We start from the raw sequence: 72,089 nt of genomic DNA on the forward strand, positions 1-72,089 counted from the left end.
TTATAAAAAGGAATATTTGAGGCTAACGAGATAAGAAGGCTCTAAAGTATGTCACTCTGCATTGTTCCAACAATCTTTTCTTTAATTTTTTATTTTTTAATGAAAAAGTAGTCTGGTGAATGTAGGGTGCTTTTTTATTATTATTAATGGTAGAGTTTAATGTTGGCTGTCTAAATAAAGGCAACTAATTTGTATGTCCTGATACTATTTCAATAAGTGTTACAATGACAGCCACAATGCCATTTTAAAAAGTCCTACTCATTAAATTTCTGGTGTCATGACGGCAATTATTCAATAGAAGAAAAAGAGGAAACAAATTCAATTAAAAACCTTGCGCAAAAATTGCATATTATGCAGACACTTTGGGGGTGAAATTCGACCTTGACAGTGGCGCAAAACAGGCAATGGTGAATCGGCAGTCCGTTTTACATCTCGCCCGATGTTCTTTTCCATGATGTGGAGATGCCGGTGATGGACTGGGGTTGACAAATGCAGAACAAGTAAGTGCAATGCCTGTAAGAAATGAAAGGAATCTTACAACACCAGGTTATAGTCCAACTGTTTTATTTGAAAATCACAAGCTTTCGGAGGCTTTCTCCTTCGTCAGGTGAGCGAGTCTCACCTGACGAAGGAGAAAGCCTCCGAAAGCTTGTGATTTTCAAATGAAACAGTTGGACTATAATCTGGTGTTGTAAGATTCCTTACATTCTTTTCCATGGACTGCCCATTCACTATCGCCTGTTCTGCACTACCGCCAACATCAAATTTCACCCCTCTCATTTCTAGTTTGAGCGCCAGGCCACTTTCCCATGGCTGATCTGTATTAAAATAACTGATCTTCATGATGCTCATTAGCAATGTGAAGGCATCACATTTTTAGACTTTGATGTCCAAATAGATTTTTGCACACATTTTATCTATTTTTTATCATTCATCCTCAGGATGTGGGCTTCACTGGCAAAGTCGGCCTTTATTGCCCATCCCTCGTTGCCCTTGAGAAGGTGGTGGTGGGCCTTCTTCTTGAACCGCTGCAGTTCATGTGGTGAAGGTACTCCCACAGTGCTGTTGGGTAGCGAGTTCCAGGACTTTGACCCAGTGACAATGAAGGTACAGCCGATATATATCCAAGTCTGGATGGTGTGTGACTTGGAGGGGAACCCGGAGGTGACGATGTTCCCAAGCACCTGCTGCCCTTGTCCTTCCAAGTGGTGGAAATTGCGGGTTTGGGAGGTACTGTCGAAGAAGCCTTGGCGAGTTGCTGCAGTGCATCCTATAGGTAGTACACACTGCAGCCATGGTGTGCCGATGGTGGAGGGAGTGGATGTTTGAGGTGGTGGATAGGTTGTCGATCATATCATTTACTCCCTCCATCACCAGTGCACCGATGGGCTATCTACACAAAATATTAAAATAATGTGACTTCGATACAAATACTGGGGTCAGAAAATGGTTATATTGCAAAGTCAAAAATCTTTACCCTTGTGTTCCATGGAACTAATTTAATATTTCTTATGGAATTTAATAGTGACCTAAATGTATGTGTTTGTTTTAGTGTATAATATCCTAAAGTTTCACATTACTCACCAAAATCTCAAATAAATAGTTGGATGGGAACTAATAAGATCTTAACCTTGGTAAATAGCTTTAAGCCACAAAAGACAAAGAAATGACCGTTGAAGGGAATGAACAACTGAGCTTTCTTTGGGGATTACAATGTCGACCAATTTGGCTTTTCAGCTAACAACCAGAACTATTTAACTTTTCAGAGAGGGTGTCACATGTACTCTGCTGTACTTGCTCATTTTAAATAAATAAAATCAGAACTAGGCAGGACATCATAGGGTAGATTTTCAACGATCCAATGGAAATGAAATTCAGATGGTTTCTATAATGCCACAATGCCAGTTTTCTGCCTGGGCAGCAAGTTGAAAATCTACCCCAATATGTGTCCTTTCCTCATAAAACAGGAGAATATAAGTTCCTCAGAATGAACGGCTATAGGTCTGCACTAAAACGAGCTTGGTTTACAATTATTACCTCGAGAGTGTCCGTGAATTGGAATAAACAGGTGCAAGGGTTAATATTAATCATACTATTTACTCTTATAATCATAAAATTCTATGAACATCAATATTATAGTGACTCACTCACAAATTGGAATTCATAAAAGCAGAGAAGTATATTAAAATATGTTGGACCAATTTCTACAAGATAAGAGTATAGTACTATTGATAGTACCACACAGCTGAAGGAGAGTCCAGGCAAGACCACACAAGAAATTGTTTGCACTTATTCAACCAGTACATGACAAGTAACCGACCGAAATGGTCCAGCAGTACAGTGCACTGTTGCCCTTGCGTAGTGTTAAGGATTTTGAGAAAGCTCCCCTGATGGCTCATTGAGTTACCAAGTGAGTATCTGAGCTATACAGACCTGAAAGCAGGTCCCAAACTGTAATTTGAGCTTTTTAAAGTTTACAACAATCTCATTTTTGTAATGTTCGTAAAGGATATTCAATAACAATAAACACAACTTACATATATCTATCTTCTTCAACTTAGCAAAATATCCCTAAGAGCTCCACAACTCAAGCAGGCAAAGGAGGACAATTACAAGAGGTGGCCATAGAGGTAGGTTTTAAGGGGACTTTTGAAGGTGGGGAGGGATGCAGCAAGGTGGAGAGATTTAGGGAGAGAGAGCTCCAGAGTGTGGCGTTGAGATGGCTGAAGGCTCTGCCACTGATGGTAGGGTGGATCCAATGGGGAACACTCAGCTGACAAGAATTGGAAGGACGCAGAGGACTGGAGTAGAACGGCAAGAACATTGAGGGATTTGAATATGAGGTCAAGAATTTTAAGGTCAATGCACTGAAGGATGGGAAGCCAAGAGAGAACTAAAAGTGTAGGGGTGATGGGTGAATGGGATCTTCTGTGGAACAGGCAGCAGAATTCTCGGGGAGTTGGAGTTTATGGAGGATGGAACTTGGAAGGCAAGTGAGAAGGATGTTGGACAAATCAAGTCAGTGCTTTACCAATTTAAAAATTTCACTGGATTCTGTTGTCAGTGAGCAGAACATATGCAGAGCTCCACGTTGCCAAGTGGAATTGGCAGCACATTCAATGCCTTTGTAAAAGCAGGTACTGGTGTCAGTCTGGTATCTGCCGTATAAAGGCAGCATTCAAACAGCATTTGCAAAGAAAAAAAACAAGAAAAATACTACTGCCTATAATTTACACCAACTAGTCAACTAAAGTAGTTGTATTTATCCCATTAATTGTTGGAATGTCAAGCAAGTCATTGGGATTGTCGCCAGTTTAAGTCAAATAATGACAGAGAGGGTTTTATCTGCTACTTGATCCAATCCTGATAATAGCAATAATCCATTAATGTACTGTAGAGTCATCTTCAGAACTTGTTTGTTGTCTTCAGGATGATCACATGTTTAAATTATTCACTGAAACTGAGTAGGGAAATGTATTAAACAGAAATGCAGAAATTGCTTTTTGTACCAGATGCTGAACATTTTTGAAAGGTAATTTATATGTTCATTTTAAGGCAAATGGTCGCATAGGAGATGTGTCTGCTGATCCAGTTTAGGAAATAAATGAGAAATGGGTGGAAAGAAAAATGCACTTAATGCTAAAGTAAATTTGGATTTTTCAGACATTACAACCTAGAAATTACTCTTCGATATTAGTGTCCAAATGTTTAACACAACTGTATGATAGTCCACTGTCCACTATTTTAAGATGTGTTAACTGATTTAAAATAAATGAGTTAATGCCTCCATTAAAATAGTAGACAGAAGGATATCAGACACATGCATTCTCATGACATCAGCAATTTATAGGCTTGTAGGTTCTGAGCACTGCTTCCACAGTAATTTTTAGTTCATTGGGATCTGTTTGTGTTTTCACAGTAAAACATTCCGATAAACCTTTTCAAGCAAAGGTCCACTGTAACAGTCCTTGTAACATATAGGTCTATAGCTTTCTTACTCATCTATAATTTAACTTAACACTTTTGTAATGCAAGGGTCAATGTTAGCAAAATCACCTCAGACCTTGTGGGGAAGTCTGAACGAGTTGTTGGAAAACATTTCCACATTCCTTAGAAAAGTCAATTGTAAGCCACTGTAAACAGGCTGCTAATGTTTTCCTACTTCAGTCTTATTGTGTGGGGAAACATCCTGGAATGGAAAGAGTTAAAGGAAATCTACCTGCACCTGTGCTATAAAAATTCCAGAGACGCGTGACGACAAGACTTAAGTCAAAGTATTTTGTGTCACACAAATCAATGAAATAAGACACACTTACTTTTCCTGGACCCAAGATCCCTGTCCTCCACAGCATGAGGTTATTGATCTATTCTTATTACGAAGCCCCACTCTTTACCCTTCTTTCTGATCTGTAAATGTAGTTGCCACCCTCACACTACCTTAGGAATACAGACTTGAAGTGGTGATACATTGTTTACCTCTTTAGCTACATCATCTGGGCACATACTCCTCAGGTAGTCCAGTAAGGTTTTTCATTTTGAGAGCTTCATCCACCATCTCTATATAACTATTAATTACACTTTTCATTTCAAGTGTAAATGGATCAAAATCTTTCTGCCTCAGACCAGATCGTTTGAAGTTTCCATCCTTTTGCGTTTCGACGCATAACAGTCTGTCATCTGACACGGCAACATTCAGGAACTCCACCATGCGCTTCAGCTGCTGCAAGAGGTTACTCTTTAAGTCTTCATAGTGAACTACTAGCACTCGATCGCAATATTTCAACCAATCCAAAGTATGGGAGGCCCACCAGGAAGCATAAGTGTTCACAAATTCTGGCCATTCTGCAGAATAAAAAGTATTCAGTATTTACACATATCAGAATAAGGAGCTGCAAAGTCCCTTCATCGATTTACTTAACCCAGACTGCAAACCTATCAGTAGCTGCCAGTGAAATCTACAACTTTTTTCTCCAATGGGTCAGCTGCTTATGCAATGCCTACCGTGAACTGAACCATACAGACCAGGAAGTGCCAAGTACAATCCCACAACCAGTGCTGAATTAGTTCGTCTCAGCTGGGGTGGTTTTAATGTTGCTACAGTTGGCCTCAGCTCTCCATTGCTAAGGAAAGGAAAAATTCACCTTGGTTCCTGCCTCTAACTGCCAGCCATTTACTCCTGCAAGACCTAAGGTTCAACCTATTATTTTATCAATCAGCAAAACTGCTTACTTCTGTCTTTGCAGCAGTGTCTGCCTATTCCCTGCCTCAACTCCCCACTGCTATTGAAACCGCATCAATGTTTTCATCACCTCTGGACTCAACGGGCCTTAAATCCTGGGCTCTGCTCCATAGAAGGGCAGGACTTCCAGCCATCTATTAACCCCCACCCCTGGCTCCATTCCAATTCCCAGGGTCAGAGTCACTTGTACAAAAGGTTGGGAGCCTGTGCCAGTTCCAGTGTTCCCAGGGTGTCCACCCTACAGGAGCAAGGAATTTCCCAGCAGCACCTTTCCTTTCTGTGGGTCATTCCACTCGAAGAACTCCAGAAATTTTAACAGGAAGTACTGATTTTAAAGTTGCCACTTTTCCAATGGTAACAGATCGCTCTGTAATCAACTGCCTTTTGGAAACTGGCATTTGCAGCTTTTCATTGCCACCAGGATCGGATCCTGGCATGCAAATATCCTTGCATTATGCAGCTGTACTTCACATGGGGCACTGGAGGCAGAACTGGTGGGATTTGGGATGGATAATCTCATCCCTGCACAGAGGGTATGAATGCAAGAAAAACTGAATTTCCCAACATGAGAAAAAAGAAATGGAGACCCAGCTGAACTGGGTCCTGCCCCAAACTCTGGCCTGTCCATCCAGGCCCAGGAGTTTTGGGGCCCTATTTTCTAATGTTCTACTTAACAATCTCTGACCTCCACCTCCACAAAATTCAACTCTGAAGCTCTGTCACCTGCGCCCTGTCTGAACTCTGGCTCCCTGTTCCATCCCACCGTGTATCAAATTTAAGATCCTTGTCTTCATCTATTAATCTCTGTATGTCCTCCCCACCCTACTTCTGCAAACTTCTACAGCTTTATGTCCCTTGATGTACCCACTGGTCCTTTAACCCTGGCCTTCTGTACACCTTCCATTCCTTCCCTCCACAATCAGAGATACAGCCTTCAGCCATTTCAGCTACATCTCTTGAACTCCCTCCTTATATCCATCTAATACTCTTTTTCTCTCTGTACCTTTAAAAGTCTGCATGGAGGGTGGGCCTGAAAATTAATTTCTCTGACCAAGTCTACGGTCAACTCTCTTAACTCCCTCACAAAGACGCTGTGTCCTTTCCTCCCTTCCTCTGTGAAGCATCTTGGGACATTAAAGGCGCTGTATAAATGCAAGTTGTTGTCGTAAGAGTGGGTCAGAGTGACTCCCCTCAGAGTTTCCTTCACTCACTTTGGGAAGTACTTAACCTTCACATGGTGCTTGGGAACTCACCAAGTGGAAAGTCACAGGCAGAAACTGGCATCTAACCATTTCAGGCGCAGGACATCAATGCACCTATAAACACTGCCACTATACAAAAAACCTATCAACATGAATTGGCGATCACTGACATGACAAACATCACATTTAACCATGCTGGATATTGCCCTCCATGTTGTTTTGCTGAAAGCCATTCAATTGTTCGATGTGCCATTTTACCTTTACTCTTCCAGTGGCGTTCCGATGCATACCCCAGATGACCAGCACGCTTTCTATTAAACTCCGCCATCAAAGCCTTGTAAGGGTTTCTGATCAACAAGATGGCCGCATCAAATATTTCTATTTCTCTTTTCCCACTCTCATGAGTTTTAATACAGATAGTCCGGCCACTTTTCCAGTAGTCCTTTTCCCCTTTGAAACCTGACAGAAGGAAACAGAAATTACCAATGCCAATTGACTGTGCAACAGCACCTTTACATATGCTATCCTGTGAAATTATGCACAGCTTATTCAAAGGAAAGCTGAGGTTTTGATTTCTTTGGTTTCAGTCCTAATGCTGCCATAACAGCTTCTTAGACATAACAGTTGCCAATACCCTTATGAATGACATTGTTGCTGTAGTGAATCTATTTTGACTACTGCATGTGATCAACCCTAACCGTATGTCTACTGGGCATTATTCATTTTGTGATACAATGCCGAGTGCATCCAGATTTCATAATTTTTTTTTTAAATCAATAGGCTGCAAGAAATAAGGAGATTAAATAATTATACCAAAGATAACTAAAAATACCAGTTTGTAAGAAGACAAGGTACTTGCTTAGTTTAGAAACATATAGACACACAGAATGGCTAGCTAAATTCACATTGCTTTATTGGTACATGAGTCAGGTCCAATTTCAAATCATATAGTTATCTGTTAATATATTTTACTGCAAATGTTCAAACAAATAAGATGCTGAATGTGTCTTAAACAATTGACATTCTCAGGGATTGACTAAAATCTGTATTGTCAGATGTAACTCCAAATAGAAGTGCTACATCTGTAATGTTGAGGCTTTTGTTATCTAGGGGACAATAATGTAGTCTATCAGAAGGCGCACTTTGATCTAGATGTAAGTTTAAGCAAAATGCTTTCTGAGCAGAGTAAAATCAACCTTTTACCAGAACCATCATACCATACAAATAAATGAATAAATTTGCACTGCTTATTCTATTAGTTTTACATAGAAGGTCAGATTTCATATTAATTTGTAATTGAAGTTCACATGAAATATGCCATTGAAAATCTGGATTTTATTTCACATTTCTCTAAACCGTTAATCAAATAAAATTTATCACTGCCTCCGCACAACTATACATAATCATACGATACAGATTCTTCAGAAACATAATTGATTGGGTCTACAGAATCTGGTGAACAATTAAAAGCTGTAAATGTAATTTTCGAAAATGTTATTTTCCCCATGAGCACTAAGGCAGTTGGCTCTTTAAAGCTACAACTTTCCCATGTAGTTCTTACATGTAGTTGTTAGATAAATAGTAAGGCAAAGAATAACACATACCCTTGTTATAAAGGGTCCCATCAAAATAATAGCTTCCTGTGTAGAATCCGGTACCATGTTCTATCAAGTGCCGTGCCCATGTATTTCCAGCACCTGGAAAGCTGGAGAGAGCAACCATTACCTTCGTTTTTGTAGGCAGAAACTTCCTATCTGTACATCTGGTGTCTAGAAAAGAAGTGGAGCTCTATGAAATCTCTTATGGTTCAGTATTTCCCCCCTGATATAGTTACATTGCAGACAGGACTATAAGTCAATTGGATTGGACATTTTTGGTATATTTTGAGGAAAAAAAAACTTTTCATTGAATTTGGATCCAATTTAGATGATTTGGATGAAAATAACCTTTCAAGTAAATTGTATTGCATGTATGTGGTGGGGTATTTTATCATATTTATTTATTTCTGAAAATATATAACGCCATAAGAGCAAATTGTGCAGTTCCGTATTCTGTCGATCTGGGGTGAAAGGAAATTACTAAATGATTTTTTTTTCTTTTGGTTAAAGATTGAATTGTTTCAATGTTTGTAGTGGTCTCTCTGATGGTCTTAGATGCTATTCCACTGTGGTATTCAATTGTCATTGATCGACCCATGACAACTCATTTCTATTCCAGTCTAGCGAGGGTTTCTCTTCTGAACCTTTCTGCAGTTTGTTTTGGGGTTTGTTTCTCTCTGAACCTGGTTTGAAATTTGGATTTTCAACTCGGATAACTGCCGTTTTGGGATTTAGGATCCAGAGTTAGAAATAAAGTGACTGCTCATTCCTACTGCTTTGTCTGTAGATCCTCCATCGAATAAAAAAGAATAGTCAATGCCTATCTGAGATTTACTAAACAGCTCATTTTTAAAGAGAACGTGCCCTCCTGATTCTCATTTGTTTTCTCCATTGTTCACATTTCCATAAGCATTCCTGTTTATGCTAATTTTAGTGCAAAAATAAATGTGAGTAAAAAGTGCTGATGGACTATTCATCATGATTAATGTTCGTGTGAAGATTCCTATCCCTCCAAAAATGGATTTATGAATATTAATGGAAAGTAAGTAAAATGTTTACACTTTGTTAATTTTGAACTCATGTTGCTTTCTGCAGGTGAATTGAAAAATGAACATTTTACTCCTGATCAGACCTGAGATTACTGAGTTTAATGAAGAGAAAGATTTGAAAGCATCACCACAACAGGTAATAATAATGAACAGCACATGATATTGTTGAAGATAGTCGAGCGATCATGAAAAGTTTCCTGCACCAAATTGGGGAATTGAGGATAGACAGGTCAATTGAAGGATGAGATTGTCAGGTCGTGTCCTTCAATCAGCCTGTCGCTCCTCAATTTCCTGCTACACTACACAGAACCGTTCATTATTGTTATTTTATCAGCCTTCAGATTTTGATGGAAAATCTTATTCCCCCTTTGGTTTCTTGGCTGCTTAATTTCCATCATTGCTTCCATCTGTCAACAGCATCAGGGACTATGCACTCACTGCCGCAGTAGGGGCTTGTCATGCAAGAGCACCCACAATTGTGCCAAAGTATCCTCTTATCACATTTGAAACTGCGGTGCTCAGACAATCAGAACAGTGCACTTGGCCAGGGCATGATTGAATATGCAATACTTTCATCCAAAGATTAAACTGCAATAGATTGGATTAAAATGAACATTTTGTAAAGGAGAAGGAGGTTCTAATTAATTCCCACTAGATATCTTTTTGAGACATTTTATCCCTCTGCACATATGTGCTGCTCAGAAAAGAAAGAACAACACAGAATAGATCATCTACAGCATATTTAAATTCAGAATCAAAATTCAAAGTAATTTGAAATCAGTCCCATTGGGACCATTGCAGATTAGTGTGTTGGGGATTTGGTGCATGTCCTGACGAGGGCGGCAATGTGTTGTCTTTCATGCAGTTTCTGGAGTATCATGTTGTATGCAGACTGAGAAATGTCCTCTTCAAACCCAACTACACAGATTGCTGGTGTGTGGACCGTGCTTAAGTGTGTCTTAAGGTGGATTTTCTGTCTAGGTATGCCATGTGCATGCCAGTTGGTCAGCATTCAACACATAAAAATAAGGTAGTAAGTGGCACACAACATGAATTGCACATTAACAAATATAATAATTGTGAATAACAATCACAAATTGCACCTAAAACAGGAATAAATGCTAAGATGAAGGTATCATCGTAATTTCCCCCAATTTCTCAATTTACTCATCCTCTCCTGAAGACACTAACAGGAAACCTGTACACCATTCAGGGGCCATTAAGTGATCCCAGGCAGTGAGTTATGGCATAGGGTCAAATCACAGCCCAGTCTGACCTTGCCCTCACATACAAGCACTTTCCAACAAGGATCACCAAACAGCAATCATGAGAAGGAATACTTATTGTTTATTGCCCACTCCCTAGTCCAGGAAAGCTGAGGTCAACTGAAGTGCCCTTGCCATACCCTGGCTGAGATAGAAACATTGAAATATTTCAGGAGGAGGCTATTCAGCCTTCTTGCTGGTGCTAAATGTAGGTCCCTCCCTGAGGCTGATACTATACGGATCCACTAGTTCAGCACAGATAAGGATTTGAACCTTGGCCCTTCCTCACCAGAACTATTTATTCTATTTTTTAAAACAATCCAGAGTGAGACATAGTGATCTCTACATTAATCAGCTTCCAAATCCAGAGATGAACGTTTTAAAATTACAGTATGTTTACTGCTCTTTTGTGGTCTGAATTTTCCTTAAAGTATGTGTTGAACTGCAGCAAATTAATACAATCCTGTATGGACTCAAATTATTATTTTCTTCCTATTTCATTTTACTTCTATAGCTAACTCATAGATAGACCCACTTATAAAGCATTAAAAAGGGGATGGGCTGTATTTTGGGTAAGACATTGACCTTTCACTTAACTGACCATTTTAAATTCAGCATAAATTATTAGGTGAAAAGCTCTTCTGTCTTCCGCCTGTGAGGGTGCCACATGAAATGAGTTTGAGCAGAGTCAATCTAAAACCTAGTGAGCATCAGTCCACAACACAAAATTGCCCCTAATTTGGCATTAAATGTTTAATCTTACTCAGAGAGGTCAAAGGATGACTGCTATGAGGAATGGAAATGTTATTTGTTCATGGGATGTGGGCGTCGCTGGCAAGGCCAGCATTTATTGCCCATTCCTAATTGCCCTTGAGAAGGTGGTGGTGAGCCGCCTTCTTGAACAGCTGCAGTCCATGTGGTGACGGTTCTCCCACAGTGCTGTTAGGAGGGAGCTCCAGGATTTTGACCCAGCGACGATGAAGGAACGGCGATATATTTCCAAATCGGGATGGTGTGTGACTTGGAGGGGAACGTGCAGGTGGTGTTGTTCCCATGTGCCTGCTGCCCTTGTCCTTCTAGGTGGTAGAGGTCACAGGTTTGGGAAGTGCTGTCGAAGAAGCCTTGAGCGAGTTGCTGCAGTGCATCCTGTGGATGGTACACACTGCAGCCACGGTGCGCCGGTGGTGAAGGGAGTGAATGTTTAGGGTGGTGGATGGGGTGCCAATCAAGAGAGCTGCTTTGTCCTGGATGGTGTCGAGCTTCTTGAGTGTTGTTGGAGCTGCACTCATCCAGGCAAGTGGATAATATTCCATCACACTCCTGACTTGTGCCTTGTAGATGGTGGAAAGGCTTTGGGGAGTCAGGAGGTGAGTCACTCACTGCAGAATACCCAGCCTCTGACCTGCTCTTGTAGCCACGGTATTTATGTGGCTGGTCCAGTTAAGTGTGTAATATATCCCACTGGTGCAGTAAGTGGACGCTATCAACCTTAAAACAAAACAAAATGGCAGAGGAGGGCGAGGTGTGAAAAGAGAAGAGTGAGGGGTGACATGATAGACGTCTTTAAGATTATGAAAGGGTTTGATAGGGTAGAAATAGAGAAGGTGTTTCCACTTGTGGGGGAGACCAAAACTGGGGCTCATAAATATAAGACAGGCACTAATAAATCCAATAGTGAATTTGGGAGAAACTTCTTTACCCAGAGAATGGTTAGAATGTGGAACTCACTACTGCATGGAATAGTTGAGGTGACTGGTATAGATGCATTTAAGGGGAAGCTAGATAAACACATGAGAAGAAAGCAATAGAAGGATATGCTGATAGGGTTAGGTGAAGAAGGGTGGCAGGAGGCTCGTGTGGAGCATAAACACTGGCATAGACCTGTTGGGCCAAATGGCCTGTTCTTGTGCTGTACGTTCTTTGTAATTCTATGTAATTCTTCTGAGCTTGGGGCTGAGGAACATTATTGGTGGTCCTTAAATCTGTACATAAAATCAGTACTATATCTGACCTCAGAGCCCTTGATGACAACACTTAGTACTCATATTGGTAAGTGTCCCCATTCCCCAGCATTAACATTGCTTAAGAATTCACATGCACAAACAAAAAAAAATAATGAAAAAAAACATTTAAAGAAGAATCAGTGCCTGGGTACAAATCTATTAGTTGAATTTATGAATCTTACTGGAACATAAATAAATTACATTCAGGCGTCAATTCAACATGCTATTGTTAAGCCACAGAATGTGATGTTCCGGTTTTACCTTGAACAGGAGTCTGATAGATAACACAATAATTTTCATCGCCCAAGAACTCTGCTGTAGTGTCACTTGACAGTTTTCCACAAAGCTGGTCGTTCGCAATGTCATGAAGTGTGAAGTGAGTTGTGGCAAATCCACAGTAACATTCTGTCCTCCTGATGACAACGAGGGGAAACTCCTGTCATGGAAAATTATATAAAATTGTGACATGAGCCCCTGAATCTCTTCTTAAGTTACTACTCACTGTGTTGATCTGTCTGTATTGTCAACTGAGGAAGAGTGTTCTTCCTTCTTTTGCTGACTGTGCACTATAAACAGATCACTTTAGTTGCACAGCACAGATTTCCTTAGTTTAAAAAAATATTGGTACACTGTGCACTTTTTAGACCCTAGCTTTCAAAGTTGATAAGATTCCTTACACTCAGTATATTGCATGCATGTTTTATTTAATGCCAACTATATACATATACATGCTGACTGAATTTAAATTCCGAAGATATATTATACTCTTTTGCTACAAACTTTGATGAAATATTTAATCTCATGAAAACCATATTTCACAACACATTTGCCTTTAAGCACAATAATATTTTTGTACTTTAAGAGAATATTAATACAATGAAACAGCCTAAAAATGATTGTTGCCGATATTGGTGGACAATTGCTTAATGTTCTTGCATGAAATTCCTCTGTCTGCGAGATCCCCGATCCCTGCAGGATCCCTAATATGTTGTGTTAAGAAGTAGCCTCATTCCACATTTACTAGTCCTGATTCAGTTGCCACACTTCTGTTAGAGGTTTCCCAGTTAGTACTGAATTTAATTGAAGTTGTCCATTGTTATACCATTCTTATCTCATTGTATAAAATACTGTCATCTTCCTTTTACCAGCCCTGGGGAAATCTATGGCTGAGCCTATGCCAGACCACTAAGAACTTCACTCATTCAATGAAGAATGTCAGAAAGCTGGTTTACTACCTGGTTCCAGCATTTGCCAGTCCTCTGCCTAACAGCAAACATGTCCAGTGGTCATACTAAATATGTAGCATTTTTAATGCTTAAGAACCTCTTACTAACCCTAGCAGCACTTCAACTATTAAAATGTACATGGACTGAATTCACTAGGGTTGGCCACAAACATTTTTTGGCAGGTTTAATGTTTAAGGAACATGGATGAACAACACAACCTTGAATGTGCACAGAGATATTGAAGTGGAAATATGGCACAATGGGCATGAGAGGCCAGTAAGAATGTATTTGTCTCCAAGTAGGATGGTATTCACACCTTCCAGCAGTATCTGGATTGCAATCAGGAGGAGGAACCTTGAGTGACTTTTCTTTCCTTATCTCAGTAGCACAGAGACCAACTGTAGCTCCCCATCCTACTGCCAACCCATCTGAGATAGAAGAAGAAAGACTTGCATTTATATAGTTTCAAAAGTACTTCATTGGCTGTAAAGTACAGCTAATGAAGTACTTTTGAAACGTAGTCGCTGCTGTAATGTAGGAAATGCAGCAGCCTATTTGCACACAACATTGTCCCACAAACAACAATGCGATAATGACCAGATTATCTGTTCTTCTTTAGTGATGTTGGTTGAGGTATAAATATTGGTCAGGACTCCGGGGATAACTACCCTGCTCTTGTTCAAAATAGTGCCATAGGATCTTTTACGTCCACCTGAAAGAGCAGATAGGGCCTCGGTTTAAAGTCTCATCCAAAAGACGGCACACCTGTGACATTCCCTCAGTACTGCAATGAAGTGTCAGCCTAGGTTTTGTGCTCAAGTCTTTGGAGTGGGACTGTGAACCCATAACCTTCTGACTCAGAGGTGAGAGTGCTACCGACTGAGCCACAGCTGACACTTGATAAGAGATCCGTTGCCACGGCGCAGACTTTATGGTCTGTACGCCTCTGTTACTCACTGTCTTTACCGTCTAAATCATGAAGCAACCCCATAATGTTCACTATTTAATGCCTTCATGTGCTTTCTGCAGAATTGTCAGCAGCAGTATTTGCAAGCAAAAAAAACCCCAAGGTTGAAAGCATTCATCCTAAGAAATTCAGCTGACCTCAGGCCACAATTGCAATCAAACATTTACTTTGACCCTAGTGCCAACAGATAAGAAATTGCTGAGGCGGGACCACAGATTCTCACAGTAATAGGGTGGAATTTCCAGCAAGATATCAATGTTTCATCCCAGACTAATTGCAATGAAAGGAACCTAGAAATGGAATAAATTACCTTGGTTACCCCTTGATTTTTTTTAACTACAAATTATTTTTGAAAATGTATAGGTTTTGCAACGCATTTCAAATGGGCAAAACAAAAATCATTTAACTCCTTATTCAAGGTGTCCTTCAAAAAGTAAGAAAGGAATAGAATTGGCCGTCTGAGATCCACAACTGGTTCATAGCAGGTAAGACTAGATTTAATTTCCTCAGCACCTCTACTTACATTTTATATCAATCCCCGATACTGATGGCTCATTGCTATGAAGGGAGTGAGAACATAAACATGACCAGTATTCTGGCACCTACAGCACTGCTAATGGGATTTTGATTCCTCTCTTTATGCCAAAGCTCAGAGGTGCTGCAGATACTCTCAAAATGCAGCAAAATCCTACCAACCCCAATGTAAAAGCCCTATGATTTACTTGTGTAGGTCTTGCAGCTTGGATAGGATAGTCACCCACCTCCCATTTAGACAACATTCTCTGGCAGTTTCTAAAATGAAAATTGAATGTAAAACGTATCTTTTTTTTAAAATGAAAGTCTATTTTATCCCCACTTGTTTCTGTGTCTCATCATGTGGAGACACTAACTGTCGAGGTTTTTGATAAATATTAATCATCAGGAAAGTCAGCATCAAAACTCAAGCCATGACCCCATGTCTTTTCTCTGTCCCTGTCTTGCCCTGTCTAGTCTTGCACCTGGAAAAAGGGGGTTAAGGGCAGCAATGTTACAAAGATGGGAACTTAGTCGCTACTTTTAGTGATTTGTGTATCTGTACCCCTAGATCCCTTTGCTTCTCTATCTCATCCAAGCAGTATGTGGCCTCCTTATTCTTCCTACCAAAATGCACCACCTCACACTTATCTATATTGAAATTCATTTACCAATTGCAAGCCCATTCTGCAAGTTTAACGTCTTCTTGCATTTTGACGCATTCTTCCTTTGAATTAACTACAGCCCCCAATTTGGTGTCGTCGAAGAGGTAGGTTTTAAGCAGTGTCTTAAAGGAGGAGAGAGAAGTAGAGAGGCAAAGAAGTTTGGGGAGGGAATTCCAGAGCTTGGGGCTGAGACAGCTGAAGGCACGGCCGCCAATGGTGAAGCGAAAGAAGTGGGGGGTGCAAAAGAGACCAGAGTTGGAGGAACACAGAGTTCTCAGAGGGTTGTAGGGCTGGAGGAGGTTACAGAGATAGGGAGAGGTGAGGCCATAGAGGGATTTAAACATGAAGATAAGAATTTTAAAATCGAGGCGTTGGTGGACTGGGTGCCAATGTAAATCAGCGAGCACAATGTATAATACAATGAATAATATCTCTATTGCAGAAGAGCAGGTTAAAATCGTAGCCAGTGGGATCGTTGGGGGATGTTGGCAGGTGAGCCCCACGAGTGATTTTAACTGTCCGTTCACCCGATTTCTACCGGGTGGGCAGGGTTAAAATCTCTCCTATGGTCTCAATTACCTTCTTAATGGGAGGCATAGAAAAGCAGTTAACTCCCATGATGTTCACTGTGTGTACCTGGCAGGACCCTGTGGCATTAAAGTTGAGGGCATTATCGACCTTCCCTGATATTGGCAGTGCGGTGCAGATGACTGACTATCCCTGCAGATTTGTGTGGACCAGGTGGCACACCTCACAGGTCTCCCCGCTGAGCCTTGTCCTGCACTGCTGTCCCATCAGGCCCACATAACTGCCTCTGCTGCAGTAGATCTGCTGCCTGGTGATAGCTTGTTCTGCGAGTCAAATACTCCCATTCTCTCGGAACTGGGTTATGCCCTTCTCCTGAACTTGCTGTATCATGGGGTAGCTGGTAATTGCTGCTGCACCCATGCTGTGATTTAGAAAGTTACTTTGTATCATTCACTTCTGTCACTGCTGCGGTTAGTTGATATTAAATCTGAAAGACAACCATCTTACACCTTTAATTAACTAAAATGCTAATAAGTAGATTCAATAATCATTATACTAATGTCACATCCACTGTCAGCTTTTCAATTTTTGTATTGTTGGCCAGGGACTGCAGAAACTACTGAGTTTATTCCGAACTGCTGACACACAGGCAAAAGCAACTTTTGAACTGAAGTAACCTGAGTTCAGTCGCTGGCCTGAGCTGGCTGGAACCGGTTTGAATTAGCTAAATTTTGTGAAAGACAAAGGAGATGTGATAAGACACAAGTCCTTATTTAGAAAAGGAGTAATGAGGTAATGCTACCTAAGTCCTTGGGACAGAGCCAATGAGGAGAAGACACGGACTAGGCAAGCAAGCCTAAACCAACGGGAGAGAGAGACAGCACAGCTTGAAGAGATAAGATTCGGAATAAGAATGAAGAATCTCGGGCGTGGAGCCAGCGAAGACTCCGGAGACCAATCATCGCGGAAGTGGAAGAACCTACGTCAGGGACGTAGAGACGACGTCGAAAGAGAGAAAGAACGGAACGCCTGGCCAGCTTCATCTCTCCTTTTCGGGTAATAGCCTTTTTATTCTGTGACCACTCAGGGAGTGTCAGAGAAACCTAGTGGGTGTGCGTTTAGATCCTAGTTTGGGTAAGCTATATGTTTATGATCTAACGATGCGAATAAAGCGAATTGAGAGTTAAGAGAGAATTGACTCTTCTCCTCTTTGTACTAAGCCAATAACCGTAACCGGTGACCTCCGGTCAACAGTATTTAATGAACAGATTATCCCTGTTTTTCTTGACTGCAGCTGCCTTTGTGTACCATAATACAGCTTTACATTTGTTTCAGCTCTCAGATTGTAAGTCATGTCCATTCTGTGCTTACTGGGTTCTTATATTGAATAATATGTTCAGGCCACCATTTCATTGAAATAAAGAATTCTCACAATCCAAAAAAGTGCTGAAATAAAAACCAAAAAGACTCCACTGCAAATGCACAGTAGGTCTGTCAGCATCTGTAAAGAGAGACAACAGGTTAAGGTTTCGGATGAAGGGCCTTCATCAGAAGTGACTTTCCAGCATTTGCATTTTTTTTCTTTTTACTTGTACTGAAAAAGCACTCTTGTTTTCAAAGGGTTAATCTTTTGCTGATCGAGGTACATAACCAGATGGAGCCAGTTTTGGAACTTCAGCTTGCTGCACAGTGACTCTACGAGGCGATTTGCTGATGTCAAGACCACAATGCTGGGATTAACTGTTCATTTCAGCTGGGAATTTCCACCAAGCAGCCAGCAAGGAATTTTAACAAACCCATCATGCTTACGGCTTTAATGTTCAAACCAACCTTCAATGTAATTTAAACTTTCATCCACTTCTAGCATTTAGGAGTTTACCTCACAGCCCAAACGTTCCACATTCAAAACAATGGCTCAATTACTTCATGGAATCATATATAATATAAAATAAGAACAGAAAATGCTGGAAAAACTTAGCAAGTCAGTCAGCATGTGTGGAGAAAGAAACAGAGTTAACGTTTCAGGTCGATGACCTGAAACGTTAACTCTGTTTCTTTCTCCACAGATGCTGCCTGACTTGCTGAATATTTCCAGCATTTTCTGTTCTTATTTCAGATTTCCAGCACCTGCAGTATTTTGCTTTTGACCTTGCAATTATATCTTTGGTTCTCTTTAATGAAAGAGTCCACCTACCTTTTTAGTGCAGAATTCTGTGCATTTAGGAACAGTCAAATTAGGCTGGATTGAATAGACTGGGAAGGTGGCAGTTAGATTCTTGGGTATCTTGAAACATCCTCGATAGAGAACATTCCTATCTGAAGCAACATAAAATGCATATTACTTTAAATCAACAAAAATGGGCCTATTACAATTATTTGAGAATAACACTCTATGTTGTTGAAACTCTTAATGGAAAGGTAATATCTTACTTTCTTAAATTAAGGACATGAGAATGAGGCTATGACACTGCCAATAATGTCAAAGTGCTGCTTACCCAACCAGAAGACTGCAGTTCTAGAGTCCTGGTCAGGTCTTCTGTGGGAAGTAAGGAAGGGTTTCTTCCTCGATTGTCTCAAATATTAAGTGAAGGACTGTACTCAATGCATCTGGGGAGCAACAACAACTTGCATTTAAATAGCGCCTTTGACATAGAAAAACGTCCCAAGGCGCTTCACAGGGGCACAGTCAAATAAAAATTGACACCAAGCCAAAGAAGGAGATATTCCGAGAGGTGACTAAAAACTTGGTCAAAGAGGTTACAGAATTGAGTTGAAAAATATCTCTAAAAGGTCATTTTTTTACCAATCGTAGTTGATACTGTAAACCCATTCTGATTACATTGGGTTTTTTTTATACACAGTATACTAAACACTTCAGAAATGCATGACAAAATTGAAAGGGAGACAAAGCTAAATGGTATGTACACTTGATAGTTGACAGAATTGAGGACACCTAACGGTGCAGGAAGTCAATTAAAATATAATCGTGGAATTGCAAGTTACTAAAGGCTTTGCTGTGTGCTGGAATAACAGCATTTTCACTGTTGGTTAATAGTCCAGGAAGACTGTTATCAGACAATGTATAATGACTATTAGTTACTTTTGGTGATCCCATAAACTATGTTTTGTTTGAATGAAAAATAATTATGCTTGATCTGGCAATGGTGGTGTTTTCTGGAAACTATGTCAAATATTTAATCCTTTTCTTTTATTTAAAGAATATGGATATGGATTAGAGTTGAGCTCATAGTTCCCTTTGATAATATGATTAAAAAAAACCTTTAATTATGTGAGTAGCACATTCTGTTTTTTAATCACATCAGAATTTTTGTGCATCCCCTGTTTCTTCCATTGGCTGCTCAAGCCCCACACTCTGGAATTCCCTCCCTAAACTCCTCTGCCTCTCCACATACCTCTCCTCCTTTAAGACCCTCCTTAAAACCATTTCTTTGACCTTGTTTTTGTTTACTCCTCCTAATATCTCCTTCTTTAGCTTGGTGTCCATTTTTTACGTACACCTCCGTGAATCAGCTTGGAGCATGCTTTACATTAAAGGTGCGATATAAATGCAAGTTCCTGCTGTTATAGTTGAGACAAATAACTCTGTCCTGTTTCTAAACAAGATCCCTGAGCAGACCTCTGCATTCTGAATTGGTCTTCTGAAATTAGCTTTAAAATGCATGGAGTCACATACCTACCATACTCAGTAATCACAATACAGCAGCTCAAAAGCGGCATTCTACTCATTGAAAACAAGCAGATTTTTCCTTTATCTCAGTCACAGTATTATTCAATGTTCAACGATCTAAGAAGCAGTTTTGGCTTTTGTGTAATGTACAGCACATACTGATAGGGTTGCCAACTTTAGTTGGACGTATTCCTGGAGGTTTCATCACATGATCTCCTGCTTCCAACCACCCACACTGTCAAACAGTCTTTCTTACCCATCTCTAATATTTTTATAACTAATAAACAAAAGCATTCAAAGTAAATGAAAAAAAAACACAATTTTTTTAATGACCTTTTGAGTTTTCTCCTAGGTTGCTCACAGCAGTGTCTAAGAGATTAATCATTAATTTCTGGAGACTCCAAGACAATCCTGGAGGGTTGGCAACCCTACATAATGAGTAAAATTTGAAAGTTCACTGGCATCTGGTACTGTGTGTATTTCTCAATGTCAACCATTCTACAAGTATACTGTAAACTGGGTAAGTTGTGACAGCAACAATAATAATTGCACTTACATGGTGCCTTGTTGAAGAATAAAAAAACAGAATATTTTTTAAATGGTGAGAAATCATTAAATTTTAGTGTTCAGAGGGATTTGGGTGTCCTCGTACAAGAAACACAAAAAGTTAGCATGCAGGTACAGCAAGCAATTTGGAAGGCAAATGGCATGTTGGCCTTTATTGCAAGGGTTTGGAGTACAAGAGTAAGGAAGTCTTATTACAATTGTACAGGGTTTTGGTGAGACCTCACCTGGAGTACTGTGTACAGTTTTGGTCTCCTTACCTAAGGAAGGATATACTTGCCTTAGAGGTGGTGCAATGAAGGTTCATTAGATTGATTCCTGGGATGAGAGGATTGTCCTATGAGGAGAGATTGAGTAGAATGGGCCTATACTCTCTGGAGTTTAGAAGAATGAGAAGTGATCTCATTGAAACATACAAGATTCTGAGGGGGCCTGACAGGGTAGACGCTGAGAGGTTGTTTCCCCTGGCTGGAGAGATTAGAACTAGGGGACATAGTCACAGGATAAGGTGTCAGTTATTTATGACTGCTATGCGGAGGAATTTCTTCACTCAGAGGATCGTGAATCTTTGGAATTCCCTACCCCAGACGGCTGTGGATGCTGAGTCATTGAATATGTTCAAGGCTGAGATTGATAGATTTTTAGACACTAGGGGAATCAAGGGATATGGGGATTGGGCGGGAAAGTGAAGTTGTGGTCAAAGATCAGCCATGATCTTATTGAATGGAGGAGCAGACTCGAGGGGCCATAAAGCCGACTCCTGCAACTATTTCTTATGTTCTTATGTCATCTTCACATATCTCAAAGCATTTCACATAATGAATTACTCTGAAGTGCAAGATATTCTGTACCAGCAATGTCCCACAAGCAGCCATTAACTGGGGGCTAGTTAATCTGCTTTTTGATGGTGATCAGTTGAGGAAGGATCCCTAGGCTGGATGCTGCAAGAACTCCTTACTCTTTAAATAATGCAGGGGACCTTTAATGTCCACCTAGACCTCTGGAATAAGCAGGCAGAACCTTGGTTTAGCATCTCATCTGAATGATGAATGCTTAGCAAAGGCGCAAAGCCAATCTGTGAGAGCAAGATCTGCTATGTTGGTGATTAAGAAGCCATTATTTATTTGCATGGTATCTCAGATACGTATAACAGCCATGCAATATACAACATACATCTTCTCCTCAAATGGTTCACAGCTCCTATATGATGCATGTGTGATATGAAAAGAGATTTTCCTCTTCCTGCCTAGTGACGAGGAAAAAGGCAGAGACCCATTATGTCTGGTCTCCACCCTACTGTGCTACCCCAAGATTTCGGGGACTTCCCAATGGAAGTAGCAGGGCCTGAACCTGGAGAAGGTGCAAGCCCAGCATAACAATGCTCCAACCTCAGATTCCTCTTCATAAGGACACCCCAGTGGAAGTGTGTCTGAAGAAACCTGCTGTTAGGTTTTGTGCTAGGACCACCAAAGACTGGAGAGTCTCTGGGAGTCTTGAGGGCAACCCAAAGATTTATGCAGAAAAGCATCTTTCTTAATTTCAAGCCCCCACCCCCAAGACAATCTTCAGGCTTTAGGGTCTTCTGACTGGTGCTTTTAGGACTGTAGCTGTGATCTTGTTTCAGCCTCTTCCCCCTGTTCCCAATGTAAGGCCTTGCCAGGAGTTAGGTCTTCAACCAGCAAATCTGAGCACGCTCCTCCCCTTACAGGCACAGCACCGGAGGTGCAGTCATAGCAGTGTTTGCTTCAGTGTCTTGTAAAGTGTAAAAGTAACATTTAAAGTCATAATATGATAATATGCGACAACAGCATTAAGTAAAAAAAAGCGTGTAATTTGATATTACATCTTTACAGAAGAACATGACTGCATGTCACCAGTCCAATTTGCCAGGAAAATGAAATAAGTAGATGTGAGATAAGAGGCCTAAAAACAAATTAAATATTCTGAATTACAGGGAAGGAGGCGTCAGTTTATAATTTTTACAGTTGTTAGGATAATTGATAGATGAGTCATGCTGTGCTGTATTTGTCGTTACAATATTACTAAGCTGAGAAGTGATTTAGCAAAAGTGCACTGGAAACAGCTATTTGAAGCTAAATCAGTGTCAGAGCAGTGGGAGGCATTCAAGGGGGAGATTCAAGGGGTTCCCACAAAGAAAAAGGGTGGGACTGCCAAATTTAGAGCCCCCTGATGACAAGGAGCATACAGGGTAAGATAAGGCAAAAAAGGGAAGCTTATGTCAGATACCAAGAGTTCAATACTGCAGAAAGCCTAGAGGAGTATGGAAAATGCTGGGATGAAATTAAAAAGGAAATTAGGAAAGCAAAGAGAGAGCATGAAAAAGTACTGACAAGTAAAACTAAGGAAAACCCCAAAATATTTTATAAATACATAAAGAGCAAGAGGATAACTAAGGAAAAAGTAGGGCCTACTGGAGGCCAAAAAGGCAACCTATATGTGGAGGCAGAAGATGTGGGTATGGTTCTTAATGAATACTTTGCGTCTGTCTTTGCAAAAGAGGGGAATGATGCAGAGACTGTAGTTAAGGAGGAGTGTAAAATATTGGATGGGATAAACATAGTGAGAGAGGAATGTATTATTGGGTTTAGCATCTTTGAAAGTAGATAAATCGCTAGGCCCGGCTTAAATGTATCCCAGGCTGCTAAGAGAAGCAAGGGAGGAAATAGCAGAGGCTCTAACCATCATTTTCCAATCCTCCCTGGTTACAGGCGTGGTGCCGGAGGATTGGAGGACTGCTAACGTTGCACCGTTGTTTAAAAAGGGAGAAAGAGATAGACTGAGTAATTACAGGCCAGTCAGTCTAACTTCAGTGGTGGGCAAATTATTGGAATCAATTCTGAGGGACAGCATAAATCGTCATTTAGAAAGACACGGGTTAATCAAGGACAGTCAACGTGGATTTGTTAAGGAAGGGTTGTGTCTGACTAACTTGATTGAATTTTTTGAGCAGGTAACAAGGAGGGTCAATGAGGGTAATGCGTTTGATGTAGTGTACATGGATTTTAGCAAGGCTTTTGACAAAGTCCCACATGGCAGACTGGTCAAAAAAGTAAAAGCCCATGGGATCCAAGGGAAAGTGGCTAGTTGGATCCAAAATTGGCTCAGTGGCAGGAAGCAAAGGGTAATGGTTGACGGGTGTTTGTGCGACTGGAAGGCTGTTTCCAGTGGGGTCCCTCAAGGCTCAGTCTTAGGTCCCTTGCTTTTTGTGGTACATATTAATGATATGGACTTGAATGGGGGCGGGGGGCTTGATCAAGAAGTTTGCAAATGATTAAAAAATTGGCTGTGTGGTTGACAGTGAGGAGGAAAGCTGCAGACTGCAGGAAGATTTCAATGGACTGGTCAGGTGGGCAGAAAGGTGGCAAATGGAATTCAATCCAGAGAAGTGTGTGGTAATGCATTTGGGGAGGTCAAAAAAGGCAAAGGAGTACACAATAAATGGGAGGATATTGAAAGGTGTAGAGGAACAAAGGGACTTTGGAATGCATATCCTCAGATCCCTGAAGATGGCAGCACAGGTAGAAGCACAGGTATGCCTCGGCTAATAAAGGAAAAAATCCTGTATGCCTTTTTAACTATCTTATCTACCTGTGCTTCTACCTGTGCTGCTACCTTCAGGGATCTGAGGATATGCATTCCAAAGTCCCTTTGTTCCTCTACACCTTTCAATATCCTCCCATTTATTGTGTACTCCTTTGCCTTTTTTGCCCTCCCCAAATGCATAAGAGCAGGGAGGTAGAGCAGAACTGTATAAAACACTGGTTAGGCCACAGCTTGAGTACTGCGTACAGTTCTAGTCATCACATTACAGGAAAAATGTGATTGCACTAGAGAGGGTGCAGAGGAGCTTTACGAGGATGTTGCCAGGGCTGGAGAATTTTAGCTAAGAGAAAAGACTGGATAGGCTGGGGTTGTTTTCTTTGGAACAATGTTGGCTCAGGGGAGATTTAATTGAGGTATACAAAATTATGATGGGACTAGATAGAGTTGTTAGGGAGGACCTATTTCCCTTAGCAGAGAGGTCAATGACCAAGCAGCATAGATTTAAAGTATTGGTAGAAGGATTAGAGGGGAACTGAGGAGAAATGTTTTCACCCAGAGGGTGGTGGGGGTCTGGAAACCTCTGCCCGAAAGGGTGGCAGAGGCAGAAACCCTCAACTCATTTAAAAAGTACTTGGATGTGCATTTGAAGCTACGGACCAAGTGCTGGAAAGTGGGATTAAGCTGGATAGCTCTTTCTCAGCCAGCACGGACACGATGGGCCGAATGGCCTGCTTCCGCGCCATAACTTTCGATGATTCTATGAATATTGCATAATGTAATTACTAACCTGTTGAATTTTCTACTAGCACAAAAATTTTCCAACCTCCACCCCTCCCCCCTCACTCTGGAACAATCTGAGTCAGCCACCACATCAAAGGAGTGACTGCCCTTGGTGTTAAGGGCAAAGATAAAGACTGTCATTATAGCTGAACAAAAGAGAAGAGCTGATCTGGAAAGGGTCAAATTGACCTCCATTGCACAATGTGTGCAACAAAATTACTCAATGTCAAACAGCAAAATAATAACATTCTAATATGAGACAGCATAGTGTTGTATCAGTTAGACTGAATTGTATAGTGTCAGACTGCACTGTATCGTTTCAGACAGCATTGTGCAGTGTCAGTTAGACAGCAAAGTATTATGTCAGATATCATTGTATTGTGTGGACAGCACGATATCATTTAATTTATGATATATAACCTTGAGATTCTACAGCTAACATACAAAAAATATCTATTATACAATCAAATCAGTAATGACTAACATAAACATAATGACTAACTTTTTTCCCACCACCAACTCTGCACTCAAACATTCCCCTGTCATCTTTCTGTTATCCTATAATGTGTATTATATAGAATGGGTAAGATAATAAGTCACTACAATGAGTCATTTTGTAATACCCTTCACCAAAGACATAATGAACAATGGAATTTCTACATTATTTAATGTCACAACTGAAGTGATTCATGTCACGCCACTCACATTAAGGCATTATTTTGTAGTTTGATGTGATTTTCCCTGCCACAGTGGCAAATAAAGAGCATTCATAGAATCTTACAGCACAGAAGGAGGCCATTCAGCCCATCGTGCATGTGTCGGCTCTTTTAAAGAGCTATCCAATTAGGGCCCATTCCCTCACTCTTTCCTCATAGCCGTGCAAATTTTTCCTTTTCAAGTGTATATCCAATTGCCTTTTGAAAGTTGCTATTGAATCTGCTTCGATCATCCTTTCAAGCAGTGCGTTCCAGATTTCTTATGCAAACTTGTTATGCAAAAATATTTCTACTCATCTCTCCTCTGGTTCTTTTGCCATTTATCTAATTTTGGGGGGAGGAGAACCAGGACATAGCAGCAGAGAAGAGAGATAAAGTGCATAGAAAACTAGGAGTGACAAATAGCAACAGAATATAGAATAGTGTAGAAAGAGCAGAAATTAGATGGAGGAGAAAAGCAAAGCAGAGTAGTACTGGTGTTGGAATCCATGCGTGTTAATGTGAGAAGTGTTACAAAAAAAGTTGATGAGCTGCAGGCACAAGTTGCCATGTGGGGTTATGATAAAGTAGCTACAATGGAGACCTGGCTTAAACATGGGCAGGAATGGGAACTAAACATTCCTGGCCTCAGTTTATTCAGGAGGGATAGGGAAGGAATAAAGAAAGGGCGGGGGGAGGGGGTGACAGTTTTGATCAAGAATAATATTATAGTTCTGCAGAGCGACAATATAGTAGAGGGTTCAAAGACTGAATCTATTTGGCTAGAGTTAAGGAACAGAGAAGGAGCTGTTCCATTGCTGGGTGTTTACTATGGACCCCCAAATAGTGAGAAGAAGGTAGAGGAGCAAATCTATAGGCAAATTTCAGAGAAATGTAAAAATAATAGAGCAGTAATAGTAGAGGACTTCAATCATCCGAATATAGACTGGGAGAAAACAATGTAAGGGGCAAGGAGGGTGAAGAATTCCTAAAATGAGTACAGGAGAACTTTCTTAATCAGTATGTTTCTAGCCCAACGAAGAAGGAATGCTGGATCTAGTTCTGGGGAATGAAGTAGAGCAAGTGGAGTGTGGTTTCAATGGGTGAACATCTGGGTAATAGTGATCATAATACAATTAGGTTTAAGGTAGTTACAGAAATGGATAAAGAAAAATCGACGGTGAAAATACCCAACTAGAAGAGAGCCAATTTCAGTGATTTGAGAAGGGATCTAGTGCAGTTGAACTGGAAACAAAGATTGGCCAAGAAAACAGTAAATTAGCAATGGCCAGCCTTCAAGGCAGGGATAGTTCCGGTATAAACCATGCATATTCCCATAGGAGGAAAGATAGGGCATCCAAAGCTACAACCCCATGGATGACAAAAGAAATAGAGGTTAGGATAAAACAGAAAAAGGAGGTTTTTGACAAATGTCAGAATACAGTAGAAAGCCGGGCAAAATACAAAGAGTGCAGGGGGAAATTGAACAAGGATATAAGAACGGTAAAGAGAGAATATGAGAAAAGATTAGCGGGTAAAATAAAATGGAACCCAAAAATCTTTTATAAACATATAAAATGTAAAAGGACAGTTAAAGAAATGGTGGGGCCGATTAGGGACAAAGAAGGAAATCTTTTTGTGGAGGCAGAGAGCATGACTGAGGTACTGAATGAATACTTTGCATCTGTCTTCACAAAAGAAGAGGACAAAGTTAATGCCGCAGTAGAGGAGAAAGGAGTAGATATATTGGATAGAATAAAAATAGATAGAAAAGAGGTGCTAAATAGGTTGGCATCACTCAAAGTTAACAAGTCTCATGGTCCAGATAGGATGTATTCTAGGTAGCTAAGGGAAGCAAGGGTGGAGATAGCAGAAGCTCTGACCACAATCTTTCAATTCTCCTTAGACATGGGAGTGGTGCCAGAGGACTGGATGGTTGCAAATGTTACACCCCTATTCAAAAAAGGAGAGGGATAAACCTGGTAACTAGGCCAGTCAATCTAACGTCAGTGGTGGGAAAACTATTAGAGATCCATTGTCAAGGACAAAATTAATTCTCACTTGGAGAAGCATGTGTTATTAAGGAACAGTCAGCATGGATTTGTTAAAGGCAAATCATGTCGGACTAACCTGATTTGAGTTTTTTGATGAAGTATCAGAGAGGGTTGATTAAGGTAGTGCAGTAGATGTTGTGTATATGGACTTTCAAAAGGCATTTGATAAAGTGCCACAAACTGACTTATTCAGAAAATAGATGCACATAGGATTAAAGGGATGGTGGTAACTTCGGTATGTAATTGGCTAAGGGATAGGAGGCAGAGAGTAGAGGTGAACAGATGTTTTTCTGACTGCAGTAGGGTCCTCCAGGGAACTGTATTAGGACCATTGATTTTCTTATATATAAATGACCTGGATTTGGGTATAGGAGTACAATTTTGAAGTTTGCGGATGATACAAAACTTGGCAACATAATAGTGAGGAGGATAGTAGCAGACTTCAGGAGGACATAGACAGACCAGGTTATAAGGATAGGGAAACTGGTAGAGGGGGAGGAGTAGCCTTAGTGATTAAGGATGAAATTACTTCAATGATAAGAGAGGATATAACGAGAGGTAAGCAGGCAGTGGAGAATTTATGGGTCGAATTAAGAAATAGAAAAGGATTTAAGACTGTAGTGGGAATTGTGTATCGGCCCCTTGGTAACAGCTGTGAAGTGGCAGAATGTATAAATGCAGAGATTAGACAAGCATGTAGCAAAGGCAGAGTGATTTTAATGGGGAATTTTAACTTTCACATAAATTGGGATAAGCAGACAAGCTCATGTCAGAAAGGTGACAAATTTCTTGAGTGTGTTCAGGACAACTTTCTGCTAGAACCAACAAGGGGACAGGCCATATTAGATTTAATAATGAGTAATGAACTAGATTTAGTTAACAGCCTAACGGTAGGTGAACATTTATATAACAGCGATCATAATATGATCGAGTTAAACATTTGTGTTTGAAAGGGAGAAACACGTAACAGCTACTAAGATTCTAAATTTAGATAAGGCCGACTTCAACAGTATGAGACAGAGACAGTCCAGAGTAAACTGGGCAAATCTGTTAATGGGTAAAACAACAGAAAATCAGTGGGAGGTCTTCAAAAAAGAATTTAACGTGATACAGAACCAGTTTTTACCCCTAAGGGACAAGAGCTCTACTTGCCAAAAAAAACAGCCATGGATGACAAAAGAGGTAAGGGACAACATCTATAAGAAAAAGCATACAAAAATGCAAAAATAGCACAGATGCTGGCAACTGAGAAAGATACAAAGATCAGCAAAGGGTGACAAAACGGATAGTAAGGGCTACACAAAGGGAGTATGAAAACTTGCAAGGGATATCAAAATCAACACAAAAAATGTTTGCAATTATATTAGAGAAAGAAGGTGGTCAAGAGCAATATGGGCCCCATAAAAACTGATAATTTTTAATGATTTTTAACTGATATTGTTAATGAAAATAAGGAAATGGCAGACATGTTAAATAATTACTTTGCATCAGTATTTACAGTAGAGGAAGAGGACAGCATGTCGGACACCCCAAGGAAACTAATTTTGAATCAGGGACAGGGCCTCACCATAATTAACATAAGCAAATTAACAGTGATGAAGAAAATAATGGCAGTAAAGAGTGACAAATCCCCAGGACCTGATGGTTTCCATCCTAAGATTTTAAAGGAAGTAGGTGAGAACATTACAGATGCCCTAACTATAATCTTCCAAAGTTCTCTCCATTCAGGATCCGTTCCTTTAGATTGGAAAATTGCACACGTCACTCCACTATTTAAGAAAGGTGAGAGAGGGAAACCAAGGAATTATAGACCAGTTAGCCTTACATCTGTTGTCGGGAAATTACTAGAGTCTGTAATTAAGTATAGAGTGACTGAACACCTTGAATATTTTAAGCTGATCAGTGAGAGTCAACATGGATTTATAAGGGCAGATCATGGCTGACGAACCTGATTGAATTTTTTGAAGAGGTGACTAAAGTAGTGGACAGGGGAATGTCTATGGATGCTGTTTATATGGACTTCCAGAAGGCATTCGATAAAGTCCCTCATAAGAGATTGTTAGCTAAAGTTGTATGTCATGGAATTGAGGGCAAATTAGAAAATTGGCTGTGCAGCCGAAGACAGAGAATAGGTATAATGGGCAGGTACTCAAATTGGCAGGATGTGACTCGTGGTGTCCCACAGGGATCTGTGTTGGTGTCTCAACTATCCATTGTATTTATTAACGACTTAGATGATGGGATAGAGAGCCACATACCCAAGTTGGCTGTTGACACAAAGATAGGTAGCATTGTAAGCAGTGTTGATGGAAGCATAAAATTACAGAGAGATGGTGGACTGTCCCCCACCACCCCCCACCCCCCCGCCGATGGTGGACCCCCCTCCCCATGGTGGTCCCCCCCCCACTCCCACCGATCTTCTCCAAGGCTCATCCGATGTCGTTCACCCCTCACACTCTGGCTGGAACATGAACGGTGTGGTTCGGAAAGTTCACAGAATAGACAGGGAACATAACCCAGTTTACTTTGCTGCTGCTCAATATATTGAGGGTCATGCTCTGAACTTGTGACTCCATTTTATATCCAATCTCCCAGCTCCAAACCTGATCCAACTCTGTAGTTTCTTGGCTCTCAGCTCAACCCACCTGGGGCATCCCTTTCCCAATCTGACCTGAGCTGGTTTTGTAGCCTGCCCTTTCCTAATCTGACTCTTTAGCCTTCCCACTCACTTGCTGCTCAATTTAGTTTGAGTTTTTCTTTTAGTCAGAACATAGGGAAAGTTTACAATGAACCAAAAATAGCTGAACACTGCCTGCAAATTCACGGCAAAGGTGACTCAATCAAAGCATTTAGGAAGCTTCAACAGTACCAGAAGAGCTTTAAAAACAAGATGGGACATAAAACAAGTTCTCACAGTACAAACTCTCATTGGAGCTTAGGGAGCAAAAAGGCATCTAAGTGCAAGCTACAGAGTATTGTAACGGCTGGCAACTCAAGTTAAAATTAATGACTGTGGTTAATCTTAAATACACCCAGTACAGTATTTCAGGTGAAGTACTATAATGCGAAAGAAGGCATGTCAGGGAGATCAACAGGCACTAGAGTAATCGGCAAGCAATAGCTGGAATACCAATATCTGGTGTTCTGAATTGGAATGGTATTACTTGACAGCAATCTACTAATCTGCGTTGATTTGCAAACCATAATCCCCGTGCATTTCACTGACTAAACTGGAGTCAGAGTTTCTGCAAAAATAATTGAGGAGCTAAAATCAATTGTGTTACATAATCCCCATGCACTTCACACATTGCATATTCAACTGCAGGCAAATTGTGAAATGCATGGGGATTAAGCAGCAGCATTTACATGGGAATTAAAAGATGGCTGTTAATTGATATAATTTGCTCTCAAAACACCAGTTATTGATATTGGTACATGAATTATTGGTTTGAAAATATGGGTAGATTTTATGAATTAGTGCAAAGGTTTTCAAAACAGGGGTGCATATTTGGGAATTCAGACATGTAGAGATCAGCAGGACCCATGCAATTTTCTGTCCATTTGAGAGGATAATTTTGCAATGCATGCTTATCTCAACACCCGAGTTCTAGATCTGCTCTCCTGTTGTGCAAATTTCTGGCAGACTGGGTCTAATTTGTCAAATCTAGATACAGCAGGGAAAACGAAGAAAGGGAACCAGGGAAAAATTAGCACAGAACAAATACTAAGGCATATACTAAATTTTGTGGTGATTTCTATGGCTGGGGAATCATAGAGGAATTGTGTGGGCCTGACTTTAGACTAGAAGTCGCTGTTGCTGTGCTAATTATGGTTTAACTGTGGGCTACTAAAAGTTTTTTGGAAGAGATCGCCCATGCTGGTTTTACCCTAGAATTTTCAGCTTTCAGTTTGTGGGCTAAAATGTGGGAAGCCTCTCTAATACTCCAGGCGAACGTATGGGAAGGGTTCAGCACTAAATCATTTCAATTTCCCTCTGGTAATCTAACCCTGATGAAGGTGATGCCCTGATAGAGAAGTAATTGTGAATTCTCCAGGCTCACAATAACGTCCAGTTGTTTGAAGATTCACACCATCTGAGAGACTGATTCTTAAACCACCTCCTGGGAGCATGGCAGTAATTTTTTTAATTCATTCATGGTATGTGGACGTCACTGACGAGGCCGGCATTTATTGCCCATCCCTAATTGCCCTTGAGAAGGTGGTGGTGAGCCGCCTTCTTGAACCGCTGCAGTCCGTGTGGTGAAGGTTCTCCCACAGTGCTGTTAGGAAGGGAGTTCCAGGATTTTGACCCAGCAACGATGTAGGAACGGCGATATATTTCCAAGTCGGAATGGTGTGTGACTTGGAGGGGAACGTGCAGGTGGTGTTGTTCCCATGTGCCTGCTGCTCTTGTCATGTGGAATCACTGAGAGACATTTTGTAATGATTTGGTGTGAAGATACTGGTATTGATATTGAGAGCATTTACCCAACACTTAGAAACATAAAAGCGTTTCTATTTTATGATGATTATTCAAAAAATAAACACCTTTGAGATCTACGACCACATTAGTGGCTATAATGACCATTTTGAACTCTTCCCTTTTTTGGATTTAAAATCATAGAATCATAGAAAGGTTACAGCACAGAAGGAGGCCATTCGGCCCATCGAGTCCACGCCGGCTCTACGCAAGAGCAATCCAGCTAGTCCCACTCTCTCGCCCTATCTCCGTAGCCCTGCAAATTTCTTCCTTTCAAGTACTTATCCAGTTCCCTTTTGAAGGCCATGGTTGAATCTGCCTCCACCACCCCTTCGGGCAGTGCATTCCAGATCCTAAACACTGGCTGTGTAAAAAAGTTTTTCCTCATATCACCTTTGGTTCTTTTGCCAATCACCTTAAATCTATGTCCTCTGGTTCTTGACCCTTCCACCAATGGGAACAGTTTCTTTCTATCTACTCTGTCTAGACCCTTCCTGATTTTGAATACCTCTATCAAATCTCCTCGCAACCTTCTCTGCTCTAAGGAAAGCAACCCCACCTTCTCCAGTCTATCCATGTAACTAAAGTCCCTCCTCCCTGGAATCATTCTGTAAATCTCTAAGGCCTTCACATCTATCCTAAAGTGTGGTGCCCGGAACTGGACACAATGCTCCAGTTGTGGCCGAACCAGTGTTTTGTAAAAATTCATCATGACTTCCATACTTTTGTACTCTATGCCTCTATTTATAAAGCCTAGGTTCCCGTATGCTTTTTTAACTGCTTTCTCAACCTGTCCTGCCACCTTCAACGATTTGTGCACATATACCCCCAGAACTCTCTGTTTCCTTTTAGAGTTGTGCCCTCTAGTTTATATTGCCTCGCCTCGTTCTTCCTACCGAAATGTATCACTTTGCATTTCTCCGCGTTAAATTTCATCTGCCAAGTGTCCACCCATGCCACCAGCCTGTCCATATCCTCTTGAAGTCTATCACTATCCCCCTCACTTTTTACTACCCTTCCAAGTTTTGTCATCTGCAAATTTTGAAATTGTGCTCTGTACACCCAAGTCCAAGTCATTAATATATATCAAGAAAAGCAGTAGTCCCAGCACCGACTCCTGGGGAACACCACTGTACACCTCCTTCCAGTCCGAAAAACAACTGTTCACCACTACTCTCTGTTGCCTGTCACTTAGCCAGTTCCGAATCCATGTTGCTACTGCCTCCTTTATTCCATGGGCCGCAATCTTGATGATAAGCCTACCATGAGACACTTTATCAAACGCCTTTTGAAAGTCCATGTACACCACAGCAACTGCATTGCCCTCATCTACCCTCTCTGTTACCTCATCAAAAAACTCTATCAGGTTAGTTAAACACGATTTGCCTTTAACAAATCCATGCTGGCTTTACCTAATCAATCCACACTCGTCTAAGTGACTGTTAATTCTGTCCTGGATTATCATTTCTTAAAGTTTCCCCACCACTGAGGTTAAACTGACTGGCCTATAGTTGCTGGGTTTACCCTTACACCCTTTATTGAATAAGGGTGCAACATTTGCAATTCTCCAGTCCGCTCGCACCACCCCGGTATCTACGGATGTTTCGAAGATTATGGCCAGTCCCTCCACAATTTACACCCTTTCTTCCCTCAGCAACTTACGATGTATCCCATCCAGACCGGGTGACTTATCTACTTTAAGTACCTCTAGCTTTTCAAGTACCTCCTCTTTATCACTTTAGCCCATCCAGTATCTCAACTATATCTTCCTTTTCTGAGACTGTGGCAGCATCTTCTTCCTTGGTAAAGACAGATGCAAAGTACTCATTTAGTACCTTGGCCATCCCCTCTGCCTCCATGAGTAGATCTCCTTTATGGTCCCTAATCGGTCCTACCCCTCCTCTTACTACCCGTTTACTGTTTACATGCCTGTAGAAGACTTTTGGATTCCCTTTTATGTTGGTCGCCAGTCTATTCTCATACTCTCTCTTTGCCCCTCTTATTTCCTTTTTCGCTTCCCCTCTGAACTTTCTACATTCTGCCTGATTCTCACTTGTGTCAACCTGACATCTGTCATACACCCCTTTTTTGCGTTTCATCTTATTCTATATCTCTTTTGTCATCCAGGGAGGATTGTTCAAGCTTCTTAGGCTCAGGTTGGGTCCAAATCCGTCTGTCCTTTTAAGAAGAGGACAGACACAAAGCAGTGTCGACAAACCAAAAACTGCAACACTTATTTCGAAAGCTTTTCTCACAAGATGGATAGCTTATGCTGGGACTAATGCCAATGGCAGGTGAAAAAGAACTGAAGCTGATTCATCAAGGAGACCCTTACAGACACAATGAGGACAGATCATTTGGGTTTTGGCTGACAAATCTCTTAAAGAAACAGTCATCTCTCTGATTTTCTTGGTTGCATATCTTACCTCAAGCCCCATATTCAAGCTATATCGAGAATACATATATAATTGAATAAAAATAATTATTTTCCTATGAAAGAGACAATATATTAAAGGAACTAATAAATTGAAATATAAACCATGGGAATATGTCACTACCAATCATTACAGCACACATATATGGCCCTTGCAGAATTTTGGAAAATTGGTTCAAGTAAATGATTTGCTGAGTGTAGAGGAATCCCCATTAAGGGACTTATGGTACATATCAGTGCATAATTAATACCAGGTTACCATATACTGCTGCATCATGTTCTTTTAAATATTTCCAAGTAAAAAACATACATCGTTTGTTGCTTGGTCGAAGATCTTCTACTTTGTACACTGACAGTCTGTTCACTCCACCACAGACTGTGTGCTTCTCCCCTTTACACTCCATGTTACAATCCTCTTGCCTTGCGTTGGTCGAAGTAACTCGATTTCCACAGTAACATTCTGCACCATATTCCAGACCCGCATAGAGATAACCTCTGTCGAAACAAATTTGCTGTCAGATTACAAAGAAAGAAAAACTATTAACAAAGTGCTCTAAAATGTCCTGATTCTCGGTGTTCGGGCCTCTGCCTGACCTGTAAGACTTTGGTGACGTTGAGAACGAGAAGCTCAAACTGAAAGACAAGTTTAGCTTTTTAGCAAGTAATTTTTCTAATTATTCAGCTCCTTACATAAAATCCAACAAATTGAATGACATGTCACTAAGTGCTTAATTCCCAATCAGAAGGTTGCGAGCTCACGTCCCAGGAGTTCTTGTGACTTAAATTTGTTACCATGGTTGGATGAGTTCTCACCACTGAGTTTTGAGAGGAGAGGAGATAATCCAAAAATCAAAAGAAAAGCCTTAAGATTAACCAGTTCTGTAACAAATCAAACATACGATACGAACATACCAAATGGACGGGCAGGAAAAGACGAGCTGGACCATTAAGCCTCCCCCACAATGTGATGGTCGGACCATCATGGCCAAACACTTCTTCCCTCCCCCAACCTCTATAACCCCCCCCTCCCCCCTCCCCTTCACACTCACACTCACTCCCAGCCCCAATTGTAATCACAGAGGAATTAGAACCAGGACAAAAAGGGGAAACACAAAAGGAGACTGTAAAATGGGTGTAAAGCACAGACAGGGCACTGAGACTTTTCCTTACCTTTCTGCACAACTGTCTTGACACTGCGAAACAGTCATCTTTCGAAAGTCATAAAACACTGCTCCTTTCAGAGCCTTTTCCTTCGATTCATCTCTGAAACATCCTATGTGCGTGGCTGAAAAATACATCAAAGCCACCTTAAGCTCTACATCACACTTTACATATTGTGTTCACTGTTTGAGAGGAGGGGGCATTCGAAGGATTATCTGTTCCAAGCAACAGTACATATTTCGCAATAAAAATGTAATGCTGAAACTAAATTTCATCCAAATATTTTTTAAAAGCTGTTCAATTTTCAATCTAATTTCACGGACTCAAATACTAACAATTAGCCTGAGTTATTCAAACTGTATTGCCTATTGCTGGTGAACTATGAAGTCATTATGCAACAGATGATGAACATACAGTATTACCTTTAACTTTGTACACTGGAGCTCATATAAAACATTGCTGCTCGTATCCTAACTCGCACCAAGTCCCATTCTCCCATTCCCCCTGTGTTTGCTAACTCATATTAGCTCCTGGTCCAGCAACACCTAGCACTTATAATTCTCATCCTTGTTTTCAAATCCCTTCATGGCCTCGCCCCTCCCTATCTCTGTAACTTCCTCCAGCCCGTACAACACCCCCCCCCCCGATTTTCATTGTTCTACTAATGGCAGCCGTGCCTTCAGCTGCCTAGGCCCTAAGCTCTGGAATTCCCTCGCCAAACCTCTCCACCTCTGTCTCCTCCTTTAAGACGCTCCTTAAAACCTACCTCTTTGAAGATGCTTTTGATCACCTGTCCTAACATCTTCATTTTGTGGCTCGTGTCAAATTTTGTTTGATCACGGTCCTGTGAAGCATCATGATGTTTTACTGCATTAAAGCCGCTATAAATGTAAGTTGTTGTTATCAATATAATGCAGTGCACTGGTAAAAGACTCCTTTACTAACATTTGGTACAATAGAATCTACGTTATGGCTTTGCGTTTCTGAATCTGGAATTGATTCCCCAAGAAGTTACTTGTATTAAGGATGTCCACATTGTTCCATTTTAACTGACTTCTCAATGTGAAAGAGATTTTGGAATGTTCTTGGGCATTTTACAAAACTTGATTTGAATAGCATTGGTAGTTTGCAGCATTTTAATGACATTTTAAATTTCTTTGCATGGAGCTAAATCACCCTAATGCTAAGGAACAATTTTATGACAATACTGCTACTTCGTAATAATAATCTGGATTTACAGAAGACCGACGACATAATTTGCATCTTCGTTTCTCAAACTGGCACCTTCAGTGTAACAAATGTCCTCAAAGACACAAAACAATAATTATGTAAAAATTACAATTCATAATATATATTGTGCTAGTGTAGCAGAAATATGTAAAATAGGTAAGTTCTGAACATACGCATAGCTTTTAGCGTGGCCACTTTTTTGAAAATCAGTGCAAAGTGGAGATGTGGTATTAGACTGCTGGAGCAGCAACATGCAGCGTTATTACAGTAATAGGACACAGATTCAATCATTCATGTCACAAGACTCCAAGTGCTGACTGATGCATCCCTACAGGATGTATTTGGAAACAAACATATGCCTTGAAATTGTGCTTTGTGATATTAGTAACAAATCCACTAATGCACTTAAAATAAATAAATTTTAAAAAAGAACAAAGTGCCTTTCACGACCTCAGGATATCCCAAAGTGCTTTACAACCAATGAAGTGCTTTAGAAGTGTAAGCAATGTTGTAATGTGGGAAATGCGGCAGACAATTTGTGCACAGCAATGTCCCACAAACAGCAATGTGATAATGACCGGGTAATCTGTTTTAGTGATGTTGGTTGAGGGATAAATATTGGCAGGTCACCAGGGGGGGATCTCCCCTCCTCTTCTTCGAAATAGTGCCACGGAATCTTTTAAGTCTTGCTGCAGCAGTAGACAAAAGAATTTCATACAAATGTGTTAATACATTCGTCACTAATATTGTACAGCACAACTTCAAGGCAAAAGAGCAACACCAACACAAATGATAAAGCATTCACCAACTTCAAAGTGCCTTACAAATATTCGGTTTTATTCTGAGTCCACTCTCTCCTCCCCTTCCCTCACAGATCCAGCTTCATTAATGTGCAAGCTACTGGCCTTATTAGCAGTATGGTCAGAAGCAAGCTTGCCTTGTGATGACCTATTTAGGATACGCCTTTTGTTCTTTCACTCTGTATGGCAATTTATCTCTCATCACATCCCTCATTGCCCTTCCCTTCATCTTGACTGATTATTCACCCCTTCCCTTAATCAAATATTAAACTGCAAATAATAGTTATTCTTTACATAAAAATAACAAAATACAAATGATTTTTCCTTTGAAATGTGACTTTACAGACAAATTACTGTTTCACCATTAATAGTAAACATTAATACTCAGTCAGGTATTGAAGTATTACTTTCATGGTAAATGATAATATTACTACAATGAAACACGGATTTCTGTTTGGCTCTTGCTGAACAGCAATTCCTAATAAAAAAAGCAACAGCTACAACACAAAAGCTCAGTTTCTTTCCTGCTGTGTTTTCCCTCGGATTATGATTACAAAAGGTGCAAGGAAAGTTAATTTGTGGGTATAAGAGTGGCGTCCCCTCCAGAGGAGGTTAATGCTGTGTAGTTGCTCTCTTGAAGCACACCTTTCATGTGAACCTAATTTGTACGAAGCATTTTAAATGTCAACAGGGCAAAATGACAAATTGTTATACCATTTAGCAAATTAGTATGAGTTAAAGGCTTATTAAAGATAATTAAAAAGCAATCAAGAAGCTTTTAATTTGCTGCAGTGAATGTCAATTAGTCCAGTAAATCTATACCAACGAATATGCCCACCATCCTCGCTGTTGAGTGCAGCAGTTAACAGTTCTGCACAAATGTTTCAATTGTACGATGGAATTCCGCCACATAATTTTCGGAAATGAAATAAAGTAGTTGAAACCAATAGTTCAGTTGATTAATGGATGATATAACGAGGGTCTAAAATGTAAGTAGGAATATGAAAAAAGGAACATTAAAGCTATAAAGGCTCCAGATAGTTACAGCAATGATATCCATTGCTTGGAATTAATGACTGCGTGTAGACGGTGTGATAAGGTCACCCCAGCGTGATGCAGCAAAGGAGCTGCCTCTCACTATTGTTACGCTCCTGCGAAGCGCCTTGGGGTGTTTTCCTACATTAAAGGTGATATGTAACTGCAAATTGTTGTTTTTTCAATAAAAACAGCACTTATCTTAAGATTATACTTCATCTCTTCTAATCCTTAGATGGTAAGAATGCATTGACAGCCAAAGACAACAGAAATCATTAGCAGATGTCTTTAAAATCTGGGCTGTTTAATACAATAACTCCCCCCTCCGCCCCTGCCCCTGTTGAAGAATCCAACACATTAATCCACTGTAGCACAGGATGGGAAGATTCAGATAGAAATCACAGCTGTTCCTGGCATTTACACTCAATCTGCCCCAGTTGGTAAGCTGCTGATAGGGGTGTAGGCAGCAAATTTTAACTTGTGCAGATTCAAATGCTGCCCTCATGCTGCATGCGAGGAGTGTTCCTAAAGAAGTCTTGGCCTCCCAATCCACTCCTCTGTGGAAATGTTGAATTCTACATTAAATAGTCGTACGTTATGGTTAATTTTAGTCATTTCCACAGTTACTGGATTGTTATAGAAAGTAAAGTATTAGTTTGAGCCAATTCATGTGAAGTTGGAGACTCCAGTGCCAGCTTATGGGAAGAGACATTTTGAGTAGCTGAATTAAATGTGATTCCTTTCGTCAGTGAGCAGATAGAAGCAGAACTGATATGTGGAAATGAAATTTCTTTTCAAGCTCTACGGCCCTGAAAATCCTTGGGCAGTGATCCCGGCTATTGTGCCAAGATTATGCCAGCCATGCTCTTCCAGTGCTCACACTACTGGAGTATGCAGAGTCAGCTGCAGCAGGATTTTAAGGCCTGCAGCAGCTTAAAGGGGTAGGCATCATTGGCGTTGTCTATGGAGCACCCAAGCAAATTATTTTATTAAAAATGTCACTGAGGCCATCTGCGGGGCACAGAGGCCTTTGCTTCTCGGGGTGCTGCTGTGGATGTCCTGCTGCAGGTGGTCAGGCAGAGGATGTAAATCCTCTTTGAAATGAAGTGAAGGAGCCCCCAAGTACTCCATCCCAGACCTTAGCAGGCCATGCGAGGTGAGAGGAACCAGTCACACCTTCCATGAATGTGCATGTCTCCCCCCCTCATATTGTTTCAGAGTGCTTGAAGTGCTCAATGTGCATGAGGCAATGCAGTGCTCTTTCAGCCCCTAGCCTTCCCCTGCAAGTATTACTTCACTTAATTCCATACTTGCTTTCCTTTCAGAAAAAGCCTCATATCATAAGCATGTTGCATGCATGTCATCATAACCACTATGGGTAGCATGCTGAGAACTGCGTATTCCTGCAGAGCATAACTGACCAGCAGCAGGTGGTGGTGGTACATGATGGTGTAAGGGGTTGGTGGTCAGAGAGTCAGAGTGCATCTTCTCTCAGCTTAACAGTCTGGACATCTAGAGCTCACTCATCCTGTTCTTGAAAGGACGATTCTGGCAGAGCATCAAGCGTTGGTGCAGGTTTAGAGGTCACATCATAAAGTGTGCTGCAGATGGTGCTGAGGTACACGAGTCCATCGGCAGGATTTGTAGTACATTAGATGTTGACTGCACAACACTACAGGGGCTTGTTGTAGCAGGGGCTGTCATGACAATGGCTCATGGTTGCTCAGACCGTTGCCATAGAGGCCTAGGTTGCCACATTGGAGAGGGATGTCATGTCCAGCTTCAACAAGCTTGGTGACTGGTTATAGAAAACCTTCACTGATCTCACTGGTACCATTCAGTCTGCTTTCTCGCAGATCACTGCCCAGCACATGAAAGGAATACACGTTTCTCCCCTCCCTTGTCCAGTGTCACTAGAAGTCATTCTGATGTTCAGCTGAGATCAGCCAACTCAGCACAGGCTCAGAATTGAAACTGGGGCCTTCATGATATGATTGGCTGAGTTTTCAAACATAATACAACTGCGACACATGAAGAGACACTTAAAGGAAGACAGATGAAAACTCAGGAGTAAAGATTTGGAGTTGGGAAAATAAATAAATATTAAAAGGATGCGAAATCAACAGTGGCACTATTTAACGAGAAATACAAAGGGAGACATTGAAAGTCAGAAACCATGAAACAGTGCAGAGGGGAGATGAAATGAGAGACAGAAATAGGCATAGGCATTTTGAGAGAGCGAGAGAAAATCTAACAACAAAAGAGAGAAAAGAAAACTATAAAAGGGAAAATATTACTCTCACAAAATACTTTGATGGCAGTATAGCAGTTGTTTTTTAAAAGAATATTTTGTGCACTCATCACAATGTTGATAATTATAGATGGAGCTTTACAGAGTTTTATATGATTTCTCTATTAATGAGGGGGCCATAAATAATTGACACCATATAATATAGGAAAATCATGTTTGACTAACTTGATTGAGTTCTTTGATGAAGTAACAGAGACAGTTGATGAGGGTAGTGCAGTTGATGTTGTGTATATGGACTTTCAACAGGCATTTGATTAAGTACCACATAATAGACTTGTTAGCAAAATTAAAACTAATGGGATTAAAGGGACAGTGGCACTGTGGATACAAAATTGGCTAAGGGGCAGAGAGCAGAAAGTAGTGGTGAATGGTTGTTTTTTCAGACTGGAGGGAAGTATACAGTGGCGTTCCCCAGGGGTCGGTATTAGGACTACTGCTCTTTTTGATATATATTAATAACCTGGACTTGGGCATACAGGATATAATTTCAAAGTATGTAGATGACACGAAACTCGGAAATGTAGTAAACAATGTGGAGGGTAGTAGCAGACTTCAGGAGGACATAGACAGACTGATGAAATGGGCAGACTCACGGCAGATGAAATTTAACGCAGAGAAGTGTGAAGTGATGAGGAGAGGCAATATAAACGAAATGATACAATTTTAAAGAGAGTGCAGGAACAGAGAGACCTGGGGGGATGGTGTTTGTACACAAATCTTTGATGGTGCATGACAAGATAATAAGGCCGTTAAAAATGCATATGGGATCCTGGGCTTTAGTAATAGGGGCATAGAATACAAAAGCAAGGAAGTTATGCGAAACCTTTATAAAACACTGGTTAGGCCTCAGCAGGAGTATTGTATTCAATTCTGGGCACCACACTTTAGGAAGGATGTCAAGGCTTTAGAGGGTGCAGAATAAATTTGCTAGAGTGCTACCAGGGATGAGGGACTTCAGTTATGTGGAGAGATTGGAGAAGCTGGGGTTGTACATCTTAGAACAGAGAAGGTTAAGAGGAAATTTGATGGAGGTGTTCAAACGATTTTGATAGAGTAAGTAAGGAGAAACTGTTTCCAGTGGCAGAACAGTCAGTGACCTGAGGACACAGATTTAAGGTGATTGGCAGGAAAACCAGAGGCATCATGAGGAAACATTTTTTTACGCAGAGTTGTTATGAACTGGAATGCACTGTCCGAAGGGGTGGTGGAAGCAGATTCAATAATAACTTTCAAAAGGGAATTGAATAAATACTTGAAGGGAAAAAATTACAGGGCTACGGGGAAAGAGCAGGGGAATGGGACTAATTGGATAGCTCTATCAAAGAGTCAGTACATGCACGCTGGGCCGAATGGTCTCCTTCTGTGCTGTAACATACTATGATACTATGATGTAGTGGTTATCTTACATATGAGGGATAAGAAATTCTTCTCACAAAGGTGAGAAAAAGTCTCAAAACATTGCTACTTCCCTGGGAACTGCCAGCAGTTGGAAGAAAGTTTTAATAAATGTGCTCTATTTGTACCTAGTGAGCACTAACCAGTTCCCCACAATTAATTCTTAATAACTGTTGTTGAACATTCTGTGCTGTCATACCACAGTCAAACATCTTTACACTGTCTCTCCATGGACTACTTCACAGCAGACCTTTCTGCTGAAGAAATAGGACTCCCATATCAAACCAAAACATGTCAGACCAAAACGTCACTAATAAAAGGTAAGTCTGTTTAACTTTAGCAACTGGAGCTCATACGAGTAAGATGATTTTGAGATCTTTATAACACACTTGTAATTATATTGCTTGTGAATTATGTGGGTGTCCTTCACTTGTGAAATTAACTTACTATTCAATAATTCCCGATGCAATGTCCTCTAGTCAGTCATTGCTGCATTTGTCAGCCAGCTTTCAGCACTCAAAAGGATGTGTGATTTAATTAAATTTTATGAAGCAGTATTAGCCGCACATCACTGGTATCACAAAAAGGGCCCAAAATGCCACATAAAGTGTACATATTATAAATAATATCAAACAACAGTGAGCAACTTCAAGATCACTATCTAATCTTCAAGGTTGTTTGCTGTGATGAAGAGTTTAAATACTTGAGGATACAAGTTAAAAAATAGGGAGTTAGGAGCAAGGAAAGGAAGTCAGGCAGAATATTTTTTTCAAACGAACCGCACTGAACTTTGGAATTAGTAACCAGGGAAGGTCATTGAATCAAATGGTATTAATAGGTTCAAGAACCAAATAGATGTGTTTCTGGAGGGAAGGAATTGAAAGATACAATGACAAGGGTTGGGCCTATTGACCGATTCCTGTTTTTAAGAATGATGTGGAGATGCCGGTGATGGACTGGGGTTGACAAATGTACAGAATCTTACAACACCAGGTTATAGTCCAACAATTTTATTTGAAAATCACAAGCTTTCGGAGGCTTTCTCCTTCGTCAGGTGAATGTGGAATTCACCTGACAAAGGAGAAAGCCTCCGAAAGCTTGTGATTTTCAAATAAAATTGTTGGACTATAACCTGGTGTTGTAAGATTCTGTATTTTTAAGAAAACTTCTTATCTTTTTATGCTAACCTTTATAAACTCAAGCTTTACTCTTACAACATCTTCTTAACCCTTTTATTAAACCACAGCCTTGAAATTTCTCAGGCATCCATTGTTCTATTGTAATAAGTGTACGAATATAGATATGTTTTTACATTATTCTAATACAGAATAAAGACAGAACAGCTAATGGAGCAGAATTGCTTTAAACTGTTTGCTCGCAAATCCTATCTTTTCCCCTCAATGACACTGATAATATTGGAGAGGTTGAATTTCAGGGCCGAAGACATTGCACTGTAAGGGTAGGCACATACAGATTATTAAATAAATAAGCTAGTTGGATAATATGGAGCTAAAAGGCTAATGGGTTAAAACAAATATAGACTTTTAAAACACAAGCTTTTGATCACAGCGGGGGGAGTGTAAGAGAGAATAAAAAGGCAATAGGTTCCTTTTACTATAGAGCATAACATCAAATGTTTGTACAACAAAGCAATGGCTCAGGAAAAGCAATGAAAGGAAGTAACGGTATGATGTGACAAGATATGAGGCCCCTCATCCCTGTCTAGCAATCTGATCATAAAACATCCAGTAGTGCTGAATCCAGCAGGAACTAGATCATAAAAGAAAATGGTATAAAAAGAAATACAACATTTCACTTTTGCCGACCTCCAAAATCAGTTAATGTCAATCGACTTGGATAAGCCATGCTTGCGATTTTCCTAAGAAGTTCCCTGCACAGATTGATTTTAGACATAGGGCTAAACATGTAATATTCTGTATGAAGGTTTAAGATAAATGATTTGAAACAATAATAAAAGTTAATTCTCAGACATTTTACTGTCTCTAGCTTTTCGAATCTGTTAAAAGGATAAGGAAGGAATTATCCCAATGACACAGCACAAACCTGACACATTGTGTGCCCATAACCTTGCAGTAATAATCTCCTTTAATACTCCTCAAGGAACCTCATGCCACATTGTTCTCAGCTGTTGATTTTACCACACTCATTCCTCCCTACAAGCTGGTGACCAGTGCACGCTATACCTTCCAAACACTACACAGGTGGATTGTATCAGACTCTGATGTTACACTTCCCAGTCTATGATTGTATCAGACTCTGATGTTAAACTTCCCAGTCTATGATTGTATCAGACTCTGATGTTACACTTCCCAGTCTATGATTGTATCAGACTCTGATGTTACACTTCCCAGTCTATGATTGTATCAGACCCTGATGTTAAACTTCCCAGTCTATGATTGTATCAGACTCTGATGTTAAACTTCCCAGTCTATGATTGTATCAGACTCTGATGTTAAACTTCCCAGTCTATGATTGTATCAGACTCTGATGTTACACTTCCCAGTCTATGATTGTATCAGACCCTGATGTTAAACTTCCCAGTCTATGATTGTATCAGACTCTGATGTTAAACTTCCCAGTCTATGATTGTATCAGACCCTGATGTTAAACTTCCCAGTCTATGATTGTATCAGACTCTGATGTTAAACTTCCCAGTCTATGATTGTATCAGACTCTGATGTTACACTTCCCAATCTATGATTGTATCAGACTCTGATGTTACACTTCCCAGTCTATGATTGTATCAGACTCTGATGTTACACTTCCCAGTCTATGATTGTATCAGACTCTGATGTTACACTTCCCAGTCTATGATTGTATCAGACTCTGATGTTACACTTCCCAGTCTATGATTGTATCAGACTCTGATGTTACACTTCCCAGTCTATGATTGTATCAGACTCTGATGTTACACTTCCCAGTCTATGATTGTATCATACCCTGATGTTACACTTCCCAGTCTATGATTGTATCAGACTCTGATGTTACACTTCCCAATCTATGATTGTATCAGACTCTGATGTTACACTTCCCAGTCTATGGTTGTATCAGACTCTGATGTTACACTTCCCAGTCTATGGTTGTATCAGACTCTGATGTTACACTTCCCAGTCTATGGTTGTATCAGACTCTGATGTTACACTTCCCAGTCTATGATTGTATCAGACTCTGATGTTACACTTCCCAGTCTATGATTGTATCAGACTCTGATGTTACACTTCCCTGTCCCTCACTTCATCTAGTCACATTATTCCTTGCCTTCCACTTCATCTGTTTCTGTCAACTTGACCAGACAGTAACAACTCCAAAAACCTTCCTTGTGACTCCCGAATAATGTACCCAGGATTTGTTATCTTTCCCATCATAATCCATCTCATCACTTCTTTCTTGGTCCTTCTTCCTGACTACCTATGTTTTCAGATTATATCTATAGCATTATAATTTAAATGCCTCCAACCGTCTTACTTAACTGCTCAAAGTCTAGTTTACATATCTATACAATGCTGTTGATCAAACATAACATAAAAGAATTCAAATTCCCATCAGCAGCTTGAGTTTGGAATTGCACAGAAATTCCTTCATGTTGTTAAACATCTTGGGGCTCAGATATCCGCAGCTCTTTTGGCACGTTTACACTGTGCCTTTGGCTTGACTGCGCTGGAAGAGTTGCAAATTAGGTCAAGACCTGGCTTGATGTCAGGGATTTAGGGGTGGCCTGTTGGGGGCAGAAACTCTGACCACACCAAACAAGGCCATTGGTGCAAGAGGAGAAGGGGGGGTGGGGGGAAGGTCATGGGAACTCCCTACATTGGGAGTTCCCACTTTCCTGTCCCTCAGAGGGACTCAGCGTAGGATCGGTGATGGTATGCCTAATAAGACCACTGTACAGGTCTGACCAATGGCAAAAGTAGGGCCCAACTGAGGATCCAGGCTGAAATCATGGCACTGGACCACATAGAAATCTTTGTAATTTTTAAAAAATCAATTCAAGATGGCCCCCTCATGATGTAGGGGCACCTAGAACATCTTTCTGGGCAGGGGACCCAGCACCCTCCTGGAACCAACTGCTTGAGCTCGACTTTCCAGTATCATATAGCTTGTGAGTGCCTTAGATCAACCCTTAATGATGCACGCCCCTGTCATTGGCATGTAAGACAAGTGACCTTCCCCTAATTGCACCAACTTTGGTGGAATCATCTCACACATACCCTGGAATGTGCCTTCCCACCATAATTTTTTGAGGCTTCCTTTTACAATTGCTATCCTCCATTTAACTTCTTATTGTTACTTCATCCGTTAATTATTATTTAAGTACCCAACAAAAATTGTATTGTCCACTCTAAGGTCAATTTCTGGGGGGTTTTACATCTACAGTCAGTATTGTACCCTTGACATACCTTAGGTTGTATATCAATTTTTCATTTATATTGAAATCAACTTCCAAATCATTCAAACTGAAGGTAACAATGAATTCACAGTTCATGTTAAAAAGACTGGCTGACATAACACATCCTTGTCGCACTGTTCTCCTGACCTTTGTCCATTTTGTTAGCTCATTACTAACTCTCATTTTACTTCTTGTTCCCAGTTAAGGCTCCTGATAAATCTCAGGTCTTCCCATCAACTCCGACTCATTGCTGAACACCTATTCATCTTTCATGCTTCGCCCTTTCAAACACTTTCTTGTGATCTGTGAAGCACTGATACACTTTCTCCTGATTTCTATTCTGTTCACAAATCATTCATAAGCCATGTATCTAATGTGAGCTCCATTCCTGCTTCTAAACTCCCTACCAAGTTTCCTTTTCATTCTTTCTAATATGATTTTTAGTAGCACTTCACAGCATGTTTCATGAGACTGATGGCCCTCTGTTCTCCCTGTTCTGTGCCCTTTGAGGTTTTTTTTGGGGGGGGGGGGTTGGGGGTAGTGTTATGAATATTGATCTGGTGAAGTCCATGGGTAGGATTCCTGGGCTGTAGATCATAAAGCACAGTTGGGCCATTTTCTGTAAGCCTGTCGCTCTCCCCTAATCTGCCTCACTTGCCTTTCCTACATTCATAAACTTCATAGCATGCTCAATCTCGGTTGCTGCTTTACCACAGAAACCAGCAAAGCAGTCAAACAGCAGGACCCGAGTTCCTGCCAGCATTCTTTTTTTAAATTGCTGCTTGGTGGAGGTATTTATATCCAACACTGAGCTCTCAATATACTAAATAAAAGAAAAAAAACAAAGTTGTTGACATCAGCTTACAGCTTTGAGAAACAGAACCAAAGCTGAAAATGGTCAGTTGTTAAAAGAAATGGGGGTGGGGGGGGTTGAAATTTGTCTCGGGCAGTGGCGCAAAGTTTGCAATTGCAAAATGCCAGCTCGTTTTACACTCTGTCCGATTCTCCTTTCTGACTCCAGTGGGCAGAGTGTAAAACAGGCTGTTGATGCTACTGCCTGTTTTGCGTTAACTGCTCAAGACAAAGTTCACCCCCATAATGATACTGACACAACAAAAATATCTTGTGTAGATTATCAATAATAAGAGAAAAATTCATAATTTCAAGGCTGTTTCTAACCTCGAAGATTCAGATGATCTGTGTCAGGATAGATGCGAAACCCAGTGAACCTCTTGAAAGAGGAGTGAGTCAATACTGTCCATCGTCACCCATTCTAGCAGATATTTCCATCAAAGATGTCTTGGATGGCATTGCAAGGGCCTCAGGATGTCTGTTGCAGGCATTTCTAAAAGTATTGTGACACTCCATTTCGCAGATGACATTGTGTTGTTGGTGACTCACCCGGAGATTTAATGCACTCTACTTGTCACCTTGAACAGTGAGCTAACCAGTGGAATATGGCAAGATGGGTGTCCCCCTATCAAGTATTATGGCCATTTATGATTCAAGAGGAGATTTCAAAGATATTGACTGGAAATAACAAGGGATGTTGGTCCCAGCTGTTGATTCATATCAGTACCTGGGGGTTATGGTGGATGTAAACTTCAGCTGGACGCAGTTCTTTATAACCATGATGAGACGAGACTTTAGTTTTTCTCAGTTTTCTTTAATTACAGCAAAGTCCCAATATAGATTAGGCTTGAGATGTATAAGACATGTGTCTAAACATTTCTCCTTCATGGTTTCGAACGCCTAAACCGTGCAATGGAAAGAATTCCTCCAATACGTCTGTGAGATGCAGAACCAAACTAGGAAGTGGATTTATGACAAAACAGGGAGATAGTTACAGGCTCAGTTTGGACTCAGACCCACCTCATTTATTACTGAGTACTCTGGAAATACTCGACCTCACACTGGCCACACTTATTTGCCAAAGCTCCTCACATGTGGAACTGGATTGATCAGTTGGCAATGAGTGAGCCTGGTACTGGATATCTAAAACATCAAGGCGACTGTCACATCACAAGCTGCTTTCTGCAGGTCCTCCCACCACTTTGAAAGTAGATATCTGTTGTTAACTGATGAGGAATCTTTTGAGACTTTGGATGCCAGCTCATGGAATGCATTACCTGGAGACTGGGTTTAAGAACATTAGCTCATACACCCAGGGCTTGGTGCCTACTTTGATTACACTGCAGACAGGCAAACAGCTGTTGCTGAAGCTCAACACCTTCAAACTGTTGGAATCATTATTCGATAGGGTGTGGTACGTGTCTATAATGTGGTCAGGAAGATGGTGGCAATGCACTCACACATTTTATGATGACTTGTGCTGCCCAGCAAGCTGCTGCTGAGGGACTCCCTCGTACCTGCTGACAATGTAGCGAGGGCTCAAATACATACTTATCAGTTGTCTAATGACCAACTAGTAACTACGATCCTTGGGGTGGAGGGAAGCAAGGTCTCTTTAGGGTTGAGGTGACCCATCCAACGGAAGTCTAGCAGAAGGGCTTGGAAGAAAAGTGGGAGCCAGATACGCTGAACCCCAAACTCATTTGAGAAATCTTAACAAGGTCAGCCCTGTCAGATTGGCTGGGGCTGGGATGAGGGTTGCTTATACTATAAGTTCCTAACTCTCTGGCTACAAGCTTTGGCAGCATTAGTGCTGGGGGGCATCAGCAGGCATGATACCAGCATAACTGCTATTTGTGAACACAGGGGATGCACAAGAGTGGTATGTGGAGTCATCCAACAGGCACAGCTGAGAATGGAAAGTCATTGTGTGAGGAATTGTGTAGGGAACTCTTATCGTCAAACAGTGTGGAACAGTTCATTAGTATTCTAATGTGTCGCACTAGCAAGCCATATACTTTTACATATTAGTGGACTTTCCATAGCGTTGCTCATGGTGAGTGAGACGATGTGTTGTTTTATAACATAGGCCCACTAGGTATCAACAATCATGCCTCTCATTCCCCATAGTTAGAGATTAACCTCCCCCGCACAATAATCTTGCTCCCTCTACTCCCTTAAGACCATCTGTCTCCCTCTCTTCTCTCCCATCGACAAGATTTCTCTCTGGTTCTCCCTGCCCTTTATTTCCTTCCAATGATGTCTGTCTCTCCTCCCCTCCTTCCTGTTCTCTTCTTACTTTAAAATTGAGAATTACTAACCTAAAGTTTTGTCGCTAGCATCTTACTCTGTAGAAAGGGATCTGGTAACGGGTTTTTCAATGTGAAGAAAGGAATAGTAGCCTCATTCAGTGACGTGCATAAGAGCGTGGTGTTGGTTAGACTCGCATTGGGTATTAGGGGGCCCCCCAACCAAATAAGTCAGCTAGCCGGGTAGGGATTGTAAGGTGTGAGGAACAAGGTATAACCAGAATCCAGCATTTCAGAGGCCTGTAAATGGTTGGGAGAGATTGCTGGAGGGGGAGAAACTGCTGAATTTGGATAAGTTTCCAATTGTAAAGTGGGAGCAAGGCATGGAGGGCTTGATCTCCTGAAACAGGAATAAAAAATGAAACAGTGATACAGTTTATTGCCATGATTTCAAAGTCATTTTTTGCTTTCCCCCAGAAAATAGTTCAAATTATCCTGTAATTCAAACTAAGCAATTTAAATAAAACAGCAAAGAAGGTGTTAGTGCTAAAAAAAGTATCAAATTAACAGATAACTTCAAATTAAGAAAACTAGACTCCATAAAAACACCTTTAGACCCAGGCTTGCCTAGAATAATCCAAAGCAGGCAACCTGCATTTAGGCCTCTTGTACATTGTGACCAGTTGCTAGGTGATGTGTGAAAGCACTAAGAGTGATTCGTCCACTAATCTTCTCTCTCTCATTCATTCTCTGTCAGGAAATGCATAAAACTCTCTTTTCCACCTTGCTTGACTGCCACACTGAGATTAGAAATGTGTTTAGATGTGAACTTACAGCCAAAAGCACCCCAGCACACTGCACCATGCACTGTATTTAAACCTCTCCTCTGTATCAGAGTATGATTTTTGCTCTGCTTGTAGTGACACATACTTTAGGACACAGTTGAACTAAAAAAAATTCTCACTAGTAATTTCTGCAGGAGTTCTTCTGATCGCCTCCTGCCTTCGGTAGAAAATGAGCACAAACTTCGGAGAAATGATAAACGGTTGAAAACCCTGTTTTGTGGGGGTTTCTGCTGATCTTCCACTATAAGTTAAAGCGCCAGATCGGGAAATCCCTGCGGAAATTCTCTCTCTCTGTCCTTAGCAGAATTTTAAAATGTTATTAAAAACTCACCAGCTTTAGACCAGGACCATAGAAGCAGTGCTCCGTTTTGAAGCTATTTCTCTCGTCTCTTGGTCTCCTCCCACCCCCATGCAATATCTGACTGCGCAATTAAGAACTGAGATGATATAAAGGTGACCTGCACTCAAGTCTCCATCAAAGTTGCTCTTGAGATAGATTCTCACTCATCTCCGCTATTACGGAAAACCCTCATCCACATCTTCATCATCTCAGGACACAACTTCTCCAATATCTTCCTCGCCGACCTCTCCAGCCCGCCAAATAGAAACTGCAATTAAAATAGGTTCTTCTAAGAAAGATACCACCCTAAAAATTCCTTCTGCAAGTACATCCTAGATAAATGGCTTACATTCTTTTGGATAATTTAATTTTAACAGAAAAAAGCCAGTCAAGCCAATACGGTAGCTTAGTAACAGTGTATGCATCTGGGAAAACAAACACCAAGCACGCTGAAGCACTACAGTGGGCTATTAATCAATTAATCACGAAAACCTTAACATAGACAGCACTTGTCAGACACTATTGGTGGCCATCAGCATGCCTTTGCACATGTATTGAGGAGCTTGCTGTCCATTATTCAAATAAAGTGCTTCTCTCTCAAAGACTGGCTTCTCAAAGGCATTGGTGTATTTAGAAAAATTTTAAAGATATAAGGTTTGGGCACTTTTGATGTACCAGTTAGTTATGGCTTTTACCTAGCCACAACAGACAAGACGGCAAGACACAACACCTGAGGGAGAGATGCCTACATAATTCCAAGAAAGACTAACCTGTAGGGACCGGGCAGTTAATCCCCTTCCAAGAAGTGTTTGTCTATCTTTAGTTTGAAAGGTGTGCAATCTCCAGTCCAATTTGCTGAATTGATTTGTCTGCTTAATCCTGGTTCAAAACTGTTGGGTTATTTGAATTGACCTTGACAACTGGTTGTTACTGTTTCCCCTGAAAATGATTCGAATTGAATAAATCTGTTTGGCAGTTTAGTCCATCACAGAAGGATCCGACTTGACTGATACTAATTGTCCTCTGGTGATATGGGCATAAAATGTAAATTTTATGTGGAATCCAGAGGCAATAAACAGGTCAATTGCTTGATCATAAGCAAAACACTGCAGATGCTGGAAATCTGAAATAAAAACAGAAAATGCTGGAAATATTCAGCAAATCAGGCAGCTTCTGTGGAGAAAGAAACAGAGTTAATGTTCAGGTTGATGACCTTTCGTTTAAAAGGTGTCGCTATGGGAACCCATGTGGATCCTAGCTATGCCTGCCTTTTTGTGGGATACGTGGAACATTCTTTGTTTCAGTCCTACCCAGGACCCCTCCCTCACCTCTTTCTCCGGTTCACTGATGACCATATCGGTGCCGTCTCCTGTTCTTGCAACTGAACTGGAAAATGTCATCAACTTTGCTTCCAATTTCCACCCTCCCCTCGCCTTCACTTGGTCCATATCCGATTCTTTCCTTCCCTTCCTCGACTTTTCTATCTCCATTTCTGGGGATAGGTTGTCAACCAATATCTATTATAAGCCCACCGATTCCCACAGCTACCTTGATTGCACTTACCGCTTCCTGTAAGGACTCTATTCCCTTTTCCCAGTTTCTCCGACTCCGTCACATCTTTTCAGACGATTCCACCTTCCACACCGGTGCTTCTGATAGGTCTTCCTTTCTCCTCAACCGATGATTTCCCTCCACTGTAGTTGACAGGGCCCTCGACTGTGTCTGTCCCATTTCCCGCATTTCTGCCCTTACCCCTTCCCCTTCCTCCCAGAACCATGATAGGGTTCCCCTTGTCCTCACCTTCCACCCCACCAGCCTCCACATTCAACATATCATCCTCCGCCATTTCCGCCACTTTCAGCGTGATGCCAGCACATCTTCCCCTCTCCCCTTTCAGCATTCTTAAGGGACCACTCCCTCCGCGACACCCTGGTCCACTCGTCCATCACCCCCAACAACTGCTCTCCCCACGGCAGCTTACTGTACAAGCGCAGGAGATGCAACACCTGCCCTTTCACCTCCTCCCTTCCCACCGTCCAGGGCCCCAAACACTCCTTCCAGATGAAACAGTGATTTGATTGTACTTCTTTTAATTTAGTTTACTGTATTCACTGCTCAAATGCAATCTCCTCTACATTCGGGAGATCAAACACAGATTGGGTGATCGCTTTACTGAACACCTCCACTCAGTCTGCAAGCGTGACCCTGACCTTCCAGTTGCTTGCCATTTTAATTCTCTGTCCCACTCCCACTCTGACCTCTCTGCCCTCGGCCTCTTATACTGTTCCAATGAAGCTCAATGGAAGCTTGAGGAACAGCACCTCATATTTCGATAAGGCACTTTACAACCTCTGGACTCAACACTGATTTCAATAACTTCAGATCATAACCGCTGCTCCCATTTTTTCAGACAGCAGGTGCTGGTAATATTTCTGCTGTTGCCATTTACAGCTCCTCTGGACCCATCTTTAGTTTCTTTACTTGTCCCATTACCACCATCCTTGCTTGCACCATCATCCCTTTTGTCATTTAATCACTCCTGCCCTCCACCCTATCAGAGGCCTTCCTTTTTGTTCTTTCCTCCCTTCCACTTCCTCCCCCCGCATCCCCACCACCCTTTGCTGAGCCCTGTACTTGCTTAAAAACTTTTAAATCTTCAACTTCTTCCAGTTCTGACGAAGGGTCATCGACCTGAAACGTTAACTCTGTTTCTCTCTCCACAGATGCTTCCAGACTTGCTGAATATTTCCAGCAGTCTCTTTTTTATTTTAGGTCCACTGCTTGCCCAGGGCATGCTCCACTTGCACCTGTGGGAAAGGAGGCAGCATTGCGGGTACTGGTTGGAGGGGGGGGTGGGGGGGGGGGGGGTAACGGGTGAGACGTGGGAGCGCTTTGAGTGGAATCCCAACATCCATGTCCCCTTTCGCCATCATCGCTCTCCCGAGTTGGCGCAACATCACTCCCACCACTCTGCCGGACAGCAGCCTGGTGAGGAGATGTGCCATTTTCTAAGGCCACGGATATGAAGTTTCTGTCTGCCTGTTTAAGGCGGCAGACATGTTGGAATCCAGAGTCTGCATGGCCGTTGTCATGACCTGCATGGACTCATTTGAGAGCCATGCTTGATGCTCAATCGAGGCTGCCATTCTCTCCGTCGAAGACATTCCCGTACTTACCTGCGCCACCAATCCACTAGCGATGGAGTTGGACTCCTCCATCCTATCTGCTATTGTGGAGAGTGTGCGTGACACCTTTTCCATTACCTCGCAAATGTGGAGCTGTACCTCGATCATTCTCAATTTCCACGATGTCCCTCAGGGTTCATCATCTGTGTCCAGCTGTGCAAAGCTTGGAGAGGAGAGCGTTCCCCCACCCCGCACCCGATGCTGAGTCTCCACAGCTGGCCCTGCCACCAGTATCTGCTCGTGCTCACTTGTGAGTGTTGAATCACCAGGTGAGAACCCAACTATCTGCCTAACAGGACCCACCGAAGTGCGCGTAACTGCGCTGGTCCATGACTGGATATGGTGTGACGGTGTACCCTCAGAGAAATGGAGCTCCTCTGAGGAATCGCCTTCTTCCATGGCCCGTGCCTCCTCATCGATCCTTGAAGGCCCTGGAAGAGAACATAAAGCAATATTAATAATCATCATAAGAAGTGAGTTTGTAATGAGTATACTGAGGTGTGCAATTGGTCAATCATTGATAACATCAATTCATGTTGTGTGTGAGGGATGTTAAATCTCTCACCAGACGTTTGCAGGGTTCCAGTCTCGGCATCCCCGTCGGCCAGGCACTCAACCGTTCCACTCAGCTCCAAGGCCGCCTCCTCCGCTTCTGTGAGGGCCACTATTTGTGCTGGCCCCCTCCAGTCCTGGCCCTCTCCTTTGCACTTTGCGCTCTCCTCCTACAAAGGGAGAAAGAACAGATGTGTGAGTGAGTGAGGGTGACGAGATCACCCGATGGATGAATTGCTTTGTGTGAGGCTGACAATGGAAGAGATGCATCAGAGGGTGACTATCAGACAGATTGATCACATTGCATCAGGATTGGGGTGAGTGGGAGTGGAGGGTGCACAAATGGAGAGGTGAGGAAGTGCACAGAAAATGAAGGTCACTTGACACTGAGCCTTAAGTGTGTGTGAGGGGTGATGTGATGAACTAGGCCTCGAAGGGCAAAGTGTGTGTGTGTGGGGGGGGGAGGGGGTAATGTGCATCACAGAATGCAGGTGAATCAGTAAATGTACTCACTTTTCCTGACCTGGTTAGATCATTGAAATGCTTCCTGCACTGCACCCAAGTCTGGGAGACGTTGGTACTGCTGGTCACCTCCTCTGCCTCCTCGAGCCAGGCCCTCTTGGTAGCAGAGGCAGGGCACTTCCTCCCATCAGCCGGGTTCAGCATCTCCCTCCTGCTCCTCACCCCGAGTGCGGAGTCACTGAACCGGGGGGCGGGGGCTGGCTTTCTTTTCTGCTGCTCCATTTCTTCTTTCTCCCACAAAGCCATGCTTGCAACGGCCCTTTAAATATTCCAACTGCCAGCACGCCCATTGCGCAGCGTGGCGACACCAAGCCCAGAAGCCACGTTAGGGACCATCAATTAAGTTGCGATCGTGTGCAAAAAGGTAGGAAAATTATTTCTGAGTTTCCCACGCGCATTAACCGCCCCCCCCACCCTGCTGAGAACCCACTGCCAGGCTTAAACCATGTCCAATTAAACATATTTTTAAAAAAACACGACAGGGCAAATTTAGCAATCCCGCACTCCCACAATCGGCCTCTGGTCTTGTAACCCTATGTCCAATCCACACTTTCTTCAAACTTAGCTGCCTTCTGGGAGCACGGGTCCATTGAGTTTACCCTTACATTTGAAATGTGATTTGGGACCATCGCAAGTAATCAGTTTTGACCTTTCTGAAGAAATGAACATTGTTTTGCAATTTTAACTCTGACAGCCAACTGGCCTGAGAACTCCCTCCGATAAATTACATGGAAAATCCTCAAGCTGACAGGTTAATCCTATAAATAACATTGATGACATTACCCATTAATCACGAGGCAGTTTCTTTTAACCTGTGAATTATGAATATTTCATTCAAAATACTTAGAATTATGGGGTTGTCTGAATAAAATAAGTTGACTCAATGTTGTCACGAGGATTTCAGTAATGATTAATACTAGGTATGTACAATTTTAAAACTATTTCTGTTTCGGCTGTGAAAAAACACCCAGCAGAACAGCTATAGGCTTCGTCCTTCTGAACAGGTGGTTTCTTGAGAGTGCTATAAGCTATTTAACACGACTGTCAAGTGCGGGTGTCACTGGTGGTATCACACAAGTATATTCCAGTACATTAAAGCACATCGTCCTAAGAATAACCTTTCGTACATCACTAAATTCTGTTTGAGAGCTACAATCCCAAATAGCGACTTACTGACGAACTTGCCATAAATCAAATCACACACGAGCAGCTGAAATGGATGCGGACAGACAGTGGCTGGAGCATCTTGGGGAAGGATCTACTGAAGCGGTCTCAGTGGGAGCAGGCCTGGGTCAGAGCAGCTGAAGTGGACTCAAGCAGGAGGTGCTGAAGTGCGCTGGGGAGTCGGATCATTTAACCACGTCAACCACTGCTGAAGCATGGTCTACAGGACTGGCTGGCGTCCTATTAGATCAGATTGGATTCAGTCCAAGGGCTGCAACAGAGGCTTTGCAAGGGCTACAGTTAGCCTGCAGGCTATATAATATTAGCGATACATCAAATGAACCCAGTGAAAATCTGTAACTGAGGTTAGAGTAGATATCATTCATCTGACATCCTGGCAGCATTGCTAAAGGGCATTCAATAGTTTTAAAAAAGTACTAAAAATGTTCAGACTGCTATAATTAATAATTTAAAATTAGAAAAATATAAGTGTTGCCCCAAACCAGCATTTTAAAATCTATATAACACTAGTGTAAGAACAAGAAAAAGACCAACAGTCCATTAAATTTGAAAGCAAACACCTGTCAAATGTACTTAACACTTCATATATAATCCAGTGGCACAGAGGTATGAGGGAGCTTAGGTTAGTACTGGGTGATTTTAAAGAAATCCATCAGTCATGGTCCTGATTGCTACAGTTCTTGCCCAGGCCACTTACTCGAGAGTCCTGTGGTAATAGGGCACTCCAAATTAGGAGAGAGAAAAAACTGATATCATTTGTCACACTCCCACAGCAACCCTGCTTCCTGTCAGCCAGCAATGAAGCAGAATCAGGGGCAGTCATGGAGAAATTTAGCTGGGGTTACTCTATTCCTCTGGCTGACAGCTGCAACTCATCTTCCCTGTGGGGAAAGTGTAAATAGAAATCATGTACGGCAGGACAAAACACCCTGAAAACAAGATACCAGTTTAATGCACATAAGTGTGTAATCATTAGTAACGAAGACTAACCAAGGAGGTCAAAAGAAAAAGAAAAAAAACATTTCTTCCTCTGTTAAGTAAATTCAGGATCAACAAAGAAGCCAAATAATCTTCAGGGTGCCACTTCTTTGAGTGGAGGGAAGAAGTAATTTGATAATCTTTCTTCTCTTCCTTTTCTCACATCTCTCCACCCCATGAACCTTTCAGAAGATCCCAGGGTGTGTTCAGATGAAGAGGGCTCTTTGGGGATTCAACGTCATACTTCCAAAGCCTATGCTCATCTCGCAGGAAGTAATTACTGTACACGCTACGAAAAATGTGAGTGAGAAAAGATTACGGATTGACCTTGCTGGCTTGAAACAAATGCTGGAGAGAAAGGAAATCGCTAAAATTCAAGCCATCAACTGTCGGATTGTTTTACTAAAAGAAGTAAATGTACGAAGAAATTATTAAAGATCCTGAAGAAGGGTCACCTCACAATGTAATGCTTTAAATAGTATAAGTTGTACAGAATATGGAAGTTCTTAATTTTTGAAATGTTGTTTGTATTGTATATATAAAGTTTAATTTTTAAAATTAATTATTGTTTTTAATATAACATTGTGAATTATTATTAGCACAAAACAAATCTGTTGATAAGAGGCCAACTAATTACAATTCAATGTCATCTCTTTCCTTTGATTGACAAAAAATTAAACATCACAGGTCAACAGATCAACAGTGTAAAAATGAACAAAACTGAGCAATGGCATTTAATGTAATAAATTGGATAGCTAGGTGGTGAAAGATAGAATACTAGAGTCTAGTCTTCAGTTGCTTCCAAGCCTTTATTCACAGAGATTCCCCTTACACACCCAGCACCCCCTAGATAAGCTCCCTCCTATAAATGGATACCCACCACCTGAATACAATTAATCACATGGCTACAATTAACAATTATCATCTTCACCGCCTGGACAGTAATTTGGAAAGGTTACAACAGGTGTGCAATCCGCTATGCCAGGTTACAAGCCAGGCGGTGAAGGTGAAAATTACCCCCACTGTTTCTTAAATGAGTCTAGAATCCTAGCCTCAGCCAACCTTCCTGGCAATTAATTCCCTGAGAAACAGGGAGGCCAATTTTTGTGTGAAATACGCCCCTATTTCAAGCATAGATTGGACCTACCAGACTGTGCTAAACTGTTGTCAAAGAAGTAAAGCACACGCAACAATTAAAAAATACTTGCGTATTCTGCTTTTCATCTTACCATTTTACCAATAAATGCAGAAAAGATTAAAGTACACATGTGTATTGAGATCATGGGCCCAACAACAGTGTCTGTTACTCATTTTTTATTTGCTAATCAAAAATCCAATTAGCCACATCTGGATTCCCAGATAACATATTGGACAACACTGCCCTACACTCTGTGGGCCACCACACCATCAACGCTACATCAAAGCTCACCTTAATTCAGTTATGATTTTCCTCACAGAAAAAAAAATCACTGTTAGTAATCTATTGAAAATTTAATACATATGAAAATCAATTGCCTATTTAAAGAAAATAGACACAGGGATTGGAGACAGGAAGGAGAGAAAGAAACGTAAGATGGATTAGCTTTTTAATGATTAGTACCTTTGCTTCCAACAGTCTTCTTTACTGTTCCGATCTCCAGTCTTTGTCTTGGCTCTTGTTCCTTCACAAAGCTGTTAAACCACCTCCTTCTCAAATGACCAATTTCTGGATGTCCTGATATCAGCCAACGTGGTCCAAATTTCCTATTAAGAGCTGGCTCATCCCACTGCATGCTTACTGGCATTTTGGATTTGTACTTCATGCTGTATATTGTTTCGGGATCAGGGATAACTTTCTCTAGGGATGTTGTGGCAGAAGCTGGCACTGTCTGGCTATTCCAGGCACTGCGTGGGCCCAGTTGTATGGAAAACCCTGACCGCTGCAGTAGCAGCAGGCTGCCAGCCATCAGGTAGGCCACAATGAGGAAAACGAAGAGTATGGGTGTCCGCCGAAGAAATCTCTGTAGTCTGACAAAGTGTTTGGCCATGCCCTTTCCCCCTAGCTTCCACCTCAAGGACTGTTAGACTATGAGGCTGGGAATCATTCCATCCCTTTGAAGTTTTCAAAAATCTGCATTTTTTTAAACTTGCACCTCCTTCTCTTTGACAGGCATCAGTGGAGCAGCACACATCACCACGTGTAAACGAGTGAGGTTTTCAAGCACTGAAAAAGCACTGCTTCTGTTTTAGAATCCACTTCCTTGAGACACGTTTTTAGCCAGTGCATGGTGAAGCCTGAATGAAGGAATATTGAGGCTGGTGAATGAGTTCAAAAGCAGTTATGAAACCTAAAGAGAAAAGAGACACACTTGAATTTGTCCTTATTTCCATTCAGTTACGCATGCCCCTCCATTAAGTTAATTTGCAATTATTTTACAGTTTATATATAGTAACACTTACTAAAGTCAAACCACTCTGGGTCCTTTGTGTAACATGAAATAATCATGATTTCACAGATACATTTAATTAAGGAAAATATTCACAGTGTCATGGCTAAAGTAAAGCTTTCCTCGTAATGATCCACAAAACATGGCCAAAATAAAAATCAAATGCATCACTTTATTTTCAGGTGCAATCTATTAGTTCTGTAACGCCCTTTGACCAAGAGTGATAGGATATGGGTTTGTGAGTTCCACTCTTCATTGTGTTGTTGAGAATGGTACCAAGAGCACGCTGAGTGCTTTCCAAATAGGAAAGAGTCAAAAAAGAATTGCAGGCAAGTCCACTCAATCAACTCTCAAGCACTTCCTGAAGGCCATAGTGAATGGTCCATGGCTATACAAATGTGTTTATGATTTTGCTACATTTAATATCGAGAGGAAATCTTTCCCGTTAAGGGTGGGGGGGGGGGGGAGGGGAAAGAGAAGACCTTGAAAACAGAAAGGAACAAAAAATCTTTGTTTTCAAAGGCAATGGGTTGAACCTCTGACCTTTGACCTTGAAATAAGAACAGAAAGTTCAGTTTATTTGTAAGAAAAAATATCTACCTCTTCTGAGCTTTTAATTTTGTGTTCGGTTTTTATGTGGTCTGTAGAATACCTCTATTAACATGATCGATCCCTTCTTATCGTTTGTCTCAATCAAAGAGTGGCAGCATTGAAAAATAATAGATGCGCCCTCCAATAAAAGTCAACTTTTCAATGTTTCAAAGTCCTGCACCTACATTCCTCTGCCGATTTCTAGGTGGAACTGGACCAAAGCCAGTGTGGGGGAGGGGGGAGAGGGTGGGGGTTGGGTATAGGGGTGGAAAATGTGACTAGGACACTCTCGGTCATGTTCCTGTCCATTTTCACACCCACTGGATTTCCTGCTGGAAGTGACTGGTTGTGATTCAACATGTCCATCGATAGGTGGCTACGGATCAAATGAAAGAAAATACATCGGCTGATGTACTGCTGTCATTTGAATTTCATCTCAATACGTCTGCCCAAAAAATGGACAAATGTTTACAACATCACCCATAATTTCCAGCAGGAAATCCAATAGGTGTGAAAATGGGCGGGGACACCCAGTTCCGTCTAGAAGTCAATGGAGGGACAGCGGAAGATCCCAGGCAAAGGATTTAAAATTAAAATGCACTAAAAAGGTAAAATTAAGGGCACATCCATTATTTTTAAATGGTGTCACTACTGGAGGTTCTTTGGCTTTGGAATTTTTATTTCTAAGTATTAATCACATCATTTTCAACCCTTTATCCGATTTTAAAATGATAGAAAAGCATAGGAAACAGAAACAATCTGAAATGCTCGCACCTCCTCCCACCTCAAATGCATGGCGTTTTGTTTGAACAGTGAAATGTTCCAATCACTTTTTGCTTGAGTGGTGAATAATTGTAATGACTGTGAAGAACTAATTTAATAGCTCTGCTATTGCCTGATCCTCTTACCCACCTTATCCCTTAAAGCACTTATCTTCAACATGCCTGTGATACATAGAAACATTCCTGTCTTTATTTCATACAGTTTTTTCAAATGGAAGTTGTCTTCCCTTACCAAATTTCAAAATGGAGGTTGTCTATGGAAAAGCAGCAAATGCCTTAGTTCAGAAACCAATTCAGATACATTAATAATGTATCAATATTGAACTGATGAAAGGTCATTGACCTGAAATGTTAACTCTGTTTCTTTCTCCACAAATGCTGCCTGCCACGTTGAGCGCTGCGAGCATTTTCTATTTTTATTTCACACTTCCAACATCCGCAGTATTTTGCTTTTACTCACACACTGATACATCAGGTCACAAGATGGGAAAGCTGTTAAACTCTCAGTTGCTTTGTTTGCTTGAATAGAAATAGGAGTCCCATTGAATAGGTCATAGCTCTGGTTCCTAAGCTTTAGTTCTGCCCAAGGCATTCAAACTCCTTGAACTGGAATTTGCACTGTCCATTACATCTCATATAAAGATCTGCCAAGAGATCACATTGACTGTAACATCAAAAAGTCCTATTGCTTACCAGACTGTCAGAGTGTACTTTATCTTCACTCGCTTTCATCAATGTGAGGATCTAAATGTGCATCTCTTTTTGGCTGTGAGTGAAATTAATATATTGACTGGCATTGGCTGGGATAGTTCTTACTTAGCTGCACCTCTGCTTTTTCCATCGCGGTCTGTACACAGATTCTAACAATAAGAACAGAAAATGCTAGAAGTATAGGTTAGTCAGCATCTGAAAGGGAAAGGCAGGTTAAAATTTCCCAAAGAACCCTTCATCAGAACTGAAAAGTTAACCTGTCTTTTCTCTATCAGAGATGACGGACCTGCTGGATATTTCCAGCACTTTCTGTCTTAATTTCGGATTTCCGACATTACAGCTTTTCTCTTTATTGGTGTAGATTCTTGCATTCGGATCAGTGGTGGCACTTTATATCAGAAGGTTGTGCATTCAAGCCCCACTCAAGGAACTTGAGTACATAATCAAGACTGACCGGTGCTGTGCAATACTGAGGGAGTGCTGCATTGTCTTTGGATGAAATATTAAACCAAAACCCCGTCTGCCTGTTCAGGTGTACGTAAAAGTGCCAGTACTTGAAAAAGAACAGGGGAGTTCTCCTGGTGTCCTGGCTAACATTTATCTTTCAGCAAACGCAATGAAAAAACAGATAACTGGTCATTTACGTCATTGCTGTTTGTGGAACCTTCCAATGTGCAAAAATGGCTGCCTCGTTTGCCTACATAACAACAGTGGCTACACTTCAAAAACAAATCATTGGCTATAAAATGCTTTGGAACATTCTTCGGATGTGAACGGTGCAATATAAATGCAAGTTCTTTATTTTCTTGCAATCACACTTGCTGAAGTATTTCTGGGCGAGCTTGCTTTTGAGGTTCTAACACATTTTTATGCCTCATTCTCCATTGTTATGGTGCATGTTTCACTAATGTTGAATCAGTGTGGAGGTGAGGTGATTGCTATCGCTTTCTTTTTCTTGAGTGTTTCAAGATTTTGGTTTCAGTACTTTAGGCCTTGCTTTATCTAGGAGGGCACTGAGCTATTCATCGGTTGCCATGGATACTTTATTATCCCGAGTTGATTTTAGACGGATATTTATACTGCAGGGAATGTACAAAAAACATTTGTACTTTTACTTGGATTTGTGCCATTCTCTGGATTCTGCTGGTTCCTAAAGGAAAAATAATATTTAAACATACTTGTGTTTGGATAGTTAGCTTTTCTAAACAGAAGCACTTCCCCACATCTCAAGATGATGGGGCAGATTGTCCCACTCCCACCCCCACCTCCCCGAGTGGACTTTGGGCAGCTGGCCAGCAGAGCACGCCAGCCAGCCACCTGGTAGTTCTGGTGGGAGGCCTCACTGGTAGGCTGCAGGTGGAAAACCAGCTCCCCAGGGCAGCCAGCCGACTCTGGGCATCTGTAATATCATTCTGCCTGGATGGCCATTTGGCCAGAAGAAGGAAAGTCCGTGGTGGGGGTCCAATCTTGGGATGGGGGGCGGGAAAACCCAGAGTAGCGGCGATCCAATGTGGTTTTATGGAGCATAGAGGAGTCCTCCTGCTTCTCCTGGCCCCACAAAAATAAACTTACATCTTCAATTGGACCACCAGCTGATACTGGGCTGAGCTTGTGCAGTGCACGTTCCGCCCAGTACAGTTCTAAAATGGCAAACGGGGTCCAATGTATGTTGTAGGACCCCGATTTGCATTTTAAATGGGCCTACTACCTGACAACACTCTGGCTGTCCATTGGTAGGCCCAGACAAAGATTGCCGTGGCCACAGTGACAGGGGAATGGGACGGTAAGTCATTCCCCACCAATTTCAGGGCACTCCTGGGCAGGAGGCCTCTAAATCTACCCCGAAAACACTGATTACATAAGACTGCAACTTGACTGATCAGAGTTCTGCATTTTCAAAAGTGATGTGGGAAGAAATGAAAACCGTTCAAACTCCCCACTTCAGAGCTAAGGTGAGCACTCAAGTAAAATCAAATGTTATTATAACGATGTGCTGCCCTGCCAGCAGGCAGTCCTTTTACCATTCATTACCATCTGTTTTGCACTCCTGTTGAAGTTGAATTTCACCCCCTCTATTTTTACATAGTGTTACATAGAATGAACAGCACAGAAACAGGCCATTTGGCCCAACAGGTCAATGTTGTGTTCCACATGAGCCTCCACCCTCCCTACTTCATCTATCCCTATCAGCATATGCTTCTATGCTTTCTCTCCCATGTTTATCTAGCTTCTCCTTAAATGTATCTATGTTAGTCACCTCAACTACTCTGAGTTCCACATTCTAACCACTCTCTGGGGAAAGAAGTTTCTCCTGAATTCCCTATTGGATTTATTAGTGACTATCTTATATTTATGACCGCTAGTTCTGGTCTCCCCGCAAGCGGAAACATCTTCTCTATGTCTACCCTATCAAACCCTTACATAATTTTAAAGACCTCTATCAGGTCACCCCTCTGCCTTCTCTTTTCGACAGAAAAAAGCCCCAGCCTGCTCAACCTTTCCTGATAGGTATAACCTCTCAGTTCTGGTATCATCCCAGTAAATCATTTTTGCGCCTTCAACAGTGCTTCTGTATCTTTTTTATAATATGGAGACCAGAACTGCTCCCAGTACTTCAAGTGCAGTCTAACCAAGGTTCTATTTTAACTCTTACTCATGGATGTATTTGTGAATTTATGCATTAATACAGGGCAAATACTGATCTGGTGGTGTAAATGATGTGCCCACATCAATCTTAACAGTTTGGACCTTCCATTGGCTGAGAAACCAGCTGCTAACAACAACAACTTGCATTTATACAGTACCTTTGCCATAAAAAAATGTCCCAAGGTGCCTCAAAGAAATGTAATGTGACAAAAATCGACACACAGCCTAAAAAGGAGATATTAGGAAGAGCGACTAAAAGCTTGGTCAAAGAGGTGGGTTTTGAGGTCTGTCTTAATGGAGGAGAGAGAAGTGCTGAGACAGAGATGTTTAGAGAGGCAATTCTAGAGCTTAGGACCTAGGTGGCTGAAGCATGGCCACCAGTGATGGGACAAAAGAAGTTGTGGATACACAGGAGGCCACAGTTGGAGGAAGGCAGAGTTCTTGGAGGGTTGTAGGGCTGTAGAAGATTATAAAGATAGGGAGGGGTGAGGCTATGAAGGAATTTAAACACAAGGATGAGAATTTTAAATTGGAGAGGTTGGGGGACTGGAAACCAATGGAGGTCAGCAAGCACAGGGGTGATGGGTAAGTGGTACTTGATGTGGGATAGGATAGGGGCAGCAGAGTTTTGAATCAGCTGATGTTTACAGAATATTCAAGTCTGGAGATGACAAAGGCATGGATGAGGGTTTCGGCAGCAGATGGGCTAACGCTAGGCAGAAACGGGCAATGTGACGGAAATGGAAGTAGGCCATCTTTGTGACAGAGAGGGTGTGGGGTTGAAAGTTCAGCTTGGTATCAAAGAGGACACCAAGACTGCGAACAGTCTGGTTCAACCTGACACCGTGGGAGGGGAGGGGGATATAATCGGTGGCGAGGGTACGGAGTTGGTTTTAAATCAATGAAACCCTACTTTTATTTGGAACTTGCTCCTACCTCAAAAATGGACTTCAACAACTAGGGGAGGAGGAAAGCAAGTATTTAGATTTTATTTTAAAGTTACAGAAGTATCAGTTTAGATATATTAGATTAGACAAGATTAGATTATAGAAGTAAAACTTTAAAATTGAAATACAAAAAAAAAATAAAGAAACAAATGGGGAAGGAAAGAGAATAGGAGGAGAAAGAAACAACAAGGTGGTCAGAATTAAAATAATTCAGTTTTCGATTTTTATTTAAAGTTGTGTGCAGATGCATTCTTTTTTAGTTTAGGTTGATGTTACAATAATAAATACTCCCAGCATTTGAGTAGCTTTATTACTGTAATATTATTGTTTATTTCAGCAACAAGTGAAAACTTAAGCAAACAGCCAGCCTCAGGTGGCAATCACCTCCCTGGACCTCCCAATAGTCTATAGATATTTTTTGTACATTAGGATCTGGCAGATGCCAGGGTAAAGCTTATACTTGCACAATTTTAGTAAGTATTACCTGCAGCGTTCATTTAAGTAAATTGTCTATGATACGAAGCTTAACTGCTTTGTTCATTAGGCCCTTTACTGCCGAGCTTTTAATTTTTCTGTGACACATAGAGAACAACTGAATGAAGGTCTGTGCTTATTGTTTTTCAGTATGTTGTTATCTAAATTCCTCCCTATTTCTGTAACCTCCATCAGCTCTACAACTTCCCTCCCAAACTCTTCATTCCTCTGCCTCCATCCTCTTGCACATTCCTCTCCCCTCCCCACCCACAACCGCCTTCCTGGCCTCGCCAATGGTGGATGTGCCTTCAGCCGCCTAGGTCTCAGTCTCTAGCACAGAGGCTGCAGGCCATTTCTGCCACCCTCCTGGTGGACTCTCTGGCAGAAGTCCGCTTCCATAGATTCATACAGCACAGAAGGAGGCCATTTGGCCCATCTTGCCTGTGCCGGTTCTTTGAAAGAGCTATCCAATTAGTCCCACTCCCTTGCTCTTTCTCCCTAGCTCTGCAAATCCACTTAAAAAATCTATGACATTCAGGCTTTCTGTCCACAAAGAGTGAGCTGCAGCTCCACTGGTATCTCTCACTGATATGTGTTGTATCACACCAATAAAACTTTAAGCTACTCAAATTTCCAGGCTAAATTATCAGTGCAATAATCAAGTATTAATAAGAGCTCTATCTTTTGATCGTGTTTTTCATTAAATATCTGGTGATGCCACAACAGGGAATCCAGCCTCAGTTATTACAAAACTAAGGTGGGGAGGGAGAAGAAATGTTTCTTTTGCCTATTCTTTTGAGTTCACATTATCAATTCATAGAATCATAGAAACATACAGCACAGGAGGAGGCCATTCAGCCCATCGTGCCTGTGCCAGCTCTTTGAAAGATCTATCCAATTAGTCCTACTCTCCTGCTCTTTCCCCATAGCCCTGCAAATTTTTCCTTTTCAAGTATATGTTCATTCCCTTTTGAAAGTTACTATTGAATCTGCTTCCATCACCATTCCAGATCATAACAATTTGCAGCGCAAAAGAATTCTCCTTATCTCCTCTTTGGTTCTTTTGCCAATTATCTTAAATCTGTGTCCTCTGGTCACCGACCCTCCTGCCATTGGAAACAATTTCTCCTTATTAACTCTATCAAAACCATTCATAATTTTGAACATGTCTAATAAATCTCCCCTTAACCTTATCTGCTCTAAAGGAGAACAATCCCAGCTTCCTTAATCTCTTCAGATAACTGAAGTCCCTCATCCCTGTTATCATTCTAGTAAATCTCCTCTGCACTCTCTCCAAGGCCTTGACATCCTTCCAGAATTGGACACAATACACCAGCTGAGGCCTGGCCAGTGATTTATGAAGGTTTAGCATAACTTCCTTCCTTTTGTACTCTATGCCTCCATTTATAAAACCAAGGGTCCAGCATGCTTTCTTTAAAACAGCCTTATCAACTTGTCCTGCCACTTTCAAAGATTTGTGTATGTAAACCCCCCAGGTCTCTCTATTCCCGAACCCCCTTTAAATTGTTGGCAGCTTTCCAGTTAGGCTTATTTCTAGTGCAGATTGGAGTGTACGCCATAATAAGTATGAAAAACCAAACATAATCAAAATAAAGAAAAGTGATATACATCATTTTCTTGTCTCTTTTTTTTATTTTAACTATAAAGCTGACTGATTATTAACTGATTGTTAATTTGATCTGATTTTTGCACTGTCCGTGTTTACAGACTCTCATTCAAAGCAGCCTCCATTTGTGAAGCTGATTCTGGCAGCGAATGACAAGCTGGACTGATGAATCTATGACTTCTCATCAGATTTCACTATAAACAACTGGATTGGTGCTATCAATTCAATTTGTCACCGAGTGCCAGAGCAAACGCTTCAGAAGAGGACTGGGCGACTTTGAAACTCGATTCTCTGAAGGAGCTCGTAATATTGTGAGCCAATTATCAGAAACAGAACACAGATGGCACTGCAATGCCCAAAAGGAAGAAAGGGGGGAAAAATTACTTGTTATGAATCATCCCTGCTGATACCCTTTGAAATCTTATCAAAGAGGCAGGAGCAAAGCACCATTGACTGCATTTTTGCAGGCAAAGAGTTTGACACTCCAGTGGCCGTGTTTGAGTGCATGGGAGTGCGGCAATATCAACATCAGAAAGCAATACAATCCAACCACGTGACAACGTCAAGCATGTTTGGACATTTTCCTGATTTAATTGCAGGAATCCAGGTGATTTCGTAAAAACTGCTATATGTCGAACTGTTCCCTGAGATACCTCGCCAAATTCGGAGTGAGGAAAGCACATTGAGCTGATGATGTTGTTGTGTCACTGATTGTACTTACATTTCAAGCACTCCCAAACATGGCTCAGCTGCAGGGTTAAAGTTTCTTCTTCTGTACTGTCCCAGCAACGCTCCCCACCCTCAATCTCAGAACAGAACTCACTTTACTTGTATTACCACTCAACTGACCTCTGACAGCGGCCAATTTAATGGAAATTAGAAGAAATATGGACAGTATTGCACTAGAATCATAGAAAGTTACGGCACAGAAGGAGGCCATTCGGCCCATCGTGTCCGTGCAGGCCGAAAAAGAGCTATCCAGCTTAATCCCACTTTCCAGCACTTGGTCCGTAGCCCTGTAGGTTACGGCACTTCAAGTGCACATCCAAGTTCTTTTTAAACGAGTTGAGGGTTTCTGCCTCTACCACCCTTTCAGGCTGTGACTTCCAGACCCCCACCACCCTCTGGGTGAAAAAATTTCTCCTCATCTCCCCTCTAATCCTTCTATCAATTACTTTAAATCTATGCTCCCTGGTCACTGACCCCTCTGCTAAAGGAAATAGGTCCTCCCTATCCACTCTATCTAGTCCCGTCATAATTTTATACACCTCAATTAAATCTCCCCTCAGCCTCCTTTATTCCAAAGAAAACAACCCAAGCCTATCCAATCTTTTCTCATAGCTGAAATAGCACTCTGGAGCTGCAGCCAGTAAAACAGGACAAGACTCACTTGACTTAGCCCTTTACAGCAAATGAGAGGAGATTTTCATCCGAGCAATGAGGTCTAGATTTCTACTCAAATACCAGAGGTGAAAGGACAGCGTTCTAAGCAGCTGCACAACTCAACCACCCCTCCTCCTCTGCCAACTTCACTTACACGTAGGTTACTTTGCTTACTTACAAAACCCCTATGCATCAGTACATGTGCCACTATATCTATAGTAAAGAATGTCATGTCAATGCTCTATCATTTCTAGCAATATTTAAAATGATCAGACTTTATTTCTATGTAAAATGGGACGAGAATAGCAGTGGAAGCAGTTGCAGTGTTGTTGATATATCACCATAGCGACGGTGATCTAGTTAATTTGCACACACTGTTGGTGATCTGATTTTCTGTGAAACAGAATTTATTTTTCAAATGTAGCAGGATACAGAATCAGGAGGTATGGGGCAGGGGGCGGTGAGGGAGTCACTGAACTAAGGTACATGGTTTGATGGAAATTATGTTTTGAAGAACTTTGACAATTCTTCATGAAATTGCTCAAGCAGTCTCTAATTGTCTATTAACTGCCCACGATGAATGTTCATTAACAAGATCTATCGCTGCACTTTGATGGTACTTGAGTAATTTTAGAAAATAAATATAAGAATGCATGTGAAAAATATTATCTGATGTAAGGCTCGAGCTGAAACTCACTGCTGAACACTTTTTTTCAATTGTCAGTGGGCAGACTGCTAATGTCCTTGCCACGGCTGTGGTAAAAATGAGAATTCATTCATTAAAGTGCCATATATCAGTGAAGAATATCATTGCAATATAAATCATATCTACATTCACAGTTTTAAATAAATATTCTTACAAAAATTTTGAGGTGAAAATTCATTAATAAGAATAGGAGCAATGAGGCAGGAAAAGGCCATTAGTCCAGGAAGTGTCTTTCTTTTAACAGATCTCAACCCTATTCTGCCTTCTCTCATATCCCTCAATCCCCTTTCTTTCCAGAAACACATCTAATTGCCTTTCAAGCCTATTTATACAATCTGCTTCATTTACAGTCCTTTATTCAAAATCTCAGTTATTCTATCTGTAAAAAAAATTGCACCTGGCTTCCCTACTTCGCAACAACAAATTGCATTTATATAACACCTTTCAAGTAAAAAAAACACGTCAAGGTACTTCACAAAAGCATACAGAATCAACACAGAGCCAAGAGATATTAGGAGGTGTGACTAATGGCTTGGTCAAAGAGGTTGGTTTTGAGGAGGGTTTTTTTTTATTAAAAAGGAGAGGGACCAACCTTTGCTGGCTCATGATTCACTCTCCATGCCTCCTCAGCTTTCTATTTGCCACTAGACAACTTCCAGCGGTGTGCCCACTGATATTCTGCCCCTTAAACAGCTCCTGAGCTCATTCGCCCCCCACAACCGTCTCTGAACCTAGAAGTTGGTTCGTCGATGCTCCAAGTAGACGCCACCTTGTCCACAATTTAAATTAATTCCAACACAGGACCTCTGACTTTAACTTTGGACCCTCTTATATTGTCTCCTCTGTTTACAACCAGGACATGTCTCTCCCAATCTTTGCCATGCCTACGTAACCTGAATTCCCTCTATGTCCATTCGCACGTGCATTTTGGCTGCCGATTCAAACCCAAGCCCATTACTTCTATCTCCTTTTCTTTTACTTCTTTTGACCCTCTTGGCTCCTTTTTCTCCCCTTCCTGTCACCCGGTCCTGCCATCTTTCATTTCTCCTCTCTTGGTTATTTTGACCCACCTTTTCCTATCCCAACCCATCACTTCTCCTCTGCCTTCCTACTGTCCTGCTGACATCCCACAGCCACACTCTGGGTCCCATTTTGGAATTCTCCGAAAGGCCCATCCAAGCACCCATCACTGCCTCCTTACGAGCAACAATCCCAAATGCCCGAACTTCCTCTCTCACTGACCTTCCCACCCAGCGTGCCTGATAGGGGCTAATCTCGCCAACCTCCTTCCTGTCCCACTCACCCCACCCACCACTGACCCCTTGGACTCTCTGCCAGTGGATCATTCCCTCTCCGCATTGCCCTCCAGATACTCCTAACTTGCTAATTTTTAACTTGTATCCCATTAACTTTTCTTTTTATTCATTCTTGGGATATCGGTCTCGCTGGCAAGACCAGCATTTATTGCCCATCTCTAGTTGCCCTTGAGAAAGTGGTGGTGAACAGCTTGCTCAAACTGTTCATCACAGTGAACAATTTCCCTAGATCCCCTTCATAACCTTGAAAACTTCAATTAGGCCATCTCAAAATCTCCTCTTTTCCAAAGAAAACAGCCCAATTTCCTTACACTATGACACTGGCTACACATCAAAAGTATTTAATTGGCTGTGAAGCACTTTTGGATATCCTGAGATTCTGAAAGGTGCTATATAGATGCAAATTCTTGATCTCCTTCCTTTCCTTTTTTCTTCCTCAACCTTTCCTCGTTACTTAAAATTCCTGATACTTGGAATTACCAATATCCCTCAGATATTCATCAAGCCGTATTATAATATTTTAGATGAAGGATGAAAAATTATACATTCTAAGTTTAAAAAAAGGCCGTGCCAGAAAGTAATTTCGCTTTTTAATATATCATTTTTAATTTAAATGCACACGTCCATCGATCATTTAAGGACAGTTAAAACCTGAAGAGGTCATGTCAATAAATATTACAAATTGCATTCGATCACAAATTTGCAAAACTTCATTTGATCGTCATGTACTTGGATCAGTGGGAGGTCAGAGCCATTCACACCACATAAAGCTGCAGTTTCATCTCTCTTAATGGTATCAGCTTCCACTATACTAGAAAGTGACAGGCAAGTGGATTTTAATGGAGGGATAATAATCTGAGAAATAAAAGTTACTTTTATAAAAGATACAGTAAGGAATTTTAAACAAACTACTGCCTA

General features: G+C 41.3%; 1 protein-coding gene across 1 annotated transcript; it reads right to left on the reverse strand.

Moving 5' to 3' along the window:
* Positions 1-4,489: 4,489 nt before the first annotated feature.
* Positions 4,490-59,589, reverse strand: LOC137299268 (sialate:O-sulfotransferase 1-like). The gene is made up of 8 exons (XM_067967932.1): positions 59,163-59,589; positions 35,685-35,799; positions 34,825-35,009; positions 18,450-18,571; positions 12,618-12,792; positions 8,046-8,210; positions 6,700-6,900; positions 4,490-4,842 (listed from the first exon to the last, which is right to left on the reverse strand). Exons 1-8 carry the CDS (start codon positions 59,587-59,589, stop codon positions 4,490-4,492), a joined length of 1,743 nt encoding a protein of 580 aa, XP_067824033.1.
* Positions 59,590-72,089: the final 12,500 nt, after the last annotated feature.

This window comes from Heptranchias perlo, chromosome 28, assembly GCF_035084215.1.
Source record: "Heptranchias perlo isolate sHepPer1 chromosome 28, sHepPer1.hap1, whole genome shotgun sequence".
Taxonomy (NCBI): domain Eukaryota; kingdom Metazoa; phylum Chordata; class Chondrichthyes; order Hexanchiformes; family Hexanchidae; genus Heptranchias; species Heptranchias perlo.

Bases quoted from the DNA above. Each gene is read 5' to 3' on its own strand.
- LOC137299268 (XM_067967932.1), bottom strand. From the start codon at position 59,589: ATGGCCAAACACTTTGTCAGACTACAGAGATTTCTTCGGCGGACACCC. The intron at 35,800-59,162 runs GTACTAATCATT...TGTATTTTTCAG, and splicing joins GAAGACTGTTGGAAGCAAAG to CCACGCACATAGGATGTTTC. The intron at 35,010-35,684 runs GTAAGGAAAAGT...TTGTTTCGACAG, and splicing joins CAAGACAGTTGTGCAGAAAG to AGGTTATCTCTATGCGGGTC.